The sequence below is a fragment of the Acanthaster planci genome, linkage group LG09 (genome assembly GCF_054643075.1).
Source record: "Acanthaster planci isolate LZ-2023a linkage group LG09, COTS_SCS, whole genome shotgun sequence".
Lineage (NCBI taxonomy): Eukaryota > Metazoa > Echinodermata > Asteroidea > Valvatida > Acanthasteridae > Acanthaster > Acanthaster planci.
In genome coordinates this window covers 2,512,376-2,584,464 of record NC_141785.1, presented here as the reverse complement: position 1 = coordinate 2,584,464, position 72,089 = coordinate 2,512,376, and the positions used below count along the sequence as shown (strand labels likewise).

At 40.6% G+C, this 72,089-nt stretch overlaps 1 protein-coding gene across 1 annotated transcript; it reads right to left on the bottom strand.

Annotated features, from left to right (window-relative positions):
- Positions 1-16,953: 16,953 nt before the first annotated feature.
- LOC110983249 (uncharacterized) lies at positions 16,954-70,262 on the bottom strand. The gene is made up of 32 exons (XM_022242363.2): positions 69,665-70,262; positions 65,388-65,598; positions 64,061-64,173; positions 63,342-63,589; positions 62,498-62,765; positions 61,258-61,386; positions 60,768-60,890; positions 58,596-58,914; positions 52,392-52,504; positions 51,402-51,560; positions 50,100-50,384; positions 47,792-48,664; positions 47,000-47,182; positions 45,705-45,854; positions 42,771-42,904; positions 41,071-41,256; positions 39,869-40,073; positions 38,738-38,952; positions 37,245-37,406; positions 35,428-35,772; positions 34,419-34,617; positions 33,348-33,547; positions 30,555-31,455; positions 29,705-29,883; positions 28,677-28,788; positions 27,508-28,110; positions 25,803-25,997; positions 25,041-25,223; positions 23,103-23,288; positions 22,220-22,321; positions 20,514-20,727; positions 16,954-19,757 (listed from the first exon to the last, which is right to left on the bottom strand). The coding sequence occupies exons 1-32, from the start codon at positions 69,699-69,701 to the stop codon at positions 18,767-18,769; spliced, it is 8,523 nt and encodes a 2,840-aa protein (XP_022098055.2). The 5' UTR covers positions 69,702-70,262; the 3' UTR covers positions 16,954-18,766.
- Positions 70,263-72,089: the final 1,827 nt, after the last annotated feature.

The window sequence follows — 72,089 nt, the reverse complement described above, 5'->3', positions numbered from 1 at the left end:
GTTTAACATGGTGAATGCAATGTGTGACGTGTTGCTACGTTTTCGGTTTAGTTTATTTCGCTCACGTTTCTTTGTTTTTGAAGTTCTATAGTTTAGCGAAGTAGAATTCAAGATGGTTCAAGATAGTAAGGACGATATGGTAAAAAAATTTCTAAATTATTCCCAAGGATAGATTTGCGCCGGGGAGATGTTAGTTAATTTTTGATTTTTTTTGTTTTTGTTTTGCCCGACGTATATTATAACACTGTATACTCAGTGTTTGCCCCGAAGGCTTGTGAAAAAAACACAAGCATACTTGGGTGGGACTTGAACCCACGACCTCCTGCTTACTAGTGCAGATGGTGGGTGGTCAGAGTGGTTAAGACGTATGCACCAGTAAGCAGGGGGTCGTGGGTTCGAGTCCCACCAGAGTACGCTTGTGGGTTTTTTTCACAAGCCTTCGGGGGCATACACAGTGTTATAATACACGTCAGGCAGGGCAAAAAAGAAATCCAAAATAAATTCTAAATAGTTTGCAACAACGGACCAGAAAGTAAAAACTACGGCTGAATAGAAAGTTTGTCAGTTCACACCCCGTCACCCAGTCTCTACACCACACACGTGTTTATAACCTTGTCTGCTCGTATCATTACTTGCCTGCTTGCTTGAGATTGTGCGCTGGTTACTTCCAACCCCAGTGGATTGAACTAATGGGCCCGACATAAAGATGCTACTTCCACGGTTTGTGTACCACAACACACTTTTCCGCGTTTATTCCCTGTGCGAGGTCTTTCCGGTCCGACCGTATATGTGCTTGCCCATGTTTGTCTGCAGTGCGGTAGAAGTAATTATGACCTGGCAGTAAATTCTCGCCTTCTCCATTCTTAAAAAGTCAATCTTTCTGATACGGCTCTTTCAGAAGGAAGATAACATCATCTTCTTAGATTACAGAAGTTTCAGCTTGGACTAGATAATTGAAGTCCAATATCGCCTCTACCGCCTGAGAAATAACCTAAGACCGGATGAATTGCTATATTTTTTTTTTCAAATGTACAAATTCCCGACTTTCCCTTGTGTAAATCATTACCTGTGATAACATTTTGATAGTTTGTACCGTTATGTCCAATCCATTTCTTAATTTTGGTTTGTCATATTCAATATTCACTGTGTGATCTACACTTGATAGTTTTGGGGAATAAAAGTGCATCAAGGATCGATAAAAAGAAGCTGTCAACTTGGATTCTTTCAGGACTGATTTCGTTTTTAACCATAAATCAAACTGGTGTGGTTCTTGACCAGAACTTGAGGTAAACTTCTGACACTTATCAGGGCCACCTGTTTTTCTTCATGTTTTCTTTGTTTTTGTGTCGCTAGATTTCTTTGCGTCATGATATCATGCTGTCTCTTAGTTGGTCGGTATTTTTACTTTCACATTTTCTCTTAAATGGCCTTGCATGCGACTTCACATCGAGGCACGAATACACTTTTCCTCCGGTAGTTTAAAAAAAAATCTTTTGTGGGTGTGCAATGTCACGTTTATTATGGTCAACATCTCCACAGCGATGCCACAGCAGTTGTGTAATTGAAGAATCAAGGCAACTATAATCCATTCAACATCGCAAGAGATCTTCCATCAGTGGCCCCCAGGAGCATTGCAGTGCCGTGCGAACGGCGCGGCAAACGGTTGTCATCCAACTTGTCCTCCCGCTCGCCTCAACTGCCGGCTCAAGACGCTGCGAGGAGGTTTTTCCACCACAAACTGATCAAGTCCAATTCACTCAATTACGATAATCATATCAATCCGAACAAAACAACATTTCCGCTTGCGATGGCTTGTTGGAAAATGTACACAAACCGTTCAAAGACCAAGGGAGGAAGACAGAAAAAGAGCAAACAGAATGACTCTCTGATACGCAGAGGAGGGACGGGAATCTCTTTTATCAAAGAGCAGTCCAGCGGGAGAAGGGGATTTAATCTACCCGAAATGCTACACCATTGACGGCGAGTCATCGGGGGTTTACTGGTAGCCTCAACTCTCGTCATTGTTTTGCCAACTTAATATCTCTAATGTTATCCTCCGTCATTTTCCCGTTTTTTTCATCTCTTAGCGTTGTCTTTTCTCATCTTGTCTCCCTCATGAATCCTCCCCTTTTATCGAATCTCCCCTCTCATCCCTTTACTTCCCCTTAATCTAATCATTCGTTTTTCATCAAGATTCGCCTGAATGGCTTGAGGAGAAGAGGCAGCGAGATGCTGTCCCGGCGGGCACCGAAGGCTTGTTCGATCCCGACGTTTCTTTTTTCTGCGTCCTCTCCTGACCGCATCCCGTCCACGCCAAGCGCGAGAACCACTTTACGGGCGGCCTCTTCTACCCAAGCACTTGACTGTGGACCCCCAGGGAGCATCCCCGCATGTAAGCCCTTAACCAGACTCGCGTGACTACACGCTTTCTGCTTCCCTAGTCCCACTCCTTCTTTTCAAAACTTTCATTCTTGGCGGCCTTGGCGTGAATCAAACTCCGCTGCTCTTTGATGCCACTGTGTTTCTTCTCCACAATTTGCCAGGCTGGACAAAAGTAAAGTACACGCTTCCAGTGGGCGTAACTGAGCGGTACAAGTGTGTCGTCACAGTAGAGTACATTATCCACATACGGTTTGCTGGAAAATATGCGGAATAACTGTTGACATGGCGGAGACATGTTAAAGTGCACGAACATCGTGGGTCTTTTGTTTGAAGCACTGAAGTCATTGTGGCTATGTGAGGTGTAGCTGCAATGAATTGTTCTTAGATACAATTTTTCTTTAACTCTGTATTTTTCTTTAATACCTGAAAACTCTTTTACATTCCTATTTAAAACATTTAAACTCATCTACGCTTTCTTTGACCACTGAGGGCGCTCTAGGGAAGACATAGTTCAGTTCATAGTTCATGGGCGTTTCTGTTCAAATTGTGAACCGAAAATTGGCTTCCTGAAAACATTTCTGAGAAAGGGATTGATGCTTGCTTATTTATATTGCTGTGCAAATAAACAGTGAAGTAGCAAAGAAGAGAAAAACTTCGTCAAGCAAAATCTAAAAAATGCAGGACTTTATTTGTGTACAACCTAATGTAACACTAGGGCTTCTTCATGAGATGATGTCACAATTTCGCTCATGAATATGGAAATCTCATTAGCATAAAAAATTTTAAAGTCAGTGAAATACCCTTTGAAACACTGAAACCAAAGTTGAAAATAAGGTTAACTGAGACACAAATGTATTAAAACGATTCGATTGCAGCTCCCCCTTAAGACGGTGATGAAAAATGATTTAATTTAATAATTTAACCAATTTGGAGGGAACCGTCGAATGTCAAACAAAAGCACAAGATTAACCTAAATTGGATTACAAGTCGTCGTGCGTATACTGTTAACAGATGATTTCAAAATACGAAGTTTCCCACAACCACAAACTCCAGACAATAAAAAGTCGGAAAGTAGTGGACGGTGGGTTGGACATCATTTTTCCGAGCTACCTACCAACGACTGCAAATTTGCCTAAGCAAGTCGAGGCAGTTTGCATGGTTATAAACGATAGATTTTAAATGAAACGTTGTTCAGGTGTTGATCTTTTTATTATTCTATATTTCTCAAAAGAACTTTCACTTTTTGGTGATCATGCTAACGCCAAAACTTCGTATAACTGGCTTGTTTGGTGTTTATAAAACATCGAACTCGAAAATCGTCGCTGTTCATGCTGCGTTGCGTAAATTTCCCGTTCAACCGAGGTCCATGAACAATTTAAAAAACCAACAAAACAAAACAAACAGTGCCGCATTCAGGTCCTAGGCCCGGGGCAATGGGTATTATTTTCTAGAATCATGTCTAAAGTCTTCCATCCGTTTAAAATCCTGAAATCCCCACCCAGGCAAAGGTGGTACCACCATTCTAAAATTCTGTCACTTTCTTTCCTCAACAAAAGCAACGTGTCAAAGGAGGCACCTCTTAACGCAGACCTTGGACTGCTTTTTCCGATACAGTCAACAATTCTGATCCTATTTTCTGTGAAAACTCGCCGACCTCATAGGAATGGAAATTGTGAACTGCACATATTTTTTCCTTTGTTTGTTCCGATGAAAACAAAATGGGGGGGGTTGTTGTTACTTTAATATCAAACGTTGCAATTCAGTGTAGGCCAACAGATGTGTGACATTCCAGATCTCGGCTGTGCAGTGACGGGAGTTCGTATATCTTCCTGTATGTTTGGTGACCGTGTGACATGACAAGGGGATATTTACTACATTGGCTTAAAAAATGCTTAAAGATAGGTTCATTTTTCAGGCGAATGCAAAAACGAAGCAAATTTGACGTCACAAAACTTGTTGCAAAACACTTCGCTTGAGTTGAAATGTTTTCAACTGTTGCAAATTTGCAGGGGGAATGTTTCATCTAACGTTACAAAATCGCCCTCATGTTGACTTTCCCACCGATTATGAACCGGCCTTAACACTTCACTTTAACAACTCCAAAAGGAACATACGGAACGCAGCTGTATATGTAGTGGGCGATGCACGTGATGGATTCTGTTCCGGCCATTTTTTTTATTTTTATTTTTTTTAATTTTTACTTTATATCCGTTATCCCATACATCACGCGACCCTTGCTAATCCATCTACACACTATGGCAAAGCACACGAATCAAACTTAGCCATTTGTCCATGTGCCGTTTCTGTGAATGAGGTAAAGCATCTGTCATCGTCATACTATTGTTTTATGGTGCCAGCTTCCCTTCCTCTTCAAAATGTTCTCTTTAAAAGACTCACTAATAGCCATCGTCGGGTAGGGGAAAAAAACCAATCGGTGCAGGCCAACTTGGCGATGTGTTCGTAGTAACCGTGCCCGTTTGAAGAACAAAACCCCCGTGCCGCGCCGGAGGCTTAAGCCGGCATCAGCGAGGTAATCCTCGCCCAATGGGAGCCGTCAAAAGCACCCTCCCCTCCCGAAATTATTATGGCGACTTGCAAAGCCGACCCCTAGACAATTACTTTTCCTGCAATGCAATTGCAGAGCGGGCCATGTTTATGAGCTGGATATGACGGAGATCTTAAGCCCTTGCATGGTATTGGCCCGATTTTTTTTTTAATTTTCGTTCACGTTCTGCTATTACCGAGCCGAGGAGAGGGTAGACATTTTTTCTGTGTGATATTCGTTTTTTTGGTTTTTCTTTTCGAGGTTTGAATTACTCTCAACTTACTCGGCAGCCTGTGTGAACTAATTGCCTTGCAAGATCTATGGTACCCAATGTTACTACGGAGCACTGCCGTGTCAATTTACTCCAGCAAGTCTCCACATTTTCCTCCGAGGAATGATCTGCATTTTATCAGAACTAGTTATCAGAAACGTCTTCTAAAAGATTTCTTTCACCGAGTATAGATTATGGAACGAGTAAGAAGCTTTTCCTAATTGAAACAACAACAGGAACAAAAGCAACAAAAAATAGCAGTAACAAAAACTATTACAACAACGTTACATTTCATTAGTTCTTTCTGTGATTATATAAGCAATTTATGACTGTGATAATCCCGGAACTACAAATCATGGATCTGCCTGATGATCTGCAAGAAACGAAAACATAATATTGATTATAAACTTCGCTTTGGAAGCCTTACTCCTAATCAAGTAGAATTTGATTTCTGATCGGAGAAAAAAACCCACATTTTAGCTCTGCAGTGAGCTTCTTTTTAATTTACAGCGTAAATACACATTGTAGTGGGTTATTTCCTTTTGTTCCTTTTTGTCACAAATAATCAAACGAATACAACAACATGATTTGTCAAGAATGCCGCCAGATTGGTTTTTATTGGACGTCTGTTATCGACAGTGCTGAGACAATCACTGTCGAAGCCAGGTTTCTTGGTTGTTGGATGAAAAAGGTAGATTATTGCGTTTGACGCCACACTCAGGCAGTTTAAACGGGGAATTGTTCGTGGTTTGTTTGTTTTTTTTAATTCAAATTTGACAGAGTAGACGGGAACGTTTTCCAATTGCATTATACCGCATTCATCTATGGCTCAGAATTTGCATCAGGTAGGACATGAATCACGTAGGGCGACCGCAATACATCTGTTGATATTATGATTCAGACAAGAAAAAATATTCTCAGCTCCGAAGGATATTGTAACACACATGTATTTGTGAAACTGACACCAAAAACTGAAAAAAAAATCGGCAAAAATGACATCAAAGAAACTGGAGGCTTAACACATCTGTCAACTCAATATGTTGGTATCACATGACTTCTATTAAGAGTCCTCGTCGGCAAGCAAATGAAAATCGAACACCAACTCTTTATTTTGGGGCTTTCCGCTCTTTTTTCGTAGTGTAGATGCGAGAAATAATCACTTCTTGATGATTTTTCCCTACTTGCCAGCGGCGGCAAATTGGTAGAGGATGGAGAAGGCACGCCGCACGGCCGTGAAAGGAATGGTCGGATTAAGTCGGCGGCGCAACGCAGACAAGACACGGTGCAATATCATCATCCGTCTTCGGTCCTCCGGCTGGCGCTGACTTCCACTTTGTGTTCTCCTTTTTTCGATCCAGTGACGGAAGAAGGGGGAAACGACTCTCCGGTTTCATTAATCGCTACTTTGTTTCATCTCACAAAGGTATCAGTTTCGTATTTAATACTGGCTATTAGGCAGGGAAAGTGTGCGTTATACGCGGCGTTTTATTGAGAGATTAATTTGGGACGGTCAACAACACGTTTTCGATGCCAGTTTGGGTTTCAGTGCCTGTGTGTTCGCCCTAAAGTAGATTTTTGCAAAAACAGCTAGGAGTCAAGAACATGTCTAAATACAGAAACATTTGAAACATGGTTGAGTGTTACATTTTAACTTGGCAAGGTACAAGTTTTTTTTTCTCAATTATTTCAAGAATATTTCATCAACGTTCGCGATGCCATGTAGCCATATAAATTTCCATAGCCATGTGTCCCATTTTATGCATATTGAATGTAATACTCCAAATATTGTATTGCTATCTTAAAAAAGAAATTCCCTGCTGCTGAACACTTCGAGAACTGGCAATGTAAATTTAATAACTTTGAGGTAAAAGGCCTTAAGAACGGCTTCTCACGGGGAAAAAATATATTGAAAGGCTGTTATGAGGGTAAACAAAGCATTCTCTGACTTTCATCAAATGAGTATAAACGCCTACGAGTATCTTGAGTGGCCTACACGGATGGAGACCTCGTTGCCAGCGTTCCTAACAAAAAAAACGGAATCCAAGCCCCACCCAAGGGAACTGACACAGCACCAGGGCCCACCCATCCTCTCCTTGGGTTTGGGGATACTCTCAACATGTTAACCATGGGGCGACCCCTCTCCTAGATTTCTTCGAAGATTTGATTCAATGCAAGGGTCTGGCTACCTTCTAAATGAAGGCCTCATGGTGTTCTGTTGAAGACAAAATTGCGTCGCTGCAACAAAAAGTCGGCAGTGCGGATTTGACCTGAAAGGATGGCTTTGTAGGGTTGCCCTCAGCTGTCCTATGACCGACGGTTTCAATACATCAGAAAGAGCAATCAGTCTCAAACACTAAAGTTCTCTTTACAATTTTTTTCGTCGAAGAATTATGCTTTTGAAGCGGGTTGAGTTTCTCCTTAAATCCATCACATACAGACACCCAATCATGACATAGATACCGATCAATTTTTTCTCCAACAAGTTTGGAAAAAAGTGGAAAATGTCTGATTACAAATCCTGAAATCCTTTACAATAGTGATGGAGCAACCGATCCGAATCTAAGTTCAGGACCTATTGGATTAATCCCCCTGCGGCTCAGCATGGGCAATATCCTAGCCGAGGCCATACACGAAGTGCGCTGGTAAGACCCATATTGCCTGAGCCAGTTGCCGTCTATCCCCCTGAAAAAAAGCTCTAGGCGTCTTTCAACAGCGTTTTTTCAGCCGAAATCCCCCCTCTCAAATCCCCCCGCCGATATGCGATAGCCCCGCGCCTCGCTCGGAGCGGTGCCGGCGGAAATTGGCCGCCCGCGACCAGCTCGGTGCTGCCAGTATCAGTTAGGCCTGATAGGCTCACCAGAGTCCCGGGCAACAACCTCTTTCAGGTATCTATTCTTCTACCGCACTCCTTGATGCATTCTACTGATTTGTTAGATTGCAACGGTAGCATTTGCTGACGATTTTCCTTTCTTTCTCGAATTTCAAAACAGTTTTTATGACTTCTGAGTGATTGACTCTGGAAAAAACGATTTGAAATAACCTCCCTCCAGCAGGTCAGTTGTGGGCATTGTCACCAGAAAAACCTTTGCAACAGCGGTGCCACTTTACAATGTTTTCTCGAGTAGGGAGAGGCCGATAATTATATGTTAAGGAGCCCCAAAATGGACAGCTGTGTTCACCGTCACCCACTGCTCACGGGAACAACATAAAGTTGCCGAGTATGAATGTGTAATATCATTCAGTACTTAGTTTCCAATATGAACGTAAAATATTTCGATTCAAAATGTTGTGGTGCATATGCATTCCAGTTCCACTAATATTGCTCCTGGAAAACCTAGGGGTAGCAGACGTAAAAATAGGCTAGCACCTCTTCACAAGCGCTGGCGATAATTAAGTAGGACCCGAGGCACCAGACCAACACGGCAACGCCAACACGTACAGCTAAACGTGAAAACAGCTGGGCGCCCATAATTCTACATATGGCGCGTAATACAACCTGCCTCACATATCACAAGACAGGTGGTGGAACGGATGAGATGAGAGGTGAAACTAATCTTGGCACTCACTCATGATCGACTCATTTTCAGCCTAAAACTCTATATGACGCATTATTCATAATAAACACACTGATGTTACACTTCCTACAGAGGCATTCTTTATTCTTCAGAAGTGCCCTGGGATGGGTTGGTAAGGTTGATCCAACTGGGAAACAACAATCCCCAAAATGACTGCGTCGAGAAAACTTTGCAATCACTGTAGGAGATTACTTTTTGTTTAGCAAAAGAGAACTTGATGAAGTGGGATTGAACGTCAAACGTCGACCAATTTAGGGTAACAATGGTCAATTTCTGAACTTTGGAGTTCGTTATTTCTATTTTTCCTGTTTTCTGTAATTGTTTGTTCATGTCCCTACCCGTTTTCATAATTTATTTAAGAAACCACGAAAATACGATCAAGTCTCGTTCTGTTACAGTTTTACGTTGAAGAGCACTCGTGGATCGCGACATCTTATTTAGCAAACCCCAAAACTTTTGCAAAATGTACGTCATTTATTAGCATTCAGATTCGTGAATGAAATTGATCAGTCAACAAAAGTATCATCATATTAACTGGGTTTCAACCAATTTTAGTTCACTTCACTCTAAATTGATCAAAGCTAATCTATCTCACCAAAAACTGTTACCAGTAACTATCAGCTGCATGACCTGGTAGAGACCTCGAAGAAAAAACAATTCATGCCAAGTAACTCTTATCCCGTGTATATTTCTCATGACTTACATAGGATTTGATCTAGATAATAAATATTCTGTGCACCCCGTTGACAAGTCGTCTGTGTGACCCCGTCGTCTAGGCTCCCAGTCCCGGCACTTAACTCATCCCTGCCCGGCTCGAACTCCCGGCGTCTTGGCCAAATTAATTTCCGAAAATTGTCTCAAGTTCGTCGTCTTTTTCATCCCAACCCCGTGATTTCCCCTCTCGTGGCCATCATCTAAACATGTCCGTTTGTGAAATTACCAATTTTCTTGAGATGATGATGGTGATTTTTTCCCTCCATCTCTTTCACTTCTATTTTTTTTTCGTCTTCTTTCTTCGCCCCATTCTCTGTCGATCTCTCGCGATCGGCGAAGAGGGGAAAATTCTTCTTACACGACCCCGTCCTCCGCTGTCAGATTAATCGGTGGAGATTGAGGGACCTTAATTTTCTGTAATTACAGTCGGCCCGTCTTCAAAAAGGATTCTTGGATTTACGGTACAGCGGTGAAGGCTCGCGAGGCCCGCGCGAAATAGGCCCGTCACGACCGTCAGGTACCGACGCGGCGAGCCAGGCGACGGCTATGTGAAAGGTATTGGATGTTCGCGCTTGTCATGTTGGTAGTAAAAACACGTCTGCCTGGTCCACGGTGAACGCATTAAAGCTGCGCATTCGGGAAGAAAACCTTCATCTTAAAAGCTGATTTTAAACATTTCAATTTTCATGTCTGAGTTGGTTTTCACATGGGAGACGCATGATGTAACTCGCAATTTAAAAACTTTGACGTTCCATAAATGTTTTAGTTTGTCGCAGGATAAATAAACGTAAACGTCATCAGGAAAGTACATTGAGAATAGTGCACTGTTATTAAGCAGTTTGCCAAACCTGTGGATTCTACCCCCCCCACACACACACATTCACAGACAAACTGTCCATTGTGACAATAAAGGCCTGAAGTTCTCGCCATAAAGATCGGTTTTAGCTCACTGACTATTGTGTCAACTGTCTAGGGTTATGGTTATTAGGCCTAAAACATTTTGTGATTTGCTGATCAAATAGCCATTTCCAAAAGTAGTGGCAAGCCGCATGTCATTGGAAAAAACTCTCATCCAAACAGGCATAACTGTGGAAGGAAAACTGTGCTTTACTGTTATTCATTAGGCCCTATTGCGTGCACTTATTTCACAGTCAAGGGGAGATAAATTTCATATTTTTCTCGATAGTAACATTTCCAAATTATTAAGTCAGCAGGAAAAAACGCATGCATTTTGTGGGGAATTTTATCAGCCATGCAACGTAAGGGCATACTGTCTTGAAAGTTCTCGTCTTGCATGCATTGTAAGTACATTTACAGCATCAAACGGTATCCTATTCAAACCAGGGAGATATTTTGGACAACCTTTGAATGATACAAGTCGCATTTGGCTAAACAAGACGTGGACTTTCGCAGTGTTTCAATTAGTATGTTATACAGTTGGCAATACATACCAGAGACGTAATCTACCATCTCGACCATTTTGCCTACGTGCTCGACTCGAAAAAAAATCAATGGTAAGACTAATTCAAGGTCAGTGACCACAGGAAACCAGTTATAGTTCGGGCTACAAACAGTATTTATTTTCCACATCATTCCCTTGGTGGGGCATGTTAATATTCACTTAGCGGTCCACCGCGAGTTCAAGTATACACACAGTTCAAGCACGGAGCAAATCGCGCCGATTTTCTGCATCACTGCTCCTCTGAGTACAAGGCGCCAGTCGTGCCGCTAAAATGTACGAGTGGGCCACTATTGTTTTAGCTAATGGAGGGTGTGCTAATGGAGACATGCACGCGATCGGTACACCCCAAATTATCGGTGATTTGGTTTTACGTTTAATTCCCGTCTTTAATCCAAAGGTATAGAGAGGGCCGCGGAAATGGAATAGATCACTGCATATTTCCATAGCAGCCTACTGTAATTTTGAATGCCCTTGAATTTGCCAACTGAAACAATGCCATGGGTTTGCTGTTTGAAAACAAAAAACAGACAGATAACAGTGAAGACACCAAGGTCCGAAAAGTATCAAAATGGCTAACATTAGATTCTCGGGAAGCTAAATAGCAGCATGCATGGTTTAAATAGATTTCAATTGCCAGAAAAGGACAAATACCACTGTGATTTTATTCGGGTTTAATGTTGTTTTTAAAAAATAAGTTATCTTAACACAGCAAAAGAGTCAAGGCAATTTGACTTATGGTAGTTTCGTTTTGGTAAGCCATTCCTAGTATGAAAAATAAAGAGCAACTTTAAAGTTCATTTGTAACGTTCTGTCGATCAAGGTCTTTGGGCCTTGCAAATACAACAACTACAAGCATATAAGGCCCCGATTGCTTCGTGACGCATACCGCCACCAACGGAAATAACGAAACAACAAATGACAAACAAATTGAGGAGTATGTGATGTAGGCCAAGGTCGTGCAGTATTTTAAAACTGTCAGTGAGAAACGAAGACGTCTGGCGCCTGTATCTTGGCAGCCATCGCATGCCGGTCGTGTACAGCGGGCCAGATCGCGCCGAGTTCAAGACCAGATACACAGCTGGACCCGAATATGACAACGCTAACAGTCATCGGGGTTTGTTACACCATTGGTAGGTCTACCCAGTCACGTCCTGTCGCGAACCCAGCGTAAATTATGTAATACCCATGGCGAGATTCGCAGCAGCAGGGCCGGTTTTCACGGCGGGTTCCGCGGTCCCCGTAATTGGCGATCTTGATTTCACGGCGGGCCACCGACGCCAGCCTAAGCGAACTGAGGGGGAATCGCCGTGCTTAAACGAGCATCTCACGAGGTATGGAGACCGTCAAGAAAACATAACTGATCCGTTCAAGGGCACAAGAGGCATTCCTCGGGGAACGGTCTTCAGCGTGTTTTCCATAGCAGGCAGATAGTTATTATTCATCACGGATATTTATTTGAGAAAACTATTTGCATATTAGTTGAAGTCATGCGCTAAGGGTCACCAATTCCCCCAATCACACAAGAGTGTGGTGGATATTGTATCCATGTTCAGGGGCCACCGCTGCGCAGACAGGCACAGGGGTTCAAAATACTGTATGCCATTTTAATGTCGATCAGATTTTGCTTAGTCTGTCAGTCAAAGAGTAGGCCGGTCAAGCCCCGCCTCATGTCGCAAGCGGTAGGACATCGCCGTATTCAACATAGTAGCGAATTTCCTGTTTTGGTTGACGGTCTACGTACGGCTTATATCACTCATCACCAACTAGGCAAATCCCTTAATCTGGGGCTGTGTACCCGAGGCGTAATAACCAAAAAAGCACACAGACAAAACTAAAATAAAGTTGAGCTTCAACTTGACCAATAACAATAAGTCGTTTTTGTACTTTCAATGTGGCAAAAAAGGAGGCCAAGTTGAAGCCATGACGCAGTGGTTACACACTTTGATAATTGATATTAAGAGACTGCATTTGGAGCATCAAAACGACGCTTCAGAAACATTTAGGCAACTTCATTAAGAATGTGAGTTGAACGTTAAAACACAATAACACAGATGTATTGGCATACCTATCTGACATTAATATTTTACACAAAATTCCCACGTGCAAATTTTACTTTATATCTTTACTGGAATTTATGCCTACTCTCACAGTTATGCTGGAACATAATGCCTAAACGATACTGAAAGGAACTGAAATTTTCACAAGTATAAACTGGTTACTTCAGTAATGCCGGCTTTTAATTGGCGAGGTTCAATGACTTGAACACTTCAAGCTAGAATAATGTACATGTGCATTATATCAAAAAAATGAGGAAATATTTATTTGATCGCTGGTGGCGCTATCACGTGTTTATGGTTCAATACGTCAATAGGGGATGCCAGTAATTATGAAACTAGTGTTATCGATCCACTTTTCTGGACCACAGAACCACATAGGCCTAATAGTCGTTATACCTAGCGTCACACTGTTTTTCACCATTGGGGTTGAGGTTGAATTGTGAACATGGTAAATAAAAGAAATTAGCTCTGTGTCGGGTAAGATGAGAATAAAATTTGCTTGTCATGGCCTTGTACATATTTTAGTGAAGGAAATATGCCATACGGGGTCACAGCTAACGACGCGCAGAGCATTGTGGGTAAACTTCAGCAGACTTCGCTCAAAAGCGTGCATTCCACCAAATAGTCGTATTTCTGCGCGCGAGCTCAATAATATTTTGTGATCCCACGGGGTTTTTTACAATAAGACATGCCATAATCAGGAGGCATCATAGAAATATTTCTATAAATCCGAATTTGGGACAGGTAGTTTCTAGCTCGGGGTATTTCTTTCACAAAAAGCCCGAAATTGCGGGCCAATTTTGGATAGAGGGGGGAGGTTGCATTCAGTAATGAGCGCTTAGTTTTACTGCTGTTTGGGGGTATCTTCCTTGAAAGATGAATAAAAACATTTTCGTGGTTAACCCCCATGAAAAGTGATCTTTTGGCCATAATCTTGAATTTCCAGTAAAAAAACGGAGGCCAACCTCTTCACAAGAGTCAACAGGCGGCGCTATTTCGGTGCGATTTTGCACTGTTTAATTAAGTGCAACCTCAATACGTTACACGAGCGGCAGTTATCAATTCGATTTTTTTTCTCTCTTTCTTCCTCATTGCTGCACATTTTCTAACTACACTTTGTTAATTAATCTAAAATTGATCCAGATAATCAATTATTTGAAATACGTCGCCAAAAGATACGTGATCAGTGACACGCCCAATAAAGATATTTTACCGTGATTGTACCAAGGCCGTGTTTTTAACATATAAGCCGACACTTTGGCCCGTCTTAAAACATTTCCATTGGCCAACCAAAAACTTAAAATAACGCTTCGGTAGCAGGAAGTGATAACCTCCACGTGCAACCATAAGCCCCCCCCCCCCCAGCGCCCTGTTCAGGTGCTGGCGACTAGCAAAAACCACATATTGCTACTAGTCGCCGTTGGTGGCGCTATGACACGTTCACGATCTGCGTGCTCAGGGTGCACTCCTACAAATAAATTCCCATAGACACAAATGATAAATCCCTTATATTTCAAAACTATTTTTAAAATACTGAAAACTCTCACTGGTGTCCAAACTGGACAGGAAAATAATGTTCGAAATATCCTCTTTCATTTTCCTTTCAATTTTATTGGGTTGATCGATGAATTTTTGAGAATTTCTAACCCGGAGCAGACCACCCCTAAAACGAAGGAAATTTCACTGCCAGGAAAAGTAGCCATTTTGAAAATACTTCCCCATGAAAACCCCCCAGAAAAAATCCCCCTAGTTTATTGAAAGAAAAGAGAGGGATGAAAGCTACCATTGGAACTGCCAGCTTGTAATTTTGAAAATATTGGACAAAACTGGGCCCTCGAAATTGCTCTATATTGTAATATAATGTAAGAATCCAATTTTACAATAGCGATGAGCTTCACGACTATCTTCAAAAGTCATCCGTTGAGCCACTAAAGTTTGAATGGAATATGCAAGATGAAAGTTGAAATTGAAAGTGATATGTGACCTCAACACCCGAGAAACCTGTATTTTTCCTAATTTTTGTTTGAAGTGGGAGTAATTACCAGTGTTTATGGCATCTTTTTACTGGTGGGCAACCCAGATAAGCCGACTAGTCGCCTACGGCAAGTTTGACGGGATACCGGTACATGTGCCTCTCGATACTCATGTCGACATTCTCAGCATCAAGAGACTGAGTTACAGACACTCAACACCGACAGACACTGTATTTTGTCGAAAAGATTTGATTTGGTTTACACATTAAGAATGATTTTATGCTCAACTTTTGTTTGAAGTTTTAAGAATTTACAGATACAGACGGAAAAAAACAGAATACAAAGGAATCATTCACAATCATCAATATAATGATTATGGAACAAGAATATTGTGGCGGTCGGGTCTGACGATGCCCGGGCTTGCCTTCGGCCCACCCGACGAGCGGCAGTGGAGTAGGCCAGGGGTGCAGGTCCGTTCTGCGGCAGTCTACCGCCAGGCGGTCGCAGACGACTTCCAGTCACTTCCTCGGTACTGCAGGATCGGGCAATGGCACGGGGAAGGGGCAACCTCGGGGGATGGACCTTCTAAATCAACACACTGACTTGGTCATGTACCATATAAGTAGAACCTGGTTTATTCAGCTCTGGTCGCCTAGACAGGCGAAAACGTCGCCTTAACAGGGGCTCAACTTATAATTACCTCCGATTATGTTTGCATACCTTGTAAAATAAATCCATGTAATTACGAGATGGGTATTGCCTTTATTGGGTCGCCTAATAAGGTTTAAAGATCGGGTGATTGGCTGGAAAAATCTTCAACGTAGAACGGGACTTCTGACGGGTACTGACGCGGACTAACTAATAACTCACAGGAAACTGACTCGTACTGACGGGATTGACTGGTACTGACTCAGGACTGACGAGAAACTCACCGGGAACTGACTGGAACACTCACTCCGGACTGACGTGGAACACGTACGGGACTGACTTCTGAAACACGGAACTGACGTGGAACACGCGACCAACTTGAAACACGCAACTGACAAGACCCACTTTCCCGCCACCGCACGCGGTTTTTATAGCTGTGCGGCCCGGGCAACATTAGCATAAATTAAATAAATAGAGGGCGTCCTAACGCCTTACCATAATTTCGCCTTAATATCATACAGATAATAATATAGGACTGACAGAGTTAACTTCTTTTATAATACTAATTTGACCTCTCAGAAATAGATTCACTGTGGACAAAAGAGAAAATCACGCGCAGGTTAAAGATACCTTCGCCAGATTTACCGCCTTTGAGTTTTAATTTGACTGCACCTATTCAAGAAGGGCAGCGGGGATTACATTGAAGAATGGTGATAGAGTAGTTTGCCCATAAAAAGTGGAAAACGAAACTAAACGGAAAAGATAAAAAGTTGTGTGCGCAAAAACGAATTTGAATGTCAGAATAGGGAAAAAGAAACCCCAAAACAAACTAAACCGTAGCATCTGTGCGAATTTGATTGAGAGGAATTTTGCTGAAATTGGCCGGGAAGGCCTAGGCCCCTATATTACGATATCAGTGTGAATCTCGTACCTGTTTTGGGTAGCCTACTCAGTATAAAACGTAACAAACCCTGAGCGAACATGTATAAAGCAAACATACACAAATCCACCATTTTGGGGGCTAATAACAAATATAAGTTGTGTTCATGCAAAAACTAATATCCAGTGCATTTCCTTTCAGTTTCTCGTTTCAATTTAATCAATAATTCGTTCCCCCCGCTGAGAAAGGTCAGCTGAAAATTCCTTTAAAAAGCAACAAAAAGAAATAATTTCAAAAGTCCTAACTGACAGTTCAGATGGCATGTCTTTGACCCCCCAAAACGAATACATCTCTTTTTACCAAATGCAGGATATTTCAAATAGAGGTTGCACAGCACAGTCTTGAGGAATTCTGCTCAAAACTAAAGGAAAACTTGACAAACAAGGTTCCTTTGTCTTGCTTCTAGTTGTTTATTGCATCCTTAGTAATTTACAATTTGTGGTAAGAAGTTCAACCTAAGTAGGGGAAATTTAAAAGCCATATTACACATTAAACATGTTCACGATACTGGATTACAATAAATATTGAATCAGCAAAAAATATTCCCGATATAAATGAATTATTCCAGACATGCTTAGTGCAAAAAATAAACATGCATAACAACATCTCATCTCAAAGTACTGCTAACTATTTCAGAAGAGAATCCTTTCAGCCTTCATCTAACCTCTCGTGTTTGCCTATTGCCCCATGAGGCAAAAGCCATAGCCCAGTGTGCTAACAGGCCAGGGGTCATGTCCACGGTCCAGATGCCAGCAACATTAGCAAATATTGCAAGCTTGGGTTATGGAAGTGAAGGGGTTGATGAAGGGCAGATCAAGAATGGGGGGGGGGCAAATGCTTAGGGACCAAAACTTTTTAATGTTCCTTCATGAACCTTTAATAGCCTTTAAGAGGGGTGAAGCTAAATTTGGGGGCTTTTACAGGGAAGTGAAAGAGTCCCAAAATGCCTTTATCTCATATTTCAAACCAAAGGTTTTTGCTGGGAGTGGGGCACATGGCTTAGTTGCATCCCCTTGGATCAACCAATGATGACAATGAGGATTGTCACCGCAATATCAACCTCAACAGAGGCTTTGCGTGGTAGCCATCATGCAAGGGCAGTTCTTTTGTTTCACAGGGAAACCTCCTTTGTACATACCCTATGACACAAAACAATGGCCTGCAATATGGAAGCCAAGCAAACCCTCTATAGTATGGTTGAAGGAATTACAATATCACTGGCCTGTTGTGGGGCACTGTCACAGAGCTGTATCACAGAACATTGACAAATGCTGCAAAGGCAAATTATAACTGACTTAGTTTGGCAGCCACATTATTGCTGCTGCCACTAATTACAACTTAGATATCATTTCTCATCTCTTCCTCCAACAGCTTCCCCTTAATTCCCCACATTCTATCCAACAAAACAACATTTAGTATGTTTGGCATACCTTTCAGACAAGACTCAGTTAAATGATGATCTCACATCACAGGTCCATATTATCGTTGCTGCCTTATCATAACTACCAGAAAAAGAGGTCTGAACAGAATTCGAAAAGTTTCGATAGACTACATCATAGAAATATAAATAGATAAAAGTACTTTCGCAAAAAACATACATTTACTATTAAAACTGTTTACATAAAAATTCTTCAGAAAGACAAGACACTGCATTCAATGTAACATTTACAAAAGAAACTACGGTTTACTTTCAATATGTAATATGTCCATTTGAAGAACTTGACATTTTTCCGTAATTATGAAATTTAAAAAATAAAAATGGTATACCATGTGTCCCAAACTTAATTTTTACATTGTTTCCAAACTTGCATTTAATGTTATAAAACCATGGAAACTGACCTTAGGCAACCAGGAGAAAGTGGGATTATGATAGGTACTTGGTACCATAATTGCGCTTATTCGGCTTTGGAAATGAACTCTTCAAATATCTTTGTGAAACCTTTTACACTACTGAATATATGTACTCAAGTTAAACGTATCCTGTAACAGTATACTTTTAAGCATATGAGAAACTGCAGTTCTGTAAAATATTCACTGGATCATACTACCTGCAACAATGCTTAAATCAATCACTGCATCAGAAAGCAACAATCCTGTGCAGTTATTGAAGTGAAGTTTGCCTTCAAACTCGGAAGATAGCTGCTAAAAAATGTCAGCAGTCCTCAAAAGAACTGCAATTACACTAACAAATATCTTCCACTATTCAAAAGGGTCATCATCAAGGTCCTCATTATCTGAATCCTGGAAAATGGGATTCTGCTTGGTGATATCGGAAGGAGATTTGGTGAGGGACAGCTTGTTGCTCCTATTTTGATCTTCGGTAATGTCGTCGTGATTGCCATTCAGTGTTGCTGAGGTAGAGGTCTTTCTATTCCCACTAACACTTTGTGGCGAGGATTGGCTAGGGGGTTGGACAGCACCGACAGAGGACTCACCATCCTGCCGCATCTCTGTGGCTGCCTGCTTGCTCAGCACTGGGTTCTCAGGTATAAAGATTGGGTTCTGGTATGCCACTGCCCCTACGGAATGCTTGCGGGTAACCGAAGGCCGGCGACCTGCAGACTTCTTGCGGACACGCTTGTCTCCTTGCTCTGGGACATTCTCTTTGACAAGGCCAAGTTGCGCTTGCTCCCACTGGTCAAGGTTGCTTCCCTTGGCCTGTAAGGTGCCTCGGTCACTGAGAGGCATGGCCAGGGTCTCCATGAACTGTGCCACTGCCAGATCACCTCCCATTTGGGCTTTCTCTTGTTTCTCTTTGCCACTATTGATGTCCACCTGCTGACCTTTCACCTCATAGCCCGGGGGGAGGAGCCCCAGGGCGCTTGCGAGGAAGAGGTTGTCGGGTGGGGAGTAAGGTGGGGGCTTATCCTTAGGGATTTGCTTGGTGTCCTCAGCTTTGGCAGCAGTGGGCAAGGCTTCAGCACCCGTAGAGACAGCGGCAGGCGCTTCCGGGGTGGATGCTTTTGCAACTGCTTCAGTTGGGGTGGGCACTGAGGAAGCAACTTGTACCTTTGCCTCTTCGTTGCCATCCATAGGATAATCTCGCTCTGCGTAATCAACTGGTGGATAGTCCTGAGGTGGGTTATCTTGTGTTTGATAATCTTCTGGTATGAAATCCATGGATGGATGGTGCTGTGTCCGATGGTCTTGATCCGGTGTGACCATCACTTGCTCAGAGTCACTGCGGAATCTGTTTTGCAAATGGAGCCAAAACAAACAACTTAAATTATAAGACAATGCCAGAATAAGGTTTCCCGGTGGAATGGCATGTGTAAATCAACAAATGAGACACACTTCTACGGAGATGTTAAAAGACATTTCAAGCCTTTCTAAGCTGACTTAAACTGAGTTGCGATGGCTTGATTGCTACTCTGGAACAAACTGCCATGATTGGTGGAGGACATCACTAAAATCTACACACTATAGAGGGATTTCACGTTAGCGCTGTCTGCACATATCTGCATCGAAACCGAGGCTCTCTGTGTTGAACTTCGTCGTGCTCGACCACGGCCAGAGTCTACACAGTACATGGAGTATCCGGTTCGTAAGTGTGATGCCGCTTCATTCTACCTCCATGGTTTAAATCACGCCCACTGCACAAGATACACGACCATCACTGGTATGTTAGTTCGCGGTCAATTGTCATTATTTTCTCTTTTGATTTCACGTGTCGAGTCATCCTGAAAGACTCTTCCACAAAAATCTGCAGCCTGAAAAGTCTGAATTTAACATACCTTTATGTATTTTGTGTCTTGACTCCTTACTTTCAATTTTCTGATTGTATTAAGAATTGAAGCTGACACATACAGCCTCGTTTGCAGTGCGCAGATCGACGCTGAAAGCGTTGTATTGGGATCCATCTATTTCACTGATTCCTAACATCAGCTGGTTATTGCTACTGATGTTCCTACCGTATTACTCATCGCAAAAAAATTAAAAACCTTACCTGGCCCTCCATGGAACAAAGGGATCAGAACCCTTGTAGGGCACTCTGCGATACCGACGTACCATCAAGAAGCCCATGCCAATGACGATAGCAACAAGGACTAATACAATGACAATCACAGTCCAGATAGGGAGAGTGCCATGGTCAGTGCCGTTATCATTCCCTGTTCCCAGGGGCACCACCTGTGGTGTGCATTCCTTTGTAGCAAGGTTTTCTACAGACAACAATGCATATTAACCATATAAAGAATACAAACAATATGGAACACAAAATATTTTATTGATACAATTGACTCTCAATACAAACTCAGTGGAGCCTCGCCAAAATATTTGTTGTTACAAATTTAGTTGGAAGCATAGTGTCAGCTTTCTCGTGAACTGTGCATGCATTGTGTTACAGTAAGTTCATATAAGCTGCCATAGTTGAGTACAATGGAGACAATCATGTGGGCAAAACTACTTATGTTGTAAAGTCAAATAATAACAGAACAACAGAAAACCAAGACTGCGAAAAAAAGGAGAAAACTAGGCACCAAAACCATATTAAATCTGAATGCAGAAATAGAGCGTCATAGAGACAACTCAAGTAGTGGACGATATATCAGGGGTTATTCCATGATTTACTTTTAATCCAGTTTTACTGGAAAGGGTTGGGGTAATCAAAACAAAATCCTGTTCGTTTGGGATTTTTATTCCACCACTTTCCTACAATGATCCATTGGTCTGTGTTACAGAAACACTTTCTAGACTTTAAGCCAGTGTGCCACATTATAAACTCAGCGTAACTATGCCATAGTGCATACACTATTTGATCACATCATGCATTGGCATCATGTATAGAAAGACATGAATTCAAGCCCATAAGAATCACTTCAATAAAGGTTCATTTGAAAAGGTTGTTAACCATGTTATTCCAATTGATCGTATTAATCGGAAGTTTGTGTCACTGCGTTCATCTTCAGTGAATATTTCCCCCTAGAAACAGGCAACACTCTGTCGGGACTGATGATTTGTGTTTGCTCTAACAATGAGAGTCAACCGTGTTGTAGAACCAAAGCTAAACAAGAACATTCAACCTTAATAGCAGTGTTGTAGTCGAGTTCATCGCAGGTCTCTGCAAGTCCTTGACAAGTCCATCACAAGTCATCTAGTCTAAAAGCAAGTCACAAGCTATTCCAATGAAAAGTGACAAAAGCAGTTCCTTTGTCACTGTTCACCCCGTTGCCTAAGACTTGTCGTGTGAAATGACTTGTGACAGGACTCGTAAAAACCTGTGGCACACTTTAATAAGTACCTTAAGTACTTGGCTTAAAACCCTGAAAACTCTTCCGTGGCTGGGAATTTTCCAACTTGCAACCGCTACAAGATAAGCTTTAGTCTGTGCTTTAGTCTGTAGTGTTCTTGAATGCTGAATGAGTTGACCTTCCACACTGGGGTTCTTGGCTTTGGTACAATAATTTATTCCTGACAATTTGTCAAGGATCCTTTAACAGTGGGCCTCACTACTGAACTACAGCGTTCCTATGCAGGAATGCTTGAAGAAGAAATGAAATGCTTGAATGAAGAAAATACTATCTTTAAGGGAAGGAGACTCCAAGGATTTGATTCTAGAGGAGGTTCTAAGAGTTGCCAAGCCACTCACAACATTCAACAACATGGACAACGACCAGATGTTCAGGCAATGATAGTCAAACATGGATCACTTACCGGGACACACGCAAGAGTACTTGTCTACATCCGGTATACAGACACCTCCATAGGTGCAGGGATTGGGATCACAGACCCTACTGTCAATGTCACAGTTCTGACCTGTAGACAACCACATTGCATGAGTTCAACACACGATAAAACTGCACTGAAGACAAAGGGTCCAGGGGCAGGGTAAGGGGGACATTCCCCTCTCAAACAGAACAAAAAAGGGAAAAACGAACAGAAACATCAAAAGAAAAGAAAAACTGACCAATTTACTTGAAAACACCACAAAATTGACCCCCTTCCATCATTAATGGTTTGAAAGTTTCCTGTTAATAAGAGCTATGCCCTCCCTAGAGACAAATCTGGTGATGCCCAAAGACAATTGAAAATGTACAGAGCGACTTGGCTGTCCGAATCTCAGCGTTCTCTGTCCACCACCACGTCTGAATCTGATCCTCCTCCTGACACATCTACTTCAAAGGCCCACGTTTTAATCTTCTGCTTCAAATAAATTAATATTCTCGGCCATGTTTTTGCCTGATTCCAATGAAGACAAAGAAACATGCATGCATGAACATCGCGCTGTCACTTCAATGCGGTATAGCGCAGCATCTTGACATTGTCTTGCTGCTTTTGTTCTGGACGTGACATCAGGCAATGTGTGCTCATTGAAGAAGTGTCTTGGGGGAATTTGGGGGATGAGGCGAACATGGACTGTTTCTTTACACTTTCGGACAAAATTAAGCACCAGAATAGATAAAAACTTTCATTACTTTATTATATATATAGTCAGCGACTATTTAAGAAAACTTTTGCCTCTTTATAAAATCTTATTTGTGAACCTTTAAGAAGAAAGCTTTGTTGGAATGAACCATTAAGCTCATTCTATCTTTACCAGTGAATGGCGGGTCACAAGGTTTGCAGTTTTCTCCACCGTAGCCAAATGCACAGCCTGAGCAGTCCGACAAGATGGGGTCAGAACAGCGGCATTCATGCTGACCATTGGGAAGAGGAATGCAGCTGCCGTTGTAAGCACATTTCGCACCATCACACAGCCTTGGATCCAACTCACAGAAGTAGCCTTGGAATGACACAAAACGTCCAACTCATGTCAATCAATTCCCTTGTAGCAAATTACTGATCAGCTGACTCCATAAAGACAAAAAAAGTCACTAGGAGCCTTTCAACAACCCAGTGCACCCCATAGAGGTTGCCAATGGGAGCCGTTTTCTCAGTGCCTCTGAGAAACTTGTTTTTGATGTCCATAATGTAACTTTTTCTGTAAAATATGATAAATTGACCTAAGGAGCCTGCAGATCTGTTAGTTAGCGGTGCTGCACATAAAAAATGTAAGATAATAATAACGGAATTAAGCAGGTAAGACGCAGACCACAAAGTTTAAATGTGGCCAATTCAAGGCAAATATGTGGGTGGGTATTGTATCACAAATTGATTTTTATTAATCAGCATACTTTCAAATTATTTGACAACAACAACAAATGAAGCACCAAATATCAGTAAATTAATAAGTAGTGCATCAACTTGGAACTCAATTACTAACAAAATAGTTTGAAATCGCTTTTCTACTATTCAAGCTTCCAAATTGAAAAGTCCACATTTGTCAAAACGGCACGAATTGTTTGGTCACTGTTAAAGTGCATCAAGCTAATTTCAGCAAAATAAATGCACGATGCGAAGTGTTATTTTGGGGTTCTGAAACACAGGTGGCGTCTTGGAAGTATGTCGTCTGAATGTGGTCATGATCAGCTGCAACATAAAACTAGAAGACTTGGACTTGATTTCACTTGTATTGAATTTGTATGGCAACTCAATTAGAGACCTCAGGTTATTTCTTGTTCACCGATGTTAGTATTTTTTAATGGAAAAGTGATCCCAACAGTAACTACATATGTGACCCACTATGTGAAAATGAGTCTTAAGTTGCCAGAGCCACTTTTTGAGTTTTCATTTGCATTGGAAAGAGCAAATTGAGTTTTTTGTTTTGGTGAATCACTCAGTTTGGCATCCTGATAAAAGTGGATACTCCATGGTGACAAATGCTGTGGGTTCCTGTTGATTTACAAGGTGCACAATTATTCTAAAGGACTTTCACTCCAAAGTGGCTCTGGTGACTTAAGACTCGTTTTCGCAGAGTGGGTCACATATGGCAAATGAAAGTAGACATGGTTGTGAGAATTACATGCAAGAAATGTTTACAGTAAGATGCGATTTGTTTACACAAGATGATGGAAAAAAAGATTTGAGGCTCCCATGGTGAAGGGGGTAAGTTAACAGCGGCAGAATGGTTTTTAAAAGTGGGAGGGGGGTGGAGCAAGCCCCTGCCATTAGGCTGAAAAGAATACAATTACAAAGTACCTCCATCAGCTGGTAGGCCTATAAAGGGGGGGGGGAATAACTACCTTTTCAGGGGTGGAAGTGTTACCCCGGTTCCACCGTCGGTGAAGCAAGTTAACTAACAGGCTTGTGGTAGCAACATGCAAAAATACCTTTTTTTTGGTGAGTTTATGTGGTTTTGAAAGAACCAGACGGTACTCAAGGTGTGGTGCGTTAGCATTTTCTCCACACCTCACTTTCTCCAGACAACATGAGCCCCTTCACCATTGGAATCCATGCAGTCCCTGGACGATGGACTGACAGACAGAGCGTACCGTCCAAAACTTAGAGTTCCCTCTGGTTCTTTTCAGACCCACACATACTCACAAAAGAGATTTTTTTGCATCGTGCTACCGTAAACCTATTACTTAATATGATGGAAGGAAGCATTTAATGGAAAGACAGCCTAAGTAATCACAGGGAAGTCTTTGCTGCTCACCTTCATAGGGTGCAACACATTGACAGGTATAGATCCCTACCCCATCAATGCATTTTGCACCATTCTGGCATTGATGATCAGCACAGTCGTCTGCGTCGCCGTCACATAATGGCCCTTCAAATCCCCGTTTACACTCACAGGTATAACGCACAGTATTTGCCACGTTCACACACTTCACAGTGCCTAACGAGAAATGTAGATGTGTACAAAAACATCAGGAGAATTGCAATTGCCTGGATTTTGCTAACGCAAACCAGCTCCCTCTACTTGCAAAAAATCTAAAAAACAACAGCCAAAGAGTTCAACTAAAATTCCTAAGATGAAAAATGTAAAGGCATTCACTTTGTTTCAACAATGATTGCTTAAACCTTTGGACCTTTTAAATTGTCTATTCATGTAAGACAAGTTGGCAAAGCAGGTTAAATATGGATGCAATTAATGGAAAGATTAGCACCCATGTACAAACAAAGATTATATTCCAAAGATTGGCTATGTTCTAAAACTGTTTCATATCTCTCATGTTAATCAAACTAATCAACAAATGGGATAAAAACTTCTCAAAAAGATGGAGAAAAGAATTGTTACTTTCTGTGGTAGTGATGGCATTAAATGCAGGCCATGGCCCAGTATTTACGTTAATTTTTTATTTCAACTTTTTAATAATCATTTGACCAAACAAACGCCGCAAAAACATTGAAAATTTCCAAATTCTACACACATCAATGAAGTCTACATATGAAAATGAATCAGGTTTTCATTTACCCAGAGGAGAACATTGGTTCTGTTGGCAACTGTCCACCTCCATAGTACAATCTCGCCCACTCCAACCAGGTAGACAGCTACAGCTGAAGTTGCGGATACCACCAAATCCATTCACACACTGACCAGGGATAGAGTGAAGCACATGACAGGGGAAGGGTGTGCACTCATCAATATCGCTACATGTGAAACCATCACCTGGGGGGTGGTAAATAAAAGCAGTCAGAAAAATATAGACCTTGAAATTCACTCATAAATGTAAACCTGTAAACATCTTCCATTTGCACCAAAGCGAATTTTTCAACAGAGCCTGGTTCTGCAGGACAAGTGCCCTCTAACTGCGTAGTGAAAAGGGGACAGCATGAGCCGGCAGTAGAATGCTACGTGCAGTATCAAAGTAGAAACCATGCAGGTGGGTTTGTGCATGTCTGGTGTACGGTAGATGATTTAAAATGGGGAAGTCATGTGAGCGAAGTAATCAAAAAAAGCAACTGAAAGTTATACATGCTACTATATATATTCCTGCTGGCGATCTTTTAGTTATCTATAAAGGTTACATTAGACCCATCTTGGACTACTGTGTTCCCATGTTTAATAGTAATCTTACCCAAGAACAAGTGTATAGGTTAGAACGTATTCAAAAACGGGTGTGCAAAATCATACTCGGTAAAGATTATACACGCTATGACAATGCTTTTAACTTATGCAACCTTGAAACACTGCAAGAACGACGACAGAAAATCTGCTACGATTTTATTTTGTCAATTGAATCCCATAATGTGTGTAAAGGTTGGTTACCACCTTAAAAAAAGTCTTTTAACTTAAGATTCGCTCAGAAATATGAACAGTGTGAGTGTCAAACAAAACGGTTTTCAAATAGTGCTCTCCCTAAAATTGTCAACATCTTAAACTCTTTATAATTTTTATTTTCCCCCTTTTTTACCGTTATTTTATACTTTATTCTCTATCTTCCAGATATTTGTACTACATACCTTATATATATATTTTAAGAATATTTCTTAATTAGTTGAACTCATCATTAATTTTGATGTATTGTAATAGCACTTGTAGTTTTAATGAATGTTTACGTGTACAATTCAGTTTTTACTGCCATACATGTCTTTTAATAAACCATTCTTGAATTGAAAACGGTACTCAGTGCCGTACATGTGAGTGTAGAAATGAGAAAATGCTGTTGACACGTCCTCTCTTGTTGATGCAAGAATCTTGGACTTCAACAGATACACATGGGGGGTGCCCAGTAACAGCTGAAGTACCTTAGTAGCTAACACAACAGTGGGTAGCAGGTTTTACAGTTAGGCCATTTGCAGACTCATTTTTTTTCCATACAGAGAAATAAGCTACATAATACATGGTGCATCGGTGGCTATAAGTGCGTAGAACGATCACCTCTCACCACTTTGACCTGAGATCAATTCCCAGCCAAGGCTGCACGTGGGAAAAGTTGTTCAGTAATTCTCTCTTGTGCCTTAAGGGTTTTCTCAATTTTCCTCTCTCTGTAAAAATCAACACTTTCAACCTCTGGCTCATTTCCACATTCAGATATGCTTCACTTGGTGAAGATGCCTTTATATGTCTTTGGCACAGCCCCCGTTGCAGCTGCGTCTTTCAACAAATAATTTAGCCTATTGGCTGTAATAAAATGAACATGAACAAATTGAACCGCTGGATGGAAAGTTTCAGGTACCTGTAAATCCTGCTTTGCATGTGCAGAATCCTCGTAGGCATGTTGCATAAGGGCTACAATAACCGGGCTGGCTACATCGGTCATCAGAGGTCACTCTGACTGTGATGACTTGACGGAAACTCAGGTAAGTTGGATCCGTGACTTGAATAAAGAGACTCAGCACGTTGGTGGTCCAGGCGTCTAATCGCCGTGCCAACAGCAACTGATCTCCACTGATGCTAAAGAAGGAGTGGGAGTCTTCGTCTACAAAGAAGCTGAATGCAAAACCACCGGCGGTGTCCGGATCAGTGACCACAAAATTCCCCAGGGATTCACCCACATTCAGGGTCTCAGGAATGGTGAGTGTGGTGTTCCCGTCCACCGTCAGGGCTGTGGGGGGCTCTGGAGTGTCGGTGATGCCGATGTCAAAGTTCTTGACTAGCTCCAAGTTGGTGTTGAGTTCTGCCACCTTGACCTGGATGGTAATGATTGGGGTGGTTTCGTGGTCCAAGAGACGCTGGACTAGGACCCTGTGTTGCTGGATGTAGAATGGCGTTCCAAGAGAGATCATGGTGTACACGTAAGCAGTTTGTGTGCCATCTGGATCGTTAACGCTTAATTGACCTATCAATACAAGCCCAAAAGAAACACTGTGGTTATACTGCAGCAAAACTTGCCCGACAGGTTGAAGAAAAGCCCAACTTGCATACAAAAATGCAAACAAAATGGCATATGGGTCAGTAAAGTTGACTCTTCCAATTCTGTTCAAGGCAGCAGTACTTGACCATTAAAAGTACCGCTGTTGGAAAAGTATTTTGCAACAAAATCTTAGTTCTGAACAGCAGTTACTATTACATAAAGTTGACCACCTCAACTTCCAAGGAAACTCAGTGCACTCACTGTAGATACAAACAGCTAGTTAATCACAAAAACCACCTCAACCCTCTAGGTACCCCTTTCTACCAAAGGAGGTGAGAGGAACTCGTAACAAACTGTCTTGCTCAAGGACACATGCACCAAAATCCCACATTCTGGGCTCGAGCCCACAATCTGCAGAATGACCCACTGGCCTGTCTCCATTTTGATTTCTCAGCTACACCATATGGCACTGCACTCCACTCCATTCCCAAGATAAGCACTCCATCTGCAACACGGCAAATGTCCCTCCATGTTCAAAATTTCTTTCTTACCAACTTGAGTGTCTATTGAGGCTCCTTCACTGACCATGATGGGGCTAAGGCTCATGTCTAATGGGGCCTCGTCTACATCAAAGACAACAACACGTAACTGGCCCGTGACCACCTGTGCAACAACAAAAGAATGAAATCATGAATGAACTGCACTGTGGCATGGCACTTTTCTCATGGAAAAGGGGCTCTTGAAAATGATTACATACATACAAATTGGACTATTGGCTTGCATTTATTAAAGGAGCAGGCAGGTTGGTTTTGTGGAACTAAATTCAATTTCTCCGTCATCCACAGCAGGTGACCTCTGTATCGATAAAGCCGATGACCATGCTAATGTTATCACTGGTCATAAGCATTGTTAGAACCATCGTAAAGAACTATTGTTCCGTGATGGTGGTTCCATACAAAGCCAACGTAATGTTTTCTGCCATTTAAAAGGGGCCACCAGAAATGTCTAGTGAAACATTGCTGAATTTGTCAATAAACATAAACATTTATCAAAATGTCAGGGATGGGGGGCAATGACACCCACAAACACTGAGCATCCCCAGGGCATATTCTATCGTCACCACAAAATGAGAGGAAAGATGGAATTTTTGAAAACTGAAACATTGGTATTTATGACTTCAACCAAAACAGAGCTTTCCAATGATATATAACACGTAGGGTAAAAGTTGGGTGACAATGTGAAATTGTTCCAGCAGCTTTGTGTCTTAGTATCCAAAATTGTTTCAACATTTCTGACAAGGCATGAATAATGCTATCGTCAAAATTGATAAGAAAATTATGTTTACAAATATCTGATCCTGCAAAAAGTTCAGAATTAAATAGATGGGTTACTCTTTCAAAAGTTCAGAATCAAATAGATGGGTTACTCTTTCCAAAATATTGTAAAAGCAAAAAAACTCCCCTTCAATTTTGAATTTGAACAGTCGATAATAAAATTTGAAGAGTGTGACTTTACGCTCATTACGTTGTGGTGGGTTGCATATGTAGTTGTGGACTTGAATATAAGCAATAACACTCACCAGGTTGGGAGTGTCTCTGTAACTGGCCTTAACATACAACATGTACTCTCTCTGTGTCTCATGGTCCAAGGCACCGCTCACCAGTATGTACTGGCCAATTTCAGGGATGACAAAGGGGACATTACCAGCCTCACGCTTGGACCTGGCATGTAGCCTGAGTGCAGCCCTTTTTCTGCGTCCTGTGAGGGGAAATTTCAACCACAGTTTCAAACCAAAATTTAAAAAACCCCAAATAACTGACAAAAGCAACTGGTTTCAGCTATGGTCTTGCCCAATAGTCTCATCTTAGAGGTCATCCATATAGTATATGTGCAAAATAAGGGAAGGGGGGTTGTGACATTAAGTATACCTTGCGTTTGGGCAATTAACGCTGATTGACAAACTTCTTCTGGAAAACTTTTCCAGTTTGCCAAGTTTACTACCAAATATGGAACTGTGTAGGTGTGAACAAAGCTAGAAAACACAGACATTGAATAGTAAATTCACAAAGATAAGATTTAATAAATGAGACAATTCAGATTATCGCAGTGCTGTAATAAAATAAATATTTAGGACAAAAGAACTCAGCTGTATAATTTGCCCTCAAAAATATATTTTTACAAACAGGTGTTAATCTGAAGTCTTAATTTAGTTTGGTTTATTTATTTTTATCTCGCTTGCATTTATCATCCAATGTCTATGTTTGTTCACAAAGAGTTCAAGTTTTGGTAGTGAGCTTGGTACATGAAAACTACTCAGCAACAACATCTGTGGCCATCCTACAAAGTCAATTTGCAGTGAAAGCTTAAATGAATGAAAAAAGACTGAATAACCATGAACTCTCAAAATAGCCTGTGTGGTATACTCTTACCAAGTCTATTGAGTCTGTTGTACTCATTTTCTGAGATCAATGACGACACAAGAGCTGACTGATCTGACGCTGGGGTTCCATCAGCTGCAATAACCGTGACATAGGCTACGATGCCAATGCCATCCTGGGCATCCTCCCTAATAGTTGCTATTGGCAAGGTGATGACGTGTCCTTGGAAGTTGCTCAAGTTGGGTGGATTGACGTTGGTGGTGGTGTCATCATCCGCGGCATTAGTGAACACGATGCCTGTGGGTCTCTCTGGTCCATCCAGGACATCGATGACAAACGTCTTCTCGATGGTGTTCTGTGGAAGGGAGTCGCGGCAGCTTATCCTGATCGAGTGAGATGATGCTGTTTCAAAGTCCAACCCTTCGGAGTAAGCCACTTGGAGCTGAATCTCACCTCCAAAGTTGACAATATCGAAACGACCACCAGCATCATCGAGCAATGTGCAGTAAAACCGCTGGTCACTGTCACTGGGATCCTGGACCTGGATGTTTCCAACAACGGTTCCCACTACTGAGCCTTCCAGGACTGAGGACCCTGTCAGCTGGATGTCCGTAGGGGATAAGTTCACCCCCAGCACTGATATTGTGAATGTCTGTACATGAATAAGCAGGGTTACCCCATTCAGGTCTCTCACAACAAATGTCACCTGGACTGAGTGTTCATGTAATGTCCCATTAGCAACGGCTAGCTTGTTACCACTGGTGATTTGCAGGGCACCCCCAGGGGTCTGTGTTTGGATATTAAATTGGTGTTGCTGCGCACGGTCCTCATCAATGGCATCTAGAGTGGCTATTACCATCCCAGACGGTGAGTCAGCTGAGAGGGTGCTGATTTGGGTCATTACGATTCCAGTGGGGGGATCATTACCATCCAAGACAGTCACAGTTACACCCTAGGGAAACAGCAAAAGGGGATATTTTAAAATAAAACAAAAAGAGGAATTGGGTAAGGCACATTTACCTCTTAACCTTAACTCAACAATTCCTATATATTTCTTTAAAAAAGAATTTTTTCCAAAACGTTTTGCAATGAATTCACTGACTATAGTAATACACTATGCTGGGACAGGAATGCTCTTTTCATTCATGGGGTTCTTTTAAAAACAAAATAACTAAAATTACAATGGCTGTATTTGAACAAAGTCATCTTAAGAAGTCAGCATTATTTTTTTCACACTGGCTTTGATCCATTTTTGCAATTAATGTAAATGGTTGACTGGAGATCAGACCTTTAATTAACCAGAGCACAGACATTGCATTTAATGTTTCTGACAATACTCTTTGCTGTTAGTATATTTGATTTCTTCCTTTGTGCTTACCCATGACATTGTTATAGGTTTAGATAAGCATGCACAATATGTGGTTAAAAAAAGTAAATGATATTGGGTTACAACCCAACGTAAGGAACCCAACGTAAGGAACCCAATTAGTTATACACGGTACTCGCTGCCACATCTGATTCGAACCAGCCAGCCAACACCGACAAGCTCGTTGGTCGAGTGGTTATTGACATCTACACTAGTAAGCAGGAGGTCCTGGGTTCGAGTCCCATCCGAGTAAGCTTGTGGTTTTTCACAAGCCTTCGGGAGCACACACTGAGTATGCATTGTTAAAAAAAAAACACACGTCGGGCAGGGCAAAAATCCAAAATTAATTTACATCTCCCTGGCGCAAATCGATCTTTGAAATAGAACTCAACAGGGTCAAAGGTCATGTAAAATTGACATTTGCAACAGACATTTGAACTGCAGTAAGCAAAGGATATCCCCACACACACACACACGTGGCCATCATTTCACATAACTTTTATACCGAACTTGAGCCAATTTGGCCCGACAACTTTCTGAACTGTGAACAATAGCATCAACTTTCCTTCACATCATAAGCCATGATCCCTTGCACTGCATGGTGGGATACTTCCCCTAGTAACCAGCACAGGGCAGAAGTAATCCAATGTGCTGGATATGCCATGCTGCAGTGTACTCCTCAGGAAAATAGAATGCTCCATGGATCACTCCTAGGAGGCTATTTTACTACAACACTCACAAAAGTCAATATTTGCATCATAGAGGTTTTGCATTGCTGGCATCATCATAGTGTCTCACAGGCTGTTTTTGTTATTGCAATTTTGTTACAATGAAAACACAAAAGGTTTACTGCAACCTATCCCAGTGTTACAAAACTCCTGCCCTCTACAACACCCCTCCAACTGGTTCTACTTGACTTGCAATAACTGATTAATTTAATCTAACATCATAAGACAGTTATGTTATTTGAAAGACAGTTGTTGAAAACCTGGTGGCACTTTTCCAAACTACTTCTCCATGAAATGCCCCTGAACCCACCTCTGTATTGCTAGAACTTTGGAATGTGTGCCACACATACACCTGTATGCATTTACGCACAGGCTCAGTGGTCACCTTGGTTGCTATGGTATACTTCTTTTGGTCGTGAAAAGCAACATAGCAAAAATAGACGGTGCCATGTGACTTGCACTTAGCCAATCAAGATACAGAATTGGACATAATTTTTCATAGTTTCTCAAGAGCTTAATGTTGGTGGATGGCTCTAACAGGATTGGCATCAATTAAAAAGATTTTGAATTTACACAAGGGAGAGGAGTCTGTAAAACTGTTGAGAATTAAGAGCTGCATTTCGAAAGATACCATCTCAGTCTCGGGGGACAGAAGCCAATCGAGTCATTTTTTTAAAATTATGTTTCTATGAATTTTATTTTCTAAACGAATCTGCAATTTTTAATTAATCTTCTAGGTCTCATTCTAACCTCAGTAAAGGACAGCCCATCCGCATCTGTGGTGGTGATCTGTATATCATAGAAACGTCGTCTCTCATAATTCAACTGAATCTGAGCAATCAACATGTTGCCAACAATTTCAAAGGTGTCTCTGTCTGATACCGTGTAGAGGAATGTGGACTGGTCAACTGTATCCGGATCCAACGTGTTGAGATGGGCAATGACAGCACCTGTGAATGAGACGGGACTGCAGAACAATTATCACGGCTGGCCTTTAGACAGTGGTGTAACTAGATGTGAGTAGGTGGGCGGAGAGGCAGGAGAGAGTACCAAACACCCCGTTTGATACATTGCAATGCACACAATCTATGGAAAAGTTGCATGTCGGTTGCTTCCAGCGCCCTCTTGAAGAAATGTTAGCCCCCAGTGCCCTGCAGAAAGTTCACTCTAGTTACATCACTCACCATACAGGAACATGACCTGTGAAAAGGTGTGCTTCATAAAAGTGGATCTGATCAAAAAGGTAATTTCCAAGTACAACCTAATGATCCACACTGTACTCTTAAATCACAGCTTTGTAGTAATTGTGAAAGGCAATTTTAAAGACAAGTATTTCAGCTCTAATAACAAATATACATGTTCCCCATAATCTACTTGCATTTCAACTTGTATTGAGTCCATTCAAAAAGTTCGTTCAGACATTATCACAGCTAAATGCAAAACATCAACAAAATGTTATTCTCACTGTTTCATTTAATTATCAATTGAATTAAAATTTATTCAAAATTATTCACAAATCACTGAAAATCTTAAAACTGTGAAATTTTTACACAATTTCTGTAACTTCAAATCATTTTTGGTGAGGGTACTATAAAAAATAGATAGTAATGTTGCAAGCCACAGAAGGTATGAACAGGATGCAGAGCTGTTTATAAAAACTCTGGATGTGTTCCCCACCTGTATAGTGTTACAGGTTTTAATGACTGCATGCAACACCCCTGAACAAAAATATTGACAAATGGGCAGAATAGCTCAGTTGGCAGAGCCCCAGTAACTTGGAACAAACAATGAACAAGCAAGCACCAAGACCAGTCTACGTACCTGCTTCATTATTCTCCATTATCTCATAGACTCCAGTTGCAGATTGAATGTCATAAGGCTGCTCTGCGACATCCCTCACCGTAATTTCAAAGTGTCGGCTGACAGAAAGCGATCCGTCATCGCTACATTCCACAACAACAGTTGGCATCTTGCCACTAGCTGCAAAGATCTCATAATCAAGCCTCTGGCTCTGAAGCACCTGTTGGATGACAACGAGCAGAGCAACATGGTGTTCAAGTGACCGGGGTTACTCAAAGAAGGTCTCCCCTTGTCAACCAACAAGCCTTGCAGGGATTAGGATCTCTGCCAAACCTGTAATCCTATTTCTTGCTGACATAGAGAGATGGAAAGAGGTACTCCTGGAAGTATGCACAATACTTTGAATAACATAGTAAATTAAACAGAGTGGAATTCACTGTTAACCAATATTTCCTGTTAAGTCATCATGTCTAGCAAGTTTTGAATGCAGTTCCTCTATAATTGCAGAGGACTGGTAATGGTCGCTGTATATCTGCTCCTTCAATAAGGAGACATGCTTTTACTTAGAAACAACCCCTCTTTGGTGAGGAAACAACACATGAGCATAAAAATTTGTGCCCTTGTATTGCAAGCAGCACTGAGCTTGTGCAACCCAATTTGTCTTGAATTTGTGGTCTTGGTGTGTGCACCACGTGCCAACTTGAAATCTGCCCCATGAGCCTGTCTCCTCTGTGCCAATGAAGGGGTACATCTGGTAAGACAAGACAGCATGACACATCTAGACAGTTTAATGATACAGTGTCCTTCAAAATGTGACTTTTCAAGAACAGTATACCCTACTCCTTACATCTGTTCAAGCTACATATTTCATCTAAATATTCCAAATGGCAAACACCATGCAGTATTATTATCAACAACTTTGAAGGAAAGGACATGTTGACAGTTCATAAGCAGTTGATCACAGCAAGGATTAAAAAAACTTCATTCAAATAATTAGATTAAGCTTTGGCATCACAATTATTTATGTTACCTCTATGTCAAATCCATTTAGTCGAAACAGTCCCTGAGCACTGTCCTGCAATGAGCATATGAAATGCTGCTGTGTACGCGGAGTGTCCGGATCAATCACCGACAGAGTGCCGATGACCGTACCCTGGGCACGATTCTCATCAATTGCAGCTTGGCTGATTAGAATGTCTGTGGGAGCTTCGTTGATATTGAGGACCTGGATGATGTACTCTGGTGACTCAGAGACCTGAGCTAATGCATGAGGATCACGGGCAGCCAGAACTAGGGACAAGGAAGTCTCCATCTCAAAATCAACGGCTCGTCTTGTGACAACACGCTTGGAATTGAGGGTAGCTCCATCTTGCAACTAGGGCACAAATTCCACAAGGCAGTTCTATTTCATTCATTTTTTTTCCTTTATGTAATTAAGATTCATCATCTCACCTTAACCCTAAAACAGCAGGGGGGTCTGTCCCCTTAAGATTTTTTCTAATATCTCCCAAGGGCATTTTGGGCAGGAACTGAGCCTTGAGAAATTTTTAGAGTAACTCTTTGCGGTAATTTTGACACTAAATTTGTGAAAATTAAACTGACTGTTCTTGTGCAGCGCCCAATTTTCTGAGACAGATCAGCCACAAATGTATACTTTTTACACTGTGGTGCTTAATGCCCCAAGGCTTGTGTAGCCTTGAACTTCAAATGATCGTAACAACATAATGATGTCTGATTGGGTTCAAACTTCACTCTTGTAATCATGAGGAGTATCTTTACATGCATGCCAAAGTTTAAATGGGACATAAAAATGTCACGCTTTTGGACCTCAAATTTATTAAATGACCCACCAGCTACACACTGTCCCAAAATTAAAGAGAAACATCCAAATTTGGGAAAACAGCACATGCTTCATGGGAATCAGTGGCACCTTTGCAGGGCCTCCGATTTGTAAGTAGGCCCCTTTCTTTTGGTAGGCCCTAAGAGTAGTGTCTGCTGTGCTTGTTGGCTAATCTGGCCCTAGGTAAATGAAGTGCCTTTATCAAGATCATTGTTTAGAATGCACTTTTCTCATCTACTCCAAACTGATCTGAGCCACAAATAAAATGCATGAACCCATAAAAAAGTCTTGTGGTAACTGCCTCATGCATGACAATCTTGTACCCACCTAAGCAAAAATATAAATTGGCAGTTGATACTGAATTAGGCTTGTTGGAATTGAAGGGTAGCTGCAATCAATTTTTTTTAATACACACCTTCAAAATGCTCTTCAAAATGTCTTACTTAGCCTTATTTCACCTTTTGTTTCACTATTTCAAAGGGTATTTTACTGCCTTTTGGTTTTTATTCTCATGAGTATGTCCCTATTCATGAGAAAAACTGTGACGTCATCCCAGGAAGAAGCCTCAATGTTACACTCGTTTGTACACAACAAAGTCAAGCATGTTTTTATATTCTGCTGGACTCAGTTTTCTCGTCTTTGCTGATTTACTGTTGTTTAAGCGCCTAGCAATATGAAAGCATCAATTCCTTTCTCTGAAATGTTTTCGGTAAGTAAATCCTGGGTTCACAACTTGAGCAGAATAGCCTATGCATGAACTATGTCTTCCCTAGATGACTTCACAGCAACAGCGCCCACAGTTGTTGAGGGAAACATGGATTAAGCGTTTTAATTGGTTTAAAAAAGTGCACTTTCAATGCATTTAACAAAATAGGAATGTAAAAGACTTTTCCTACACTGGAAAAGAATATATAGTTGAGAAAAAAAATTGAGTCTAAGAAAAATTCATTGCAGCTACACTTTAAAGTGTATGAGGTACAGTGATAAAGAAAAAAACTATGACATACATCAAAGGCACTGGAGGGATCATTTAATATCTGGAAGGTGACAGTATCTCCTTCATCTGGATCAATGGCTGAAACTATCCCTACCAGGGCACCCTGCTGATTCTCATGAACAGGGCTGTAGTGAAATGTCAAGCTACCAGGTGGTTCGTTCACATCCAATACCTGATGCAAAAAGGGGGGCAAAGTGAAAAGATATGAGTGTTAACATCATGACCGAGTTTGTGACATTCATCAAACTGTATGCAGGTCTGTCTACATTCTTCGTTAATGAATTGCATCCACTCCATTCAATGGCAAGCAGTCAAATGTAAAATGATTCAGACTTCATTCCTATCATCTAACATTTATAAGAGCTTCACAATAGACCTGACACATATCGACATGCATCACACTTTGTTCAGGGGGGACAATGGATTGTGTCCCACATCACTGCCTTTAGGAAAGTGCACCTGTATACAAAGCCTGGCATCATGCCTAAAATTTGAACTGAAATTTTTGAACGACAAAAATGAGCCTTGTTTCAATACTGTAGACAATGGAGAGGTTTTGTATACCTATTGTTGTTTCTGTAGCCATTCTTGGTCATTGCTTTATGTTGGTCCAAAATGGAAGCCTCTAAAGAAAGCATCATATTACAAAGCTAATCTTGCTTCAAACACGAAAATGACAAATGCATTCCCTGTCACTAAGGGGGGGGGGGGCTGCAGGGACATTCATCCTTTTTAACTAAGTAATGTATAACAGACTAAATGGGATAGGCGTTAACAGTTGACACAATTTGCCAAATCCTTTACACTGACATGCAGCACGCCAGTTATGAATGTGCACAATTTTTGTCCTTACAACTCGGTCTAAACTTTCTTGACTTCCCTAACCAAAGAAACAGTCCCCTGAATGTGGTGAAGGCCTACCCCACAGACTGGCACCATAGCTGTGGAGATTACCAGACGTAGAACAATAGTTACTGTGAGGACTAATATGTTATGGTGATAAGTTTATGTCCTCCATACTGACTATCGTAACAACAGAAAGTGTTCCTCATAGCAGGACTAGCTGATGATATGTACAGCATTTCTCTCAACTAAATATGGCTATCCGCCATTCGTGGCTGAGCTCAGCTTTTGTATGTATACTGGGATTGATCTTTTATTAATCAAATCATACATAATTCAGTCACTTTGCGGCTAGAAGCTTGTCAAAATCAACAATTATTTCAGAGTTTCAAAATGAAGTAGCAAGTGGCATATTCATTAAGTGCATACGTATTGCAATTAGCTAGTTTCCCATACTTTCCCAACACCACAGAAGCTAATGATCTGTAACTGTGTATGTTTGCAGGCAAAAATTACTCTCTGGGTATAAGCACTCAAGTTTTGCAAATGTTTCCTCACCTATCCTCTATAACCCCTTATGACAACAAAGGAACTTTCTGCACAAATAATTTTTCCCAGTATAAAGCACGTCAGTAAAAATCTCCCTGGACTTATTTTTACCGTTATGAGGAATGTCTTGACAGCACTATTTTCACCCGTCTCAGCTCTGATAATGACGTAGTGCATAGATGCCTCTTCAAAGTCCAGCGGTTGGGTCGTCCTGAGCTCTGGCGGATTCCCTCCTACCCCCGGCTGGATTGAGAACAGCCGGGAGGCCCCGCCCACAATGGTAAAATTGAACAGACTGGTTGGCACGATTTCGGCACTCAGTTTTCCTAAAATGAGTTTGCAAAATATTGGACAAAACTTTCATCATTGCCTCGTCATGTGCTGAGTATGCATGAAAATAGACATCTGGTTGCAAGTGATCTCAAATACCTGCTTTAGAGATAGAAAATATGTCCAATTTGCACAAAACACGACCACCACTGCAATGAAAAGCCCAACAGTTTTTTTTAACCAGATCACAGACAGTGGACTGTCAGGACAGACATGGAGTCAGAATTACTTTTTCAAATATAGTTTTAATAGTGTTCATTTACTGGTAATTTATGTTCTGTGTGAAAATCCCATATTGGCATGAGACCATGAGAGTGAGCTGACAAGCATGGGTCTCATTCTCAATGTGTAGGAGTTGGCAGCCCTGCAATGTGTCAGTGCGTCATGTCAAATCCATTCTACCAAGAGCCCTTTTATCAAGGTGTCACTGTAGGTCCATGTGTTTGAAAAACAGTATGTTTTCTGAGTGTGGCATCGTTTGAGTGTAGAGATTATGTACAGTAGCCATCTTCCCAGTCAGTGCTTTTGTTATGGGGGACATGCACAAATGGTCTACTCAAGTGTATCCCTACAGAACAAAAACACTGACCACAAAGATGGCTGCTGTGCATTATTATGCACATTTAACACCAACTGGCTCCCTCCATCATCTGCTGCCATATGGGGATTCATGATCATTGCTCATCTATTTTTTGAGGAGTTATGTGAGAATACCAGGCAAATGAAAATTATGTGAGAATACCAGGCAAATGAAAATCCACTTCAAATATTACACACAGCATAGCTTTGGATTTTCTGTCCACTTCTACAGTAAGAAAGCTTTTGATGAGGCAAAAACGGTAATGTAAGTAAAGATTTACATCACAAATTGCCCTTATCTATTAGCAAAGAAGTTAGAATTGAGAAACGTACCGACAAGGGTGTTGGCAGGTTGCTGCTCACTGATGCTAGAATGACTTAAGGAAATGTTGATGGCTGAACCACTCCCTCCACTGGCACTATCACGGTACACAGTGATGACAAATGTGGCAGGTGTCATGAGTTCGGCAGCACCATCTGAACACTGGACTTCAATGGCAAACTGGTTACCTGCCAACGCACTCAGATCCTGCTGGACCTAATCATGGTCGAAGAAAAGGGAACCAGTAAAAAACTTTTAGGATGGAAAAAGACACTAAGACACGTACAAGTGATAACCTGTTCACTAGGTACATATTCATGCAAAATGCTGAACAAGAGCGAAGTACATGCAGAACTGTTCTCAAACCTGAAACCAACGTGTCATTTTAAAACTTTTTTTGCATACCCAATATCCAATGGTACGTTGTTTCTGAATGCTGACAATGTTTGTACGAGTGAACATGGCCATGACCTCATATCACAGCAGTATAATATTACAACAATACTCCTGTTGAATTGCTTTAACTTAATAGGGAGCAACCCAAATCTTTGAATGCTTTTGGACGCTTGCTTTTAGTATTAAGAGAAATGCTGTCTGTGTTTTCCAAGCCAGAAAGAGCTATTTCTTGTAAAGAACAAGAAAATGCAATTTCTCACTAGAAACCCAGACTGTGTTGTCATAAAAACGTCCGCAGTTATGCAGCTTGCCCAGGTTGACTTTGGTGAACACAACAACAATTGAACTACAAGAGCCTGGCTGATGAAATACTCATGAAATGCCTTCATTTGACACTGACTTGACCAAATGTAAAATGCTCATCCACTTAAAGAGTTTGCTACTAGAAGCCTGTTTCCTTGTGTTGCTTGTAATTTGCATGGACCAAAACATCAGATTAGAGTAACAGCCATAAAATCATTTTGACAAATTAGAATACAATTTGGCCCCAAAGCAAAGTTGAAGCTTGAGGTCACTGTAATAGCAAATTGATTCTTTTCTGCGATGCATGAGACACAATCCCAGGCTAAAAGAGCTACCACTTCACCCAGGGGCACATGTCCTGCCTGCTCCAGGTCAGTGGAAGAAAATTGTTGGGGCTTGTCTACGGCAAGGAATTAACTAGGGTTGATATCTTGAATGTTCCAAGATATGCAATGTACATTCCCCAATGTTCCACAGTCCTAATGTTTCCATTGCAAAATCAAGGTAACCTTACCCGTAATTCATTGCCAACAATGGCAAACATGTTTTCTGTGTTATTAACCAGGCTGAAGGTGTGTGTGTCTGTAGCGTCTTCATCAATACATTGTAGCACCGCTGCACTTTGTCCAATGGCAGTGCTGGCCCCAACAAAGGTTCTTGAGATCTCCACTCTGGTTGGTGGGTCATTCTCATTGATTATCTAAATAGATGAATATTCATAATGAAAAAAGAATGATTAGTATGTCTTTAGAAGGAAACCAATTCTCATAGTTGTGTGCTGCACATGTAGACCAGAACTTGGTCTCAGCGGAATATAAAAATTAACCCAACTTTTATGCTTAATATTTCCCCAAAAGCCATGCAAAACTCTACATATATGTAACTTTTATCCCTCTATCAAATTTTTTCAAAGTCATCGGATAATGAGCTTTACAATGAGTACATTACAAAACAGCTGCCAAACATCATGATTAGCATCTAACCAATATCGGTTATCCAATACACTCATTTAACACTTTTTTTGTTCAGAATTACCACTCTAGCAGCATGTGAAAAGCCTTTGGGTGCCTTATTGGGTATAAATATTGTAACATCTCTCTTGGGGGTAGGGAGTCGTTATCATAAAGACTGAGAGTAATTGGACTGACTTATACACACACTACTGTTTTATTCCGAAGAATCATTTATATCTTCTCCATGTTTACAATGAGCAACTGCTACTAGTGTGGCTGGATACTACTCGAATACTGCTCGTCCAAATCTGAGCCATTTATTTGGGAGTGATAGAAAGGTTGTTCATATCGGAGCTATACACTCAAGAATGGTCAGGGAGTTGTTTCTCCAAAGCTGCCCGCTCGGGAATGATCTATGCTGACCGCTGGAGCTGGTGGGCTTATTTTGACATTTGGGGCCACGTCTTAGCCAATGGGAGCACTGGATTGGGGTGGTTATGAATAATTCATACATGTAGAAAGTCTATGGAAGAAAAGTCTACGGGGATTTTGTACACTTGGTCTTCGCTGACTTAGTTTCTGGAGAGCGATAAGGTCCGAGAAGTTTGGGAGCGGGAGGGTGGAAGGCTGTTTGTGGGTGAGCTATGGGGGACTTGGTCAACGATGGAAAGGAAAGGGTGAGCCTTTCTCGGTACATTGGGTTGTGTACAACATTTAGTCTCTGGATGGCTAGGAAATCTACACGTAATTCTTACTGGGTAAAACTGAGGGTGAGCAGAGGTAATTGACCTCGCTGTGCAGTGACTGGACACAGGCTTTCGGTGTGTGGTTTTGCGGGACACATACGGTATGAGTTGGGGGTCTGTGTGGGTCGAATGTACACGTTATATGTACGACTGAAAGTAGGATCGACTCTGAGGAGGATTTGGGGGAAAATGACAAAGTTGAAAGTGTGCTTCGGAGTTGCGGTTCATGGGCATGCTGCAGCATAGAGCAACGGGGTCGCGCGTGGAATGCAATGCGCTGTGTACGATCCGTATAATTTACATGTAGATGGTCATTGCGTGCTCGCTGTGGGGTAAGTAGTGTGTGTAGTAGCGTGTTCACTATAGTCTACATGCATAAAGGGGAACAGTTAGTGGGAGCGTAACAATATAAAGATTATGCTGGCTTGTTTGCTAACATGATGGGCCTACTCTAAAACCCCTAGCTAATCCTGAAACAATGTTGTATGTATGATTATCAGCACAAGGAATGAGACCTTAACAGTGAATTGTGATGTAGAGGTTAATCTCCCGGGATCTTCTGCCACTACGAAAACGGAGTGCACTTCACCAACCAGCGGAGACTCAAAGTTCAGGCCTTGTTGCCCTACTTTCAGGGCACCGCTCTGATCTGAAATGAAAGAGATAATGGGAGACACTCAATTATCTGTGATCCAGGTTGGATATATTGAGTGCAAGTGCAAATACGTATAGGATCCAATCACAAGGTGTCCATACATCACATGACCACACACTTTCCCTGATATGGGCCATAATAGTAAGGAAAGCATTTGGTTGGCAAGTGTTCATTCTATTTTGCTAACTGGACAAGGAGGCTTATTTCACATTTCACAATGGTGAATTCTTATTCAAATTGCATAAATGCCACCATTTGGGCTTAGTGTGGTTGTCAATGTTGTCTCGTGCAGTATTGGGGGCTGGCTCCATGTGCATTACTGTGTGTGGCTACGTGGTCTTTGCCTACCAATGGTGGACACAGGTCAGGTCACATGGTCAGTTAGAGTGACCGGTACATCAAACTCTATGAATACAGCAGAAGCAGTGGCTACATAAGTCAGCATTTAACATCCAATGAACTTGGTCAAATCACTACCAAAAAAATCACTGTAACCAACAATGGTTCACCTTGCACGAAATTAAGAAACAAGGTTAAGAATGATATTGAGAATACATGTTGCAAATGTGCCCTAAGGTTACATTTCAAAGAGTCAACTATAGTGAACTTGAACAATCCTATGTTCAAGTGAGGCGTAATCAAATTACGGTGCACTATACTATGTGCAAAACTTTCAATGCTTTGGTACTTATCACCAGTGTGGCTGAGACGGATTTGGAGAAACTCAATGTAGCTCATAATGCACAGTGTCACATACACACGTCCATGCTTTAAATCACATTGCCATGTGGCAATCAGTCATGTTTGAACCGCTGTTGTAACCGACTCTTTTTTTTTCACAAGGCAAGTTGCAAGTGATTTTTTTCTCCAAGTCAAGTCACAAATCTGTTTGTCCCAAGGTTAAGTCCAGTCACAAATAAATTCTCCCAAGTCAAGTTCCAAATTAACTCATACACAGATTTCCACACTTTTTTGGACATCCTTTGTTGACGATTAACCAACACGTGTGCTGCTTTGCAAAATAACTTTGGCTTCAATTTTTAAGCTTAATGAGCTCATTTCTTGTGGTAAACCATCAGTTCAATAAAAACAGACAGTTTTTGGATTTTACAAGGAAAGTCATAGCTACATGTATGTGAACATTTCTTCTTGCACATTATTCATTTCAACAAAAGTTGAGAGTCAACAAATCAAATTTGTTCGATTCAAGTCACAAGTCATTTTCTCCCAAGTCGAGTCAAGCCTTGAGTATTACAAAAGCTGTGTCCAAGTCGGAGTCAACAATTCAAGGCATCAACTCTAAGATTCACTCAGATTTAGGAAATGTTTCATTTAACATACATGAATGGCAATTCAAAAGTGTAATACAATAACTGTGAAAAACAAAACGTTAAGGAGATATTCAGTGAAGGGTACTTGAATTTTTTTTCACAATTTTCCCCAAATTACAAATATAATGAAAGATATTTATGATGACCTGACTTGAAAAAGGTCAAGTAAGAGTCATGTGGTTTACACTGTAATTCTGAAGGTAAATTATTTATTTTTCTTTACATGCATATTAATTTCATGGATTTAGATACACGATTTCAAGGTTTTGGGCTGTATCGTTGACTTTTATGTCTGAAAGGTGGCTCTGGTAAGGCACCTCTTATGCCATAATGACCCAAAGACTCATCATGTAACATATGATTTTAGTCTACATAATCGACACTTACTTGCGGATGCATGTTTATGATATCTGTGCACATGCAAAGATTATGAAGGATGACACCTGCTTGGTCTCCGAATGTTGAATAATTAGCATACACAAGGGCTTTTGGTGGAAAGCTCAACAATGTAAAGGAAAATATGTCACAAACAACTCAATCCCATGGGTGGTTGCATCTACCGTAGTAGACTATGGCCTGAAGTCAGTTCGTATTTGTGTACTTGTCATTATTTGTCATGCAGAAAAGCACATTTCTCAGGTCTGAAAACTCTTGGACAAGCTTTCCACAGAAGAGTGCATTAAACTGGTCAGCGCTGATCCAGTTGCCACACAAAGTATGCATACCATGGTCAGCTATCAACCAGTCAGCAGCCTTTAGCAAAATTCAGATACAATTTACATGTTGTTTTAGAGCTGCAGGCTATATTGAATAACTGGTGGCTCTAAGACTAGTACACACATATGGACTGGCAATGAGGTCACTAGTGCACAACTATGTCCCCAAGGGACTGTGAGTGACCAGAAGAAGGTCCTTTTTCCTGAGGCCGAGGGAAATACATGTATCGGACTCTCTTCTGGTCACTCACAGGCCCGATGGGGCATGGGCGTGCACTAATGGCCAAATTTGGCCAGTCCATATGTGTTTTATAACACACCTATTGTCATTCAAAGTAGACGTCGCCATTTTTCATTTTAATAAGAGCCATAGCAATCCCCAGAGGGTGCTATAACCAGTGAAAAATTTTCAAGACTAGTTCCTGACCGGGCCCTAGCCTCTGGAATTGATGAGAATGCAATGTCTAGGCACGTGTCGGGTCATGCTGATGCCAAATTTATATACATGTACTAGCCTATATTAGTGAACCACACATGACCATGTTTCAGCCAACCAGGAAAAAGAACCAGGAAGAGGTGTGTTATAATATGCATCTAACATTTATGAATCTTGAAATAGTGTATATGTACATTAAACACTGCAGTTATGATGACATGCTATCCACCATAAGTTCAAATACATCAGACCGACATGCTTCCTGAAAGAGACCCTCAGAGGTTAACAAACAAAATTTTCTTCCCACTCACCAAGCACAAAGATGTTGCCGCTATCTATGATCTGAAGGGACACAGTGTCAAAATCTGGATCAGTGACTACTGCTGTGGCAATGAGTGTGTCTGGTGCAGTGTTCTCTGTCACGCAGGCATGGATACTAACGCCAGTGATAGATTCCTCCTCTGGGATGACATCACAAACACCAACATCACAATACATAACATTTGAAATGCATTAATTAAACATGGGTGTTAATCTTACTAAGGTTGACTCAAATCAAATATTCCAATACATATCAGACCTTCCATTTGCTCAAACATTCAAATATTCGGTTCCATCAAATTCCCACAAAAGCAGAACAAAACGTGTATCTTTGTGTGAAGGTCTTGATCACTGAATTCCAGTACAAGGGCTTGTCTCTTTATTAAGGAGAATGGGAGAACAACTGATGTTCAGTCCTAAATGGGGATATGTTTCCTTACTGAAAAAAAGTAAAATAAAAGCAAAACAAATGAGAACAGGAAGTAAGAGCAGTATTTTGGCCTAACTTTTGGGCATGTGTATAAGTTTCATGTTTATTCCTGAAACCTTGAAAAGCAATGCTGGAAAATAATTTTGTAATCAGAATATTTTTTATTTCATTGATTTTCACCGATGAATATCAATTTCAACAATTAATATATTTTGCCTGTAGCTCTAAATCCCAGAGGGAATGAGGGGATATACTCAAGCCTCCATAACTAGTCAAGCAATAGAAAAACATTGCATTCAGTTTGCAGCTACACAAGGCAAAACAGCACACCACAGTTTACTAGCATTCTTTTGTATCAGGTAAACTTATGCAAATTAGGAATACTTTTAGCCAATAGTGTTACACATTTAAGATGCTAAAAACTCATGAGACCCAACTGATACAACATAAAAACATTGACATTTTTAAAAGCAACATAGTTAAGTCTGAAACTGTATACAAATGTAACAATGTTGCAACTGCAATTTTGCACATGCAGTGCAGTAGCACGCAATTGCCGATACCATTTCCCTAGTTTTTGACATTTCAAGAAGAAATTCAATTTACATGAATATTTAATTACAAATTATGGATTGGACGGTACACTTCTGGGCAGTTTGAGATATTTTTATTTGCACAGCATACTCTATCAACTGTTGAAGGAATTTTCCACAAATTCTGTTTGGGAAAGTGACCAACTTCAATCTTCCCAAACGTTTACTTTCATGTTGCATGAAGAGTGTTGTCACTTTGTGGACTGTAGTATATCAGTGAAAGGGGACTGATTACAAGGATTAAATGAACTGGAAAACAAACCTGGTGTACACCTTGCAGTCACCTGCCAATTAATATCATTTGGGGGCTCGTTGACATTTTGAACGCTGATGGAGAACATCTCTATGTAGGATTGGTTGCCTGTATCAGTGGCTTGTATGGCAACAGTGATGCCAGTTGGATAGTCAGTGTAACTCAGGTCGGCACTCACCGCTAAAGCATTACCTGAAACATGACAAATCATATGGTCTCAAGCAGGAAAAGTTCTATGTCAGAACCAGTCAGCACACAGCGCACTACATAACTCTAATGACTGGTGAATGAGTCTCACATCAGTTCATTCTCTCTTGCAAAAAAAGCAGAGTGTCTTTCCAGAGACGTTTTCTCATGGCCATATATGTTAATCCCAGGCGACAACTGAATAATTTTAAAATGTCCAAGAAATACTGATAAACATGGCCACTTCAGCAGGAAATTAACAAAATGCACATGCATGTTAGTGCACTGCTCACTGTGGAGCGGATGCAAGTGATGGCGTTATTTGCCAAAATACTTCCAGTATCACCATACAGGTTTGAAAGCACAGCATTGTTCCAATTGGACAAACTGAAGTCCTTGTAATATCGTAACAATAGTAGTCTCCTGTGAACATTCTCGGACTGTTTACATCAAGACCACAGTAACTTCAAGAAACACTGATTTTCTGGCTATTCCACTGAACTTGAGTTTTTTTACCAACTAAATGTCACAGTGGAAACATTTCTCAAGTACAGAGGAGATCTTGTGGTAGGTATATGCTCCATGAAGGAATTAACGAACCCCTTTCTAACTTACCATGCACAGCAAACAGGGACCCTCCTGTGACAATGCTCAGCTGGTGGGTGTCACCTTGGTCAGGGTCCTCCACTGTCAATGTCCCCACAATGGTATTGACAGCAATGTGCTCTTGGACAGTGGATGAGGACAGCAAAATGCCAAATGGCGGGTCATTGACATCTGTCACACTGATGGTAAACATGTGCTGGATAGTCAAACCGGCAGAGTCCGTGGAGGTAATATTCAGGGGTATGGAAGGGTTGATCTCATGGTCAAAACAAGAGGTCTCAGCGACAGTGAGGTCTGAGTTGGAAATGGAGAAACAGCTGCTGAGTGGACCCTGCAGGGTGTAGGTGTGGCTGTCACCCCTGTCCTCGTCATTTGTTGTCAGAACACCAATGACCGTCCCTACAGCTGTGGCGCTGTCAGGACTGGTCTCCGGTATTGCTGTAGCTGATAAACGCACGGCAGTTGGGGCGTCATTTTCATCTTGGACCATGATGGCAAACGTCATGACATTTGACAACCTGGGGCTGCCACTGTCCTCCACTTGGACCACAACAGAGTAGGTATTTACATGCTCAAAATTCAAGGAGCCAGCCACGAGGAGTTGATCGCCCTGGATATCAAACTTCCCATGACCACTTGACAGCAGTGAAAATGTCTGGTCTTGGCCCTGATCTGGGTCTGATGCCAAGATCGTGCCCACCTGGTCCCCCACAGCAGCATGTTCTCCGATTGTGTTAGAGGTCAGTGTAGGTTTCCGGGGTGTTTCATTCACATCCAGAATGGAAATGGACAGGTCAAAGGTCCCAGAAAGTGGAGGAGTTCCCGAATCAACAGAGGTCACATGGATGGTGTATGCTGGATCTGTCTCATAGTCAAATCCACCTGTGCAAACAGAAAACAGCAAACGGTGAGGCTCTAAATTTCTGGTAGCAAAAGCTAAAAATAGAGCAATGGAGCACTTAAAGATGGGTGTCTAAATCTTCTTGTCTTAGTACAATTACAACATTTGCTTCAAGCTAATTCAGACAAATTCTATTGTTATACCACAGTCATAGACAGTGAATTCGTAATAATTGCAAATTGATCATGTTACAAGCGCGCATGTATCATTCATGTGTCGCGCCCACTGGCAATGTTGACAGTCACAAAACTGATGGATAATGGTGATCTTTCCCAATGTTGGTGTACTGTGCCTACTGCATAATCTTGGGTACAGGGTTGGATAGCCACGGTGGTACTATGTGCTTATTACTGTGAGAGATGTGCACCGTGTTTGGGACATTGAAGTACTGTGTTTGTTCGCATGTGCTACTTTCTTCACTCTGACCATGACAGAGACCTGCAGGTACTAAACCTCTGTTCATGCATCCAGCTATGCTTATGGAACACAAGTACGCTCTGATCACTGTGTTTGCTGCGATCACCATTGCTGTTTATATAAAACTCTCATTCTGTTGTCTCGTCTTGTCTACTCATCGATCTTCTAAATACTTTTCAATGCAATTTGGTGTAAATGATGTCTTGAAATTCAACCAGTTGACAAAACCCCCAGTGCTTTATGAATCCCGGGTATCTCTGATAAACAAATTTGTTATAAATCCTAGATTTCTCCTGTCCCCCCCCTAAAAAACAAAGGTCAAGAAAAGGACATCGACCATGGTATAACAAAACAATTGTTGCCTGCTGTGACAGGGTCCATGGGTTTTGTAAAACCGTCCAGGGCAAACGGCACCCTCAGCTTCGCCTCTAGTGCCATCTGTCTCCTCGATTGTACAAAACACCTTGGACCCCTACACTGCAGACAACAATTGTTAATTGGCAGTAAAGTTGGGGACTAGGACACCACAGCAACACAACCAATGGGAGGATTGCCACTGTAATCAAGGTAAAAACCAGGAGTAAATTGTTTTGACTGTGGTCATTTTAAACTGACTGCAAATTGGACACAGCAGGGCCATTCCATGTCAATTAACATGATTAATGCATGAGGTTATGCAAATTAATCAAATATTAGTTATACAAATACATAAAAATCAGTTTTAGATGTTTCTTATACAAGCCAATCACCACACCAAATATTTTCCACTCTGTTGGAATGACCAAGCATTGTTACTGGCCAATGCTGTATTCTATCACACGTCCATCACAAGTCATTCTGTCTTAAGACAGCATGCAGGCTATTCAAACAAACTGAGATAATAGCATTCCTTTGTCGTTATTAACCCTGTTACTTATGACTGGCCTAGTGAAGGGACTTAACTGGACTTGTGAAGGGACTTGTGACGGACTGGAACACAACACAGTGGCACTTACATACCATGGGTTTTTAAAGTATCGCCCGATGTATCAATGTAGAACTTTCCTGATGGGTCTGATGTTAGTGTGTAAGTGTAGGACTGGTGGTTATCAGGATCTACAGTGTGCAGCATTCCCAGCACAGTTCCATTCACTGTATCCTCAGGGATACTGAAGGACGATGGAACAATTGCCAGCGGAGGGTCATTAACCCCTTCAGTGTCCTCTGTTGCGATACATTCTGCTGTGCTAACAGACCATACACCATTCTGTTGGCAAATGATGGTGGAGGAGCCAATTCGAGTTCCTAGAGTAAGACGGATAATAAAACAAAACCAATGGACCTTTATTCACAGGGAAGCCATATTTGTGCATGTTCCCAGAATCTAAACAGTTCAATGTAATCTGTTACATAGGGTGGTACCAGACTATTTTGGGTTCCATACCTTACTTTCATTTTTTTAAATGTGGCTTAAAACATTTTGATATAAATGATCACAAATTTTAAGTTCTTCATTAGCATAAATGAAATTAATTCACGTACACCTAAGTTTTTCTTCTGTGCTTTCATTTTTTTCTAAAATGCCAAAATGAAAAGTTTGCTTTTTCAATACGGGCAATTCACAATACCGTGCACCACAAAAAGGTTGTCATAGAGAGGGCATTTTTCAAGTTTACGGTCCACAAAAAAAAATGGCTGACTTGCCACGATTTCCAACCCAGACCAAAAACAGTGGAACAATTCAAGATCCCCGTGAGCAGTGCAGCCAGCACAAAGAGCTCTTGTTGTCCGTTTTCCCACTTGTTGCTAAAAAGGGCTCTCTACGGCAACAACTTGGTGGCACAGTATGGCATTGTGAATCGGCGAATCGCCAAACTTAGTATGGTTCTGTAACTCTCTGTAACTCCCATGACCCTTTTAAATCTCAACAAGGATAACAATGGGTTGCCCATTCCTGGCTAGTCCCTTGGATTTTTCCCAGGACATTTGCAGGGATCTTTTCCCACCCAAGAAGAGGGATGAGTGAATCCTGAGTAGGACCATTTACTGCATTCACTCTTACAAGCTAGTTAACCACAGTTACGTTGTAGGGACTACGCATGAATTAAATGAAAGCTATTGTGAAGACCCAAAATGTTGTGCAGACACATCAGAGTCCTCACAATCCAATCCAATGATCTTCCAACAACAGGTGCTGTTCGCTCAACATGGTGCCAATGAGGCACTGCAGACAGTACCAATGTATGAAATGTCATGATCACCCGTGAATTGAGAGGGAATCAAATACTACACACAAAGAGACCAGTACAGAATCCTTCTAACCTTGAATGCAGGACAGACTGCATCTACTGCCGTAGGTTGTGCCAGTGCAGGACATGTTGAAGCCATCTATACTGCCAGGTTGACCACAGTCGATGGCTATACAAGACTGACCATCCCCAACTGGTTGGAAGCCATCATTGCACAGGCAAACAAAAGACCCTGTGGACGAAAAGACGGCAGAATTTCACTTGGAATCTGCTCTGCGTGGGAACAAGAGAGTTTTCTACACAGTAGCAATGATCCATTGGTGGGAACTCACTGCATATGCCAATGGTTCACCGGTTTGGTGTGGGATGCACCAATTTGTGTGCGCCGAATGCATGCATGTACGAGCCCAGCTGGCTTAAAAAAGATCCCCCCAGTCTGTCTCTTCTTTTGCCAGAGAGAGCTTGAACTTTAACTCAGAGCCAACAAGGACAGATTGAACAAACTCCTTCAGGATGGGGCTTAGTAAGGGTAAGGGTCAGGGTTTGGGGGTGGGGAGGGTTGGATGCCGGATGTTCGAGCTTTGAAGTTTGGGGCTTTGGTTTTGAATTTGAAGGTTGAAGGTTTGGTTTGGATTTCAATTTGTTTTTGTCTTAACAACTCACTCATACAAGCACCACAGCATTCATCATTTCTTTTCAACGCTAAATTTATAATGGAAATCTCATTTGTCGACTGTATATGTATGTGTATCAAGCAGACAATCTCATGAGGTAACTGTGGCCAACTTTGTTTTCTTAGACCTAGTTTAAACATGCTTCACCACTGAGTATTAAAACCTTTAGTGCAGAGCATATTTTTAACACTTTCACCCGTCACACTAACGGGACAATTTTGAGACACTTCTTTGGCGGCAAATAAAGTTGTTCCACATGAACAATCCACTGCTGTCTACGTCATTCTGTGCATGTACGCTAACAATTGTAAACTGCTGATGCAGGACCAGTATATGCTTCCCACCAGACATCTGAAGGTACATTCTTCTCAGATATATCCGAGTCTTACCAATGATATTGACACAATTTTGTTGGCATGCATGTAGACTATCCTCGCACTCATTGACATCAGAGCATGATACACCATCTCCATCAAGAACAAAGCCATCATGACAACTGCAACTACAAGGCAAAAACAATAAAACAATTAAACAATACATTGCTTTGTGACAAAGCACAGGTGAATGTACAACTTGTAACGAGACACATAAAAAGCTCATTTTTCAAAACTTGAAATCTGGCCAAACAACAAGTGCAACGGCACCACCAATTTGAAACTGAAAGCTAAATTACATGAAGATCAGATTAAATCTCGACATCACACTCACTGTGCAAGAGAGATCACTTCATTTTCACCAAATCAAGTTCATTATTTCATACATATCTTAACATTCATGTGTGATGGCAAAATGAACCTGATAGGGTCAACTTTAGACATCTTGTAGAGGGCTGCAAATGATTTTCTCTTCCCAAGAAGAGATGCAAAGAGCAAAATACCAAAATGGATAGTATTCAAACATGTCAAAAGATGGCAAAATGCCAACGTCCTCATATTTCACTGAAATCTTTCAACATGGCAGATGTGCTTTAACCCCAACAGTTCTTGGCCAAATTTCGTGTCACTGCTTACCGCAAGCGAAAAATTGGCGCTCACCGTAGCAGAACATTCTGAGCTTACAGCGAATGTATTTCACGGGTTAGCGAGGAATTTTGGCCTGTGCACATGCGTACATCTTGTAACTGAGGATTATGCGCTTTAAAGGTGAGCGCAGAATTTTTCTGCTAGCATGGTTAGCGCAGAATGAAGATCGTAAGCGCGAAATTCTGCAGTAGGCAGCGCCATGAAATTGGGCCCTTATCCCTCACAGTCAAATATAAATCTACATAAACTGTAGGTGGGGTCAGAGTTAATGCCTTTCACTTTTCCGGCACAAGCATAAAGCTGGAATTTATAAAAGGAAATAATGCATACATACACAGAGTTTTTCCAACATCTTCATCACATGCCACACAGTTTGCTAAAATCCCTTAATAAAAGACATACATACTTATTTTTTTATATAAATTAAATTGTTATTTTTTTTTTTTTAGCTAATTTAACACAACATGTAGAACATAAGATAGAGTCAACGTTATGTTCTACATGTTGTGTTAAACTAGCTAAAAAAATGAGAGATTACCCTTTTATAAGATTCTTTTGAATATACAGATGAACTTCTGACCTCTGATGAAAGGGAACCAGTGGCAGTGGAGAACAAAAGCATACTGATGGGGAGAGGAAAACCTACCCGTTTGCTACCAAAATATCTTTTATCCCATACCAGGATGCAAACTAACAAAGTCATGATGTATTACATAAAGCCTGATTGTGTGCATTCTGTGGGATATGTCAACACACTGCACAGTACAATACTTGCCAAACTGCAGACACAATCACATCGTGCAATTCAATGAAATTCCAGGGAAAATGAGACTGGTTGTGCCAAGCAATACCAGTCTCCCTGGTTTGTCAGTGACGTGGTTTATCAGCGGGCTGTCCATAGAGTCAGGGTTCATTTATTTTATTCATTTCATGTTATTTTCCCAGAATTGTTCTCCCTGAGGGCCCTTGATTAAAGTTGTAAAAAATAAAATGCGTGCATGGGTGATTCCAGAAATTAGGGGTCCAAAAGTGTGACATTTTCACGTCCCTGTTACATCTGACCTTTGTTATTTGACATGGAAATATCACCGGAATTTATTTCAAACTGATGCAATTCGTTTGGCAGGTAATTTGCATTAATTCATCACACATGGAAATTAGAAAATGTGTTCTGAACTTACAAAATCATATGTCAGATGTGACAAGGAAACAAAAAAATGGACCTTACTTTCTGGAGTTACCCACGTAATGAAATGGGCTCATAAACATGCTAGTTTAAAAGTACATGTGACATCAAAACGTGATATAAAAACTAAGAATTACGTTACAATATGGGTTTAAAAATATGAACCCACTTACGTAAACCATAGTTTGATAACAAATACATTAAATCCAATTAGATACTCACAAGTTGATAAAACAATCAATTACCCATTTGAAAAAGATACTCACTGCTTCTAGAACCCACAGTTCAGCTAAAAATAGGCATTAATGTTAAAATACGCACCACTGACTGAGTTTATAACCCCTAAAAAATGAATAAAATATTAATTATTTATTTGCCCAATAAAGTGTCATAAAAGCCTTACGACTGTTTTACAGCAGGAGCCAAGTTATTCCAAACCCATGTTCCAAGAGAGTTGCCGGCAGTGGTGCAGACTCTAGGAGAACAAATATTATTCCCGACTGCCTTTTTGGTTGGATATGAGTGTACCTCACTAGCTCAAGTAAACTCATGAGAAATGTAGTTTGGAGCATTGTCAATAATAATTTTGTATATAAGAGTACTAATGTGGTGATCCCATCAGTTTGTTTTTAAAAGGGACCCAATTCAACAGTAGAAAATGTATAGGCGACACCCAAAGCTCTTTCTACCCATCTGTTTGTGTTGTCTTAGAATGTTCTTCAACCGCTCCGTTCATCCACCAACCCAGGCAGGACAACAGTATTCAAAATAAGGCAAGTATTACATAACAATTTGATAACAAGAGAATCCAACATCCCTTCAGCAATCTAAGTAGCGCTAGTCGACTGGAAATTTTACGGGCAGTTTTCGGAACACACTGCTGCTAGCTTAAGTTTTCATCCACCTATATCCCAAGATACTTAAATACAATTCCAAGTTCCAGCTATTACCCTGCACCAAATGACCAACATCTGTGAACTTGGGTTATGATCTAGAGCAATCGGTGATGAAAATACAGCAATTAGTGCTGAATTGTTCACAAAACAAAAGCAGCTGGAACGTGTATTTACATGTAGGAAGTGTTTTAGCTTCTGATTGAAATTTACCAGCGGGATACCTGAGAGTATTGTATAGAGGGCGGAGGAATTGTTGGCACTGAACATGCGGCACACACAGTTGGGGGGCAAAACAAGCAAATGTCATTCAATGACTTTCCACGAAATGAATGTATTCTTTAGTTAAAACCTACCAATATCTCATTTTGGCACTAAAAAATTAAAACATTGTGTCTTTTGCTTCTAACATTTGGGTTTGTTTTTTTCAGTGCCAACTTGTTCTTAAGTATTCATTGAAGAAATATGGAATAAAATGCTTACATGTATGGACTGTTCCAAATGAGTTTCCGTATTTCAAAGAGCAAAGATCTTTCGCGAACAAAGCGCGTGCATTAGTCAGCACATGGCTGCGCTGATAGGACAGACTATTTTACCCACGTGTACTGTTCCTGAATAGTCTTGTACTGGGGTACGAGCTCATTCACAAAGTTTAGCACCACAAGAGACTACAATATAGAGGTTGTGTAGCCCTGAGATGAATCTTAACAGAGTTAAACAGAACCTTCTTTTTCAAGTAAAACAACTTACGACAAAGGTATACATTTGTAAATGTGAGGCACAATCACAGACTCCTGGCATGCACAACTTGTACAGAGAACCCTGTCATGACAGGCTACTCACACTTCACGCTATCCCCTTTGTTGATATCATAGAGGAAAGTAATTTCTAAACTTACCTGGCAAAAAATATGCTACACGTTGGAGCAAGTGATGTTTAGAAATACCCCAAATAATAAACCATTTTTAGCAGCATTGTGGGCGTTGCCAAAATTTTTTTGGGGGGAGGAAATTTAATTGTTCTTTTATTTGTAGGGAGGGTGCAACCACCAACAGCAAACAGATAAAATTTGTATAGTAGAAGGGGATCAATTCCAAGGTCTGTCTGCTTCTCTTGATCTTTCTTTTTTCCGGGGGGGGGGGTGAATTCCCCCTTGTCCCCTCATAACGCCCATGCATACCCCTGTTATTTTGCACTCATATTAAATGCCATTCCATTTGCAAAAATCATGGAGGAAAGTAATGTCTACACTTAAAACACAAGGCAAACCATCTTATGTGTTCGAACAAATGGTGCTCTAAACGTCCAAACTAATTCAAATATGCACAGCAGCATTTAGTTGGCAACGGATACAAATGTGAAAATACAGGTATTTGTCACTGCCATCACTTTAAGCAACGATTCTCTTTCATCATTTTCTTGCTCAAGGGGCTTGTCATTAAACGCAGGCTGAAGTTTTGGTCTTCATTTTGTACATGCCATTGAATTCTAATGAACACATTCCAAACCTTGTTCAATACAGCGATCATGAGCTACCCCCGTGGTAAACTTCAAGGCTAGGTGGATTCTTTTGATTGCGACATTAAAGCCATTTAGTGTGAATTCATCAATTGGCAAGGAATAAATTGCCTGAGGGAAAACAATTTTATGCAAACATGAATCCAGACATTTTGGCATTTACTTCCTTATTCTCACAATGTAGTCAAGGTTTTTGTACCTGGTACATGAATGCATACGGTGCATTCAAGTCAGAACTAAACGCAGCTGGGAATATCCCTTCCTTTCCCTCAGTGTTCCCATGACTTGATGCATGTCACTTTGGATTTGAAGATCAATCTGAATTCTATGAAATGTGACTTTTTGCCAACTGACATGTGTCCATGGCTTCTTTGGAAAACAGAAAGCACGGAAAAACCCTGTTTCACTTCGACAAGGATGGCAAACACATTTTGCCCTGAGGCTTATAATTATGTCCATACTAGACAACCAGTTTTCCTGCAGTGTGTTGAAAAGTTAAATCACAGTATAAACAATCCGAAATTTGACAAAATGGGACAATTTTGGTGTATATGGAAATGAAGATATGTACATGTACATGTGTACAGTTCTTGTCCATTCTGTATTAACAACCAAGTTACGTTTGTGGCTCTTACAGATTTTAGAGAAAGTGCAGATAAAGGAACAGATTTAGTCCTGTATTTTAAAATTTTCCTCTTATATACGTGTGCATGTTTTTAGTTGCTAAATTGGTTATAAAGTGTCAGGAAAAGGACATAAACATGGGAAATAGGAGAAATTCCTCTAGAATTCTGGAACAAGTTAAACGTCCGCGTTTAGGCTATAAGACCCTGTACTGACAAAATTCCAGGAACAAACTAGAGTGTACAATTCTGGTGTTAAATTTTTGTGAACTTTATGAAAAGAAGCAGAACAACCAGTACATTCCCTAAATGACTGCCACCGACAATATTTTTTAATTTTAAAATAATTTGAAATTGTCAAAGTTCATGACCTCACACCAAACATGAATAAGAGGCCATGGATTGGTGGCTATGTTTGCTTTGCAAAAATTGTCTGCCGTCTGATTCCCTATTTGTGCATGCACTGATGGAATCTGTGTTTAACTTGAAAAACGTGAAGAACGAATTTTCCATACACTTTTAACATTTAACCCACACTGTATAGAGGCTCGCCACAACCTACCTGGGTGTTTTAATTATACATACAGAGTTCATCAACAATGCACATGATTGGCCTTAGTTTACATGGATGTTAGAAGTCATTCAAAATAAGCAATTTTTCTTGTTTTAAATTCAAATCCCCCAAATTGTAAATGGATGTTGAAAAGAAAAATTCACTATGCAATTAGGAGGAATACACTTATTTGAACTATTTAAAACTGAATGCCACATCATGTCAATCAAAATATGAAACCGGAAAAAAATCAGATTTTTTAATATTAAAGAAAATCTTTCAATGCAAACGTCGCACCCTTAATTGATCCCTTAGTTGATCCTAAATGCCAAACATAGTACACACAGCTACACACTAGCCATGCTTGGTTCCTGGTAAGATGTGAATGTATTGAGGCTACATTAGGACTAATGTTTCCTTCTTAATGGTAAATGACTACAATCTAGAACCACTTTTTTTTGGGAGGGGGGAGGATTTTGCTATGTAAGCTTTTGTGACTTTTGTAAGTTCTGAGGCTACATTTTGGGTCATTTTACATGATTTTGGTAGGAAGGGATGTCGAATGCTCCCTAAAAAAATTTTTTTCTTGTTACATTTCAAAAAAAAAAAAAAAAATAGGGTCTCTTTTTCAGGGATGGGCCATGGCCTCCACTGGCCCCCTCCCCAGATCCATCACTGGTTATCCTTCTTGTTGACATGTCACATTAATGATGTTGGAAGTGTATCGCATTTCATTTGAACTTGCATTAAAGACAAGACCAAACATTCTTGCACTGAATTATCTGCACTTTGACTCACCTGAATGAGCCAGGCTGATTGTCACATCGCTGTGTGCAAGTACCCTGCCCTGCCAAACATTCATCCACATCTGCACAAATCCCATTCATGGTGTCATAGATGTAACCGTTTGGGCACATGCAGCGGTATGAGCCGTCCTGATTGATGCACTGGGCCTCCACAGGACACGGGGACATCGGCAGGCACTCATTAATGTCCTGACAGGTGCGCTGGTCTGATCGTAGCTCATAGCCATTTGAACATGAGCAGTAATAGCCAGAGTCTGTGTTGTGGCAGGCGTACTCGCACCCACCACGATTGTTATTGCATTCGTTGTTGTCTACAAAGAGAATAAATGACTGTTATGAGAAACTCATACACTCTACACTGTATATCCCCAAAATGGTGCAAGCAACACTCCATTTTAAGCACGTCTGCTGGCTTATTTATTATTCACCTGGCTTGAAAGAGGATATGTTTGCTTGATTATGCTTTTATTCGATTTCTTTGATTTTGGCAATCCAGATATATGCCCTGTAGACACAAGCGTTGACACTGTGCCACATTTGGTAAGAAAGGGGTTGCTCTTCAGCATATTTCAGTTCACAGCGCTGCTAACATCTCCTTTAAAATCAAATTGCCAAGGTGAAATGCATGTTTTGTTTAATATTTCAGTAGGGCAAGTGATAAAACTAGAAAGTGGCACAAACTCATCTGTGATTGGTTGTGTTTACTGAGGCCATATCTCAAGACTGGCAGAAGCAAATGAGATGAATTACCAAGTATCATCAAGCCCAGACTGCCCTCTTTCAAAACATGCAAGTTACAGATACAGCCAGTTGAACATTCATACTAAAATGGACATTATTTGAATTACTTGCACTATGTTTGTGGGAACAAAACTAAACTCATTATATACAACATACACTACTCATTAAATACAACATACACTACTCATTAAATACAACATACGCTACTCATTAAATACAACATACACTACTCATTAAATACAACATACACTAGGTATGATCTCATCATGTAGAAGAGCAGGAAAACCTCCCCAGTAGTTTTATGTGCTATATGGTACTTTTTCACAACAATGGCTAAAAACCAGTAAAAGGCAATAATTATTGAATGACATTTTGGCTGGTATCCTAATCTTAGCTGTAACAGCCAGTATCTCTCTCTGCTTATAGTAAATTTCCCTGTTAAGCAGTCCTATTGAGTTGGTTCCATTTTTTCTATCAAATAGTTAGGTCCCCCAAAAGGTTACTTTTCCTGCTTCCTGACTTACCCTATTTTGATGGCATGATCCTAAATATTTTGGGGGAAATTTCAGGAAACTGTGAACTTTGAAACAGACGACAAAAAAAAAAGGTCGATGGTAGTTTGAATGTGGTGCAAAAAAGTTCAATTGACTTCTTTGAGTATGCAACCAGTGCCCTTTAAAGTGATGTTCATTTCAATTGAAATGAAAGGAATGAACAACAATTTCTATTTCTGGTATTAGGTCTGACCATTTCACACATAACTGCACAGTGAATTAGTACAACAAATAAAAATCAAATTTCCACCTACCTACCCTATTTTGAGATGCTATGCAATTGGAATCAGAACAAGTTTTTGTCAGCATTGAAAAGAAAGTAGTTTGTTCTTTGAAGAAATGATACTGTAAAGTTGGTGACATCCTCTTTCAACTTATGTTGATTCCAGATTCAACATGACATTAGTGATTATTTTCTTGAAAGTACTTCCGGCCTCAAAGACAAGACTAGTAGATTGATTATCACAGACTGATACTGTGTTGTGTGTGTGGCATATCAATGAGTCTATTGTACAGCACAAACAGATGCACGGTGTTTTGAAAGCCAAACATTTTCGAATAAGTCCCTATTAATTTTCCAAAAAGAAAATCCTGAAAACAATTACAAACAATTGCTATTTAAAAGCCAAAATACATGAAAGTGCCAATCTTTTATGAACTTAAAGTTTGAGGAAAACCAGTTACAACTTCGAGTTGTTCCTTGAGTTGTTATTAAAGAAAACAGAGACTTACTACAGGAGCTAAAGCATAAATACTTAAAATGGATGTCTCTTCAGGACGTTGATGGTTTGAAGTATCTTGGCAGGTAAGAAAAAGAGAAATGGATAAATTGCAAATTAGTCTTCTTCCAAGCAGACAGGAGTGTTTACCTGCACAGGTGACTCCATCTGGGAGTAAGGCAAAGCCGTCAATACACTGACATTGAAATGTTCCCTCCATGTTGTTGCAATGGTGGCTACACCCACCGTTGTCAATACCACATTCATTAATATCTGTGGCAGATGTGAGTACAGAAAGGAATTATTTCTGAGATTGCACAAAAGTCAACCGTTGTCCACTGTAAAAATCAGGCTCATTCTGTAGAATATGAGTTAACCAACTCATGAAAGTCAAAATCTTTTTTGGGGGGGGATTAATTTTATCAGTATTTCTAAAGTCCCAAATGCTGCGCTTATCAAGGACACTATAAAAGACAAAATATTACAACTGTGGTCAGAATACAAACAAAAGGTCAGAATACAAACAAAAAGAGCCTGTGATCTATGAATGAAATTTCTTTCTCATACACTAGAACACAAAACAAACAAAAAAACAGAAATGGAAATCAAACAAGGGAAGTGAGGCTAGTTTAGACTTTACCACTGCAAGTAAGAAGGTCGTCATTAAGAGCATATCCGCTGTTGCAACTGCAGGAATAGCCTGTAGAGAAGGCAGTACAATTACTCTCACACATTCCTCTACCACCATTGGCCTCACAATAGTTGGGAGCTGAAATTATAAATAAGAGACAAACACTAAAATTGGTTGGTTTCCCTACTTGTCATTGCGAAGTCCACACAAAATTCTTTTCCCCTTAATTATTTCTCATCACAAAAAAGTGCGGGGGGAGGTGATTTAGGCCTATGGTCACACCACAAAGATATAATGTTCTAGTCTGTAGTAAATGCAGTTTAGACTCTTTGATCAACAGTCACAAGAAATTAGCAGGAATTACTTCAAACAGGGACTTACTATTTCCTAATGCGTCAGTTCTGTATTCCAACAGGGCATGCCAAAGTTTGCATTTGAGGTCATCTGGGCGTGCATATAAGATCTGCCTTAAAGCAGCCCTATATGGACTCAAGCTCGGACTTTGTGAATGAACTTGCTTTTTTGAAATACCAAACTGGCTCAATGTTCTGGCCTAAGATTGTCGTGCACCGTTTCTCTGTCTGCCATTTTGAAAAAGCTTTTGTCTTTTTTTCGTCAGAACCAGACAGAAAATCTTGCAGTTCTCTCACAGCCAAACAAGCTTTTATTACCCTTCTGCAACACAGTTGTACATTACTCATACAAGCCTTGTTAAGTTCAACAATAATAAGGCTTAACAGTAAAATGCTCTTAATTTGTTGCCCAACATATGCAATACAATGTGGTGTGGGTGGAGTTACACCAATGCATGAAGTTTTGTGAAATCAGCTGCAAGTCCTACTGCAAATGGACTTGGACATTTTATCTTCGTCGTATTTAGAAAATAAGATGAAATTAAACCTGTGTAAGAGTAAAGTAGTGAGATTTACTGGTAAAAGGATATCTATTCAGTCAACTTGTAAATTGCATTCTGTTACTCTAGAAATCGTTCGGGGAGTCAAGTGTCTTGAAGTTATATTAAACAGCCATCTAACTTGGTCTGTTCACACACGTTTCATTACATGCCATGCCAACAAGATGCTTATAATAAGTACCTGTATAAAATCACATTCACTAACACGCTAATCAATTGGCAACCAAAGAAAATGTTCTGACCTTACTCGAATGTTGTGACATACAAATTGCCTAAAGAGGGTTCTTTGTGTCAGAACACCCTCTAGTCTGGACAATGAAAACAAAGTCTCCCTACCATGGCTCAGTTGTCTGGATGGATGCACTGCATGAATCACATGTGGAAAGACGAAAGGCCCACTGATAAAAATCCGGTCCCCTCCTGTGTCTTTGTGGGCACTGACAATAGTGTGCTGATATAAATCCGTCCAATAGATGCGATCATCATACAATGTGAGATCAAACGGGTGAAAATAAAAACGCCGGTTCAGAAGCACAGTCCGGTCTGACCCATCCACGTTGCACGACTCAATGCGGTCAGTCCAAGCATCGGCGAAGTAGAGACGCTGAATGACAAACAAATAAACAAATAAGGGAATCAACAATTCTTGACAGGGTAAGCTGTGCAGTCAGCAAGGGAATTGATCTCACCCAAGGCTCGTTTTGCTAATTTTCTGGACCATTGCAAACTGCACGAACAACCTGCAGTGACAGTTTACTGTTTACATACCATCAGTATTCCTTTTTGACATTTTCTGAGGATACCAACCAAGTTGTTATCTTCTGATCCAAACAAATGCAACGTAATCCAATCAAATCCAATCTTTTATGTAACTTTGGCCAATCAACACAATCCATGTAATCCACATCTTCTCATGTAACCTAGTCTGATCTAATTCCAAAGATGATGATGCCACATGGATGAAGTCATACAATCATTTTCCAGTCTAATCATGCTTCCTATGACCAATCTGATCTCAAATCAATCCTCTTTGAGTCACTGTAATCTGGCAGTATCTGCATTTGAATCTAGTTTACATATACATGTAAACCTAGCCAAATGTAATTTAATTCATCTAATCAAATACAGTCTAATCAAACCAATTTTATCTAATACCCTTCCCAATTCTCCACTTCCTTACATCTGTATCATAATCCATGGTGATTGCATTTGGCTTCAGGAGATTTCTTGAGACAATGACTTGCTGCTGTGTTCCATTGCTCATACGAGCTCTCTGGATGTTAGGTGCCCAGTTGTTCACATTGGTGAAGTACATCACGTCATTACGGGGATCTAGAACAATTCCCCTTGGGTTGCCGGCATTGGTTGCTATGACCACTGAGAGGTCAGTAAATCCATTCAGGTTCAAGCGGCTGATGGTCCCAAATGCTGAAAACATAGCAGAAGTGATGTACAAAAAAACACCTTTTGTTTCACAAACTGATTAAATTCAAGTTTATGATCAGAAAGAGATGCCTTTGCTATAGCATTAGTATCACACTCAGGAATATCACGAACAAATCTGAGTGTGAGTAACTGATCCATTTTGGATTCTTTCATGGCACTGAAAATCTCTCAACTTCAGCACTGAAGATCACTTGCTTTCTAAACCTTACACAGCAAAATGTATAAATAGTCTGTTTCTTGCAGGGGGACGGGCCTCAACAAATATTTTCCAACCCGATTTGTTTTTTTCCTCGTTTCGACTGGTGAATAAGCTCTTTGAAAAGTCATGTGGACCAAAATCAGCGTTTCTTCAGCAAGGGAGGTTATTAGACAAACTATACACAGAAACGATATGTCTGTTACGGTCATGATGAAAATGGTGAAATAGAAGATTAATGTTTAAAGGAAACTTACCCAAATCTGTCCAGTATAACTGATTGTTAACCCAGTCCACTGCTACTCCATCAACTTGGGAATCATCTCCAGTGGACACTACAACTTCCTTATTGCCACCATCCAAGGGAGCCCTGAAAGTGAATTCAAGAATTACTTTGACTAATTAACATTTACTGAACACAGGCTTGCATCAATGATGGCTAACCATCTCCAAAACCTTGGAAATACACATGTATATAGATGTGCATCAAAGCAATTTGTTGAGGGGATGTAAAACAATGCTCCTCGTCCTGAAATGGACTCGCAGCATTGCTTTGAACCAGTAACTTAGCACCAAAATGAACATACCTGAACATAAATGGTAGGTACTTCAGTTTGTTTGTTTGTTTGTTGGGGTGTTGGGGTTGTTTGTTTGTTTGTTTGTTTTTCATTCAGTTCTATAATCCTTCTTTGCAAATTCTGAAACAAGCTTTCTCATAGCACAACTTTAATCTCTTCACATGGGCTCATTAGGATTTTTCCACAGGGTGGGATCATTTTTTCAGAGAGGGGAACTGCACGGGGGAGGAGTGTGTAGCATCTATCAGTGGATATTGGATAAATCATTAACAGTGGAGGGAAATAAGGTTTCCATCCCCTATCATCTCTATCAACTCTTTGGGCTTCCACTTTCCCTCTTCAATTACTTTTTTATGGGGGTACACCCCCTTTCCCCCTCATTCAACCCCTAATCTCATTCGTCATCAATAATACAAAGTACATTTATGTAGATTGAAAATATGCTCCCTAAATTACTTTTGGTTTTAATTTAGTAGACTCATGTTCAATCATTTCCAGAGGAAGTGTGCAGTGGCAAACTCCTTTGTGTCTGCACGGCCTCAAGTTTATAACAAGAATCATATTCCTGCAGGTCCTCAGTCAAAAACAGGTACCTACAAGTTGTTCCAATATGAATACACATACCACAAAAGCACCAGACAACATTACTCAAAACATAAGAGTACTGTCTTTAGTATGCCTTACACAATGTTCATTCCTCACACGTCACATTTTCAGTAGCTGAGGTGTTCTTTGACTGACCCAATGTGGAACCACCTTCTCATTACCACATAATAAACAAAAAAGTCTGACAGTGCTGGATTAAAGACAGCATCAACATTGCCGTTTTCCAGAAACCATTCATTTTTAGTCACAATGCAAAAAGCTCTCAACTTCTCCTCCTCTTTCAAAACATTTTTCTATTCCTTCCACTGTATAAACATAATGGGCTGGCTACATGTCCTTCTTTTGTAAACAAAACAACAAAAAACTTACATGAACAGATGAAAAGAAATGAACACTCTACCTGTAAATCTTCTTGTCATCTTGGTCACTCCAATAGAAAAGGCCTGCCTCATAGTCAAAGTCCAATGCCACAGTGTCATGGGTGTCCTGTTGCAGCACCTTGGAATCAGTCACATCTACATTGAAGCGTACAATGCGGTACTGACTAGAGAAGATCAGGTAAGCCTCAACATCATCTGGTATGTGGTCTGGCATGGTGTGGCCTGGAATGGCTGTGAAGCAGGAACAAGTCAGTCATCACAGTATAATAACTGTTATGTATGGCTAACTACAGCATCTGTCCCAACCATAGATGGACCGGTCTCATACAACTACAGTGCTACAGTTGGGTCGGCCCAACTATGGCATAGGGTGCTAGTGTGTGCCACAGCATGTGCCAAGAAACATGTATTGGAAGAATCTAGTTTTTAATTGTGTCATGGATGAAATGACAGGCTGATATGTTTCTGATAACTCTGTTGGGAGTGAGCTGCAAAAAGACAAGGTTGAGAAAATTTCAAAGAATTTCGCAAACTGTATTTGAGCCTGCCCAAATGTAGTTCTACAGTTTGGACCCTCCTAACTATAGTAAGGACTGATACTTTGCTTGAGGTGAAACAGATTTCACAACTTCACTCCATGCATGGGTTCCACACGCAGCAAACTGGCCAATTACTGACAATTTTTTTCAACAGAAGCACAGCTAGGAATTTTCTCACAGCATGACGTTCTCCCTTTGTAAAGAACTTTACAGTTTTGCAATTATTGACTTTTTTGAGGCCAATAAATGTACATTTTGCATGAAAAGCTAGATAAGGTTCAACACCAACTTTGTACTGACATAACTTGACAAAGCATTCACCGAGCAATACGTATCACATTTATCAGTAGTAATGCACCAGTGAATTGTTTCAAATTAACTGATTTGAATAACTTATAAATAGATACCCCAAACGAGTTTAAACCTCTGAGAAATGTTGAACAGTGCATACAAGAATAGGCTCAATCAATGCAAGTACATGTACAAGGCCACCTAATAACAGACAAGGACAACCTACAGTGCCTGCAGTCAGGATACAAGCTTTGATAACCTGTATGACCCCTCCACAGAAAAAAATCAACAGCACCTGGTGTTCTACTGTAAACACATCTGCATATGTGCGACGTGTAAAACAACCGAATGGTGCACGCTTGACACTTTCTGTTTTCTTCCTTTATAATATGCAGACATAAGTGAAAGTAGTCAGTAAAATGGCTTTCCTTTCTTTCAGTCTCAGACTCGACACAGACCATTTGAACAACTGTTCATTATTTACTTCCAGTCTATGTTTTAGCGCTAAGCCATCTGACAGGTTTCAGAGTACTTGCTATAGGGAAAATGAAAATACAAAAATCATATCGTCTATTCCTATGACCTGAGCAAACAATGGCACTACAGACTGCTTGGATAATTGACGGACATTTGGACTTGAACTGCCCGTCAAAACAAACTAAAGCTAAAGTCTGCAGCGACTTGATTTCAAGTTAATTGACAGGACAGACTTTTTTTTCAGTGTCCTCATTGATAAACAAATTAAGAATGTCCCTGAGCTAGGCAGTGAACCGCAAAGGATCAGGCACTCATACACAGCCACTTACAGGGGGCCTTGCAAGTGCACAGCCCACATGCCATGCAAACCCAGGCAAGGTCTCACTCTCTGAAGTGTACAGTCCTTGGTCACCTAGTTGTACATTGCAGCCTATTGTGCATTTCATAGCACACGATAAACACTTTTCTCACTGCTTACCACATCCCTTTCCTTTCTCTAGAATCAGCATTGAGTGGTGTTTCTTTTAAAGGGTTGAAGATGTAAGTTTACTTGAAAATAACAATCTGTGTTTGGGAAACTTTGCCCATACACTGGACTAGTGTTATGACCTGTGACCAACAAAGCCGTGTTTTTAAATAGGCTGTAATGCGCTCTCGAATGAGTGGACCCCAGAGAGGGTGCAATAAAAATGGAATCAATTATTAAATGATTATTAATCACAGAAGTAAATAAATTTAAAACAGCCTAAAATCCTAAATTAAGGCAAATTTTACAACAGAAACAGCTGTAACATTCAGGTTCATTCCTTGATCCAAACACCTCAATTTTGCTCCTAATCAAGCAAATTTGCAGGGTACCAAATATTCTTAAAATGGAACGACAAAATGTGCAAGAACTGCATAAAAACTCTAAAAACTCTATTGCCTGGGCCCATATAGTCTGTTGCAAGTAGCAAGTCTGTGGTGTAGCACTTTTCTTGCTCCTTTAATTTCTAAAAAATCAAAAAGTGAAGTCTAGATCTGTTTTAAGTTTTGTGTAGTTTGACTCACATCATGTGCTGCAGAACCATACACTATTGACCGGATTGTGCATCATGTATCAGGCATCACGACTGAGGGCTGGAAGTCCCACCAGGAGACTCAAACTCTTAATCACAGACGGCTGTTATGTCAGGACCCTTACAGGCTATTTTATGTGCACTTTTTTTTTTCATTAACACCAGGGGTATTCAAAGAGCAGCTTTCTGTATCTTTAACCCACAGATCACTTAATATTGCTTGAAAACTTAGACAAATACAGATGTGAATATTGTGTTGAGCAGCATTGAATGTTGTGGTAGCCATCTTTGGAAGCCCCCAAAGTTGCGCCACACAGGCTTCATGCGATTACACATAGTGATATAAATATGGGCATATGCTCGCCTGTCAGCATACTGAGAGAGATCAGTGGCTGTACAAAACCCTCAGTTCAAGTTCTCAATCTGACGTCAATGTTTAAAAGCAATTTAATTAACTTGGAACAAGACTTTCTTGTTTCGGACGGATTTCATGTCACAGTTCTTCAGCACATAAGTGGTGAGTTTGTCACATACACAGATTTTGTAATAGGTATGTATCCACAGTAATCAATAGATACAACAATTATCTAAAACATAGTTAGAAATCTGCATAAGAAACTTGTAGTGCTGCAATTTTCAGAGCAATAGCTTGCCTTGTCTTTCTGGTTTAACAATACCATCACCGTTCCCACTCTTTCCTCCTATCATTGTTGGTTTGGACAGATTAGTTTAACTGTCCACTTATTGAAGTTTAATTTCTGATGAGACAAAAGTCTTCAGCAACAGAGGTAGAACTTACTGAAAATGAAGGACATCTTTAAATATAATGTTGATGTCCTTTATTTCAATTCTAACTTTTCAAGTCATTTGGCTTTTTCTTTTGACAAACATGACGAATTATCACACAAAGGCATCTACACATAAGCTAAAAAGATGTAGAACTTTCTCCTTCAATCCTTTCCCTTTTGACATGTTCCGAAGTAGGCCTAACAATCAAGTCTCCTTTTGATTGTTGGCACAACTATTTTAAAATTTGAAATGAGTGGAGACTCCATTCTCAGCATAGCTAAAGCTTATCTTCCAACATGATAACTTCCATTAAAGAGTTTATTTTCAAGCATATTTTTCAGCATAATATTCTTGTTCTTTAATATTTCATACCTTTGAAAAAAGGTTTTTTTTAGCAAACTCTTCGCTTTTCTTGAAGTGACCTGATAAATGTGACTCCATTTCCCTTTACCTTCTGCCATGACTACAAAAAACATCTTTAACTTGCAAGAATGCACTAAATCTGAACATCAAAGATTAACTTTTGCAACTAATAAAAAAAGTTGTTATCACAAAAACAAATCCCAGAATACATTCTTCACGTTAGACTTGGTCGAGCAAAACAAAATGACAGTCAAGTTTATTTTCCATTCAGGAATTTGCCTGTACTCAGACCCATTTTGGCTGCCCAAGTTATGGCTCAATCATTTGCTTTACATTTTTTCTGAGGACAAAACAAAAATCTGCCCCCAGTATTCTTCAATTAATGCTTTAAACACATTTTTGAATAATTCAGTGCAGCTTCAAAATTATTGTGTTAGAAATCAATTCAAATCTAAGAACAAATATACAGACATAAAGAAACATCAAGAGAATGCACTTTAAACAAAGTTCTGTTACCCTTTTACACACAGGCAGGAGCACTTTCACAAAAAGAAGAAATGTCAAGAAGAATTTTAATAGGCTGTTTCAAGAGGTAATGCAGCATTTAAATGAACATGAAAAGTAATCTGTTGTCATATTAAAGAAAAAACAATAACAAACCAAAAAACCTAACTTGGCAGGGCATTTTGAAGAAAAGAACAAGTTATGCTGGATAAATCCCACAAAGTTGAGAAGCACTGAAAAAAAGCCACAATCGATGAATCTATGAAGAAATCTTACCCATAAGCAATACGGTGAGACCAGCAAGAGCCCACATTTCAGCAGACAGGACAACAGACTGAAGTGAGCAAACCAGACCTACAAAACAATTGGTCTGTCTCCACAGGCAGCCTGTGTCGTAATGTGAACAGACTGAGCCAATCCAGGCTGAACTTGCCAACTCACTCTAAACCCATCCAGCGCTGGGTACGAGTAGGCTGTGTGGTGCCTACAGCCTATACCCACTCGGGCGTGACAATTGTTCATTTGGATGGCAGTGTACATTGCCCTGAGCTAACCACAACCACGAAATACGAGGGGCAAGAATGACGTCAAACACAGCCTCAACAAGAATCAGCATCCATTAACCAAGCTCCACTTCAGACCATTTCATAGTTCTGAAACATTTGAATGTTCACTTTCACACACTCTGCCCAGTGATGCTTGAAATTGTAAGGGCAATGGAATATGTGTAGGGAATGATAAAGCAACTTGTTTACTTCAGCTGGATCATTTTGGAAATCAGTCTGTGGACTTTGAACATCTTACCAAGCAAATACCGACTACTTATCCTCAAATCCTGCTAGACTTGAATATGAAGCTTTAGGAGATATCTGCCTGGTCTGGTGGGAGGGTCTGAAGGCCAATAGAACAGTTCACCTTGTAACTTACTGCTTGGTTGATCATGAGATCATATTCAACCTTGATCAAATACTGTGTTATTATTTATTTCACAGTTTAAATGGCCAGACTGCGTAGTTAAGCCAGTTTCTATTCAACCTGCAGAAATGCTTTGTCACTTGTTTGTACCACTCTGTGCCTGCATGGGTGACAACAACACTAATGCAATCACGAATTTATCCTTGTTGCATTTGGATTTCTTTTGGAAAGGAAATGGGAAACCTTTTCTCAGAAACTAGGGTAGAACTGATCACTATATTACAAAGGGGCATATGATATTTGGTAGCTGGAGTTGATCTAGATTTTGAGACTTCAAATCACAACGTAGGTTCCACAAGAGAAGCGGCAAGATTTTTCCTCACTCCCCTTCTGTGGTGTCTACAAATCACCTGCATGGATGGACAAGCCATGGATGGATTAAGTAACCCACAGGCCCTAGGTACCAGTGTTCTGTGGGCCCTACTCCAGCCCAGGCTAGTGGTGTTATTCTGGTTTTCAGACCAAAGGGCAAAATTGGAGTTTCTTTCTATAAAACCATAGTCTAAATTTTGTTTTCATCCCTAGAGTATCCTTGAACCCACCCCTTTCTATGCCTGTTGGATAATTCAGTCCAGCTAGTAATTTTGAAATGTGCAAATCACAAGTTTACTTAAGTTCTCCCTGCATAACCAAACTTTATGCAATAACAGGTTTGATTAACTTGGTCAGGACATTTGCATATGCTAATCTTGCAACCTGTATGTAATTTCCCATCTCACTCTGAGTATAAATGTTAACAGTCTTAAACTTTTTTTTTCTTTAACAAGTTGAACAAACTCTGTCATTTACATCTACCAAGCAAAGTGAACTCTGTTACCAATGGTGTCTATCCACAGGAGTCTTAATGCCTCATTACACTACATGTAATGCAAATGTCCTGACCATTCAGGCCCCCCAAAATATCTGTTACGAAGTCAGATATTATTTTAGCATGAACATTGATAACTTCAACACAGGGATTAAAAAAAAACAGAACTCACAAAGGAAGGACAGCAGAGACAAAGGTTAACTTAATTAAAATTAAATTAATCTTTCGAAAACCAGAAAATGCAACAAAAGTATTCTATTAACAAAGGACAAATTACACAATCAAAAATGCACTCAAATAATCAAAGAGATACTGGTATCCAACTGAAATGTGTGGAGGGGCGTTGTGATGGGAGCCTGGTACAGTCACCGCAGCCAGTTTTGGGTCCCAAGCAGGAGATGGTGGTCATCCAGGCTGACCATCATGGTCTTGATAGACGGTGGTGAGCGGCAGGTCTTGGTCTTGAGCGGGCCTCACAGGAATCCAAGCGGGAGCTCAGGGTTGAGGCGACTTGACCTTGGCTTTTCTTGACTGGATTATGGCCCCTTGGGCATGGGCTATACAAAGTGCTGACAATCGGTGGAATGTTGGAGAGTGGCAGCAGATTATAGGCCCCTTGTGGAAAGCAAAGCTCTGCTGCGACGTAGACACACCCACATTTATAAGAGAACGTGTCACAATGCTTAACCAAAAAGAATGTTATGAATGCAAGGACTGGAAAATATGCTAATCATCTAAGCCGGATGTAACAGGCAGATTAGAGACCAACATCTTATGTATACTTACATGCACATGCTAACATGCCTAACAACCTTAAAGCAATATGGTACAAAGTACATTTTCAGTTTGTACACTCTGTTCTCAGCTTGCCAGCTGATACACTGTAGAAAGTTCTAAACCCACATTTTTCAGGGTGGA

Excerpts from the sequence above, each read along its gene's own strand:
- LOC110983249 (XM_022242363.2), bottom strand. The coding sequence starts at position 69,701 with ATGTGGGCTCTTGCTGGTCTCACCGTATTGCTTATGG. Across the intron at positions 41,257-42,770 it reads CATCACAATTCACTGTTAAG|ATAATCAATGAGAATGACCC; the intron begins GTCTCATTCCTT and ends TCATCTATTTAG. Across the intron at positions 22,322-23,102 it reads TTGTGACCCGCCATTCACTG|GTCAGAACTGTGACATTGAC; the intron begins GTAAAGATAGAA and ends GGTTGTCTACAG.